This window comes from Lontra canadensis, unplaced genomic scaffold (assembly GCF_010015895.1).
Source record: "Lontra canadensis isolate GAN:19392208 unplaced genomic scaffold, GSC_riverotter_1.0 scaffold33, whole genome shotgun sequence".
In the NCBI taxonomy this organism is placed as follows: Eukaryota; Metazoa; Chordata; class Mammalia; order Carnivora; family Mustelidae; genus Lontra; species Lontra canadensis.
Window position 1 is genome coordinate 17,167,896 of NW_022631027.1, and position 72,089 is coordinate 17,239,984.

Sequence of the window (72,089 nt, forward strand, 5' to 3'; positions counted from 1 at the left end):
ACACTACCATGCTTAGAGCCAATAGTCAAGTGAATTACTTTTTGTCAATGGAACTGCAATAAATTTTTATGCATCAGTATCAATGAACCTTGGAGAGCTATAAAACTATCTTTACAATAGTAAGTCTAGCAGGCAAATTTGAGTTTTTATCTCTATAAGAACAGAAAAGAAAACCATGACTAAAAATGACATATGAATTTCACCATATAATATTAAAGAATAAAAGAAAAATGTAAAAACCCGTGATAAAATATACATTTGTAGGAACAAAGAGGATGTAAATCACCTAAGTGGGGCACAGTAAGTCCAACAGAATACAAGAGAATGGAAATAAGGTAGTGAGGTGTCAGTGGACAAATACAAGAATGATGCATGAGTCAGAGAGTTTCAACACCAATCAGGATAAATGGGAGAAACACATGCAACACGCCTAAGTGAAAAAACACTCTTGGGCAGGAGAGACATTTACAATTGGAATTCTAAACTAAAACTCACATTTAGCATTGTACATAGAAATATTTAAAGTTAGGGCACCTGGGTGGCTTAGTCAGTTAAGTGTCAGCCTTCGGCTCAGGTCACAATCTCAAGGTTCTGCAATCAAGCCCTTTCTCTCTGTGCTATCTCTTGCTCTCTCTCTCTCTCTCAAATAAATAAAATCCTTAAAAAAGAAATATTTATAGTCACAAAACTAGAGTTTTTTTAGACATAGACTGTTTTTGTGAACTTGAGAAAAATAGAATCAAGATCTGAGGTCACTTGGCAACATTTGCTGAAGTGAAAATAATTTATTTTCAGATATTTTAAAAATAGGACTCAAATACTATTTTAAATGTAGAGGAGGAAAAATAATTTTTGTCTCTACCCTTCTAAGTTCTTGGGGGAGACACTCCTATAATAAAAGACAAATTAACAAGAGAACAAGACACATAAATTTAATAACACATGTAACTCCTGAATACATGGGAGATAAGCAAGAGAACCGAGTAACTCTGAAATGGCCCAAGCTGTCACTTTAACTACCATCTCTAGCTAAGGGCAAAAGATGTTGAGTTTGGTGGTGCCAGTTATGGAAGATTTTCAGGCAAAGCATAGTCAACAAGTGCATGGTTGTTACACAGATATAAGTCCTTGCTTTCTCCATTAATAAGAGATTCTGGAGATTTAGTTATCCTCTTCCTCGTACACAGAAGAGACCATTACAATTGGAGATTTCCTTTATAAATGTAAATGTTTCTAACAAAAGGGTGACTTCTATTTGGTTTTCAGAGTTTTCTCTATGTCTCCTGTTTCTTAAGAATAATCTGCTCAAGATAATCTTTACACCAAAAAGGCATATTTTGGAGTGGCAAATTCTGCTCTCCTTCATAATAAAATGTTCAATTGTCACACAATCTTATCCTATTTTTTTTTTAAGATTTTTATTTATTTATTTGACAGAGATCACAAGTAGACAGAGAGGTGGGGGTGGGGGGAAGCAGGCTCCCTGCCGAGCAGAGAGCCCGATGCGGGGCTTGATCCCAGGACCCTGGGATCATGACCTGAGCCAAAGGCAGAGGCTCTAACCCACTGATCCACCCAGATGCCCCTCCTATGTCTTAATTAAGACCTTAATTAAAATGAAAAGGGTCATTCACATTCTTCGAAGCTCTTTTACTTTTATTTAGAAAGTTCAAGAATTGTTTTGAAAAACTGAAAGATAAATTCCTGACAGATATCTCTTCTCTTTTCTTTATATAGAGATGATTTATGGTATTGGTGGATCAGTCAGTTAAGTGTCTGTCTTCAGCTCAGGTCATGATCTCAGTTTGGGTCCTGGGATCCAACCCCCTGTAGGGCTCCCTTCTCAGCGGGGAGCCTGCTTCTTCCTCTCCCTCTGTTCCTGCCCCTCCCCCTGCTCCTGGTCCCTCTTGTGCATACACACTCACTCTCTCTCTCAAATAAATAAATAAAATCTTAAAAAAAAAGGAAAGAACGTTTATAAAGTATGCATATGAATTCCACTGGTGATGTCTTTAATAATAATGTAAGCCCTTTGATTATTGTTTAAGAAACATTCAATAGATCATTGTTTCCTTATGGCTTACTTATAAGTCAATCAGCATCCCCAGATTCAAGTCCATAAAGCATACACTCCAAACTCTATATTACTTAATGATCCCCCATAGAGTACACACTCCAGTGTTCTCAGCCCTTTGGTCCCCATTTTCTCTTTTCTTGATATACTTTGGAATCACATAACAAATATCACTTTCTTTCTAAAACTATGCTTGCCACTATTAGGTAGGATTAACCTTCATTCATGTTCCTTCAACCTTCTTTATAAGCCTCTTTTGTGTAAAATACTTCATCTCACTCTCCCATAAGATGGAATTTCCAAAGAGGCAAGTGTTCTTATTCAATGTTATATCCTAAGCACCTATCACAGCATCTGATGTGTATTACCATATTATGACAAATGCAATAACTATAGATGATAACTGCGAGCACAGAGCAGCAACTGTTGGTTAAAGTTATAGGTAATTTGCTATGTGTCCACTGATAGGCTCTTTACATTGGTTGTTCATTTAATTATGCAACAACTCTATGAAGTTGATACATTATTATATCCCCTATGTTGTAGAGGAAATAAAGGAAGATAGAGTAATTTATGTATGGGTGTTTGGTGATTATGGATACAGATCACAAGGTAGCCTTGAATTGTGTAGATTGAATTGTGTTGCCTCTGTGTGCGGTCTTCCAGTTCTATATAACTAAAGACAACAGTATCTACAAGTTTGAGAGGACTCACCACAAATGAGAGTCCTTAAGATGGCTATAGGCCCACTGGGGGAAAATGACATATGGAGAAATAATTATAACCAGCATACTAAAAGCTACCAACTCTAGGATAAAATTTAAACATTGCATCTGAATATAATTTAGGCAGATTTGATCGTGGTATGATAAAACGACAGACTTGTTTTTTTTCCCATCTATACGCCATTTCATCTGCTGACCTAGCTACCCCAATTGCTCTGCTTAGAAAGCAAGGAAGCAAACTAACAACCAACCAACTAAACAAACAAACAAACAAAAAACAAAGGCCCACAGATCCTGCTTTGCTTGGAGCACCTATAGCAGAAGCAAAGGCTCATTCACATCTTCTCACCACAAGCTGGTTCAGAATTTTGCTATTTGGACCCTCAGCCTGTTTGACTCTCTATCTACCAGCTCCAAATCAGATCAATACCTCAAACCTCAAACTACTTTCACATAGTTAGCAAGATTAGTTCCTGGGTTTTTATTACATTGGTACCACAACTGTAAATCTTCAAATGTGATATGATGAATAATTATTTTTAAATGTCTTTGGAGATTAATACCTTATTCCTTTTTTTTTTCTTTTTTGTTTTAGTGTGACAGCAACACTTAAGTAAAGAAGTAAGTGTGGCATTATTCCAATGAACGCTGCTTAACTTTTCTACTGACTCTGAAACTCTGAATCTCCTAATGTTGAGTGGAAAGGAGAGTGGAGATAATACCAGATAAGCTTTCTGGATTCCACTGTGGTTAAAAAGATCACTAACTCAAGATTTTAATGTAAAAGAAAATGCCATGAAGAATTACTAACTTTTAACAATAACAAACATTAAAAGATGTGGAAATGTAGAAAAGCTGGTCTCCTGGGGCTTTGTTGTTTTACCGTTTAAAATGAAGTAATGAGATAATACAACAATTAACAGCCACATACAATAGGAAGCTTATCAAATATGACAGTTTTATGATTGCTAAAATGATATATTTTTTCAGAATTAAGATCTAGTCTAGAAATACATTGTATTCTTACCTAAGTGCCAATCATTCTGAAATATTCCTTCAAAAAAATCTGCAGAATTTTTCACATCATTCCACTTACCCACAAGACGTTCTAAAAATTTACTGAACTCGGTATGAAATTACATTCATTGAAAGCTGTAATGAAAGGTTAGGGTTTGAAAAGAGTGTTTCAAGCCAGCATTATAATTACAAACTAAATCTTTTCCAACAAAAGGAGAAGCATAAATGATGCAGGAGTTAAAAATAAAAAAAATACTTTAAAACAAAGTATGATTCACACAAAAATAAGTTTAAGAGAAAATTAGTACACAGGATGAATGATGAATTAAAGGAAAATTTAATATGATTTACTTTAAAGGCAATTAAAATTCCAGTTTATTAATCTTATTTTACTTTATTTTATAATTTTGATTATCACCACAACTCAGTCACTAGCAGACCATATAATATGATTCGTGTGTCTTAAAGTCAGATCACCTATTTTCTTGATAGAAACTTTCCGCCATTATTTTCCTTGGCTGATTAATCTGTTCTCTGCCAATTGCAAAATGTAGTCTCTGAGAGTCTCATTCAAGATTTTATACCAACTCCTCTAAAAATCAAGTGACTATGTCGTTGATCCTTTGCAAAATGACTATATTCTACTGCATTTTTCTGGGGATGAGACTGAAAGGCACACCATACTACAAGAATCTCAGAGAGGAATGAAAAACAAAGAGCAGGACAGCTGCAAATATCCATGTCCAAGAGACCAGTAGACAACATTAGTGACAAGCTGGAATCAGGAAGCCACAGGAGAAATTTAGGAAATTTAGGCCAGATCAAAGACAAGCAATCACAAGCCAAGTAAGTGTCATGAGCATACTATGAAGGCACACATATGACTTGTGTCTTTTCACAATGTCAGCTTTATTCAATCATAAAGCAAGGTTAAAACAGGTTCAGGAGTCCAAACTCAATGGCATTATACTATGCATTTAACTTGCATTCCTACACGTCACAAAACCAAAGCACAAAACAGACACACCACAAACACAAAATAACAAAGGGTGAAAAGTTAATGAAACAAATGTGAAGTCAGTCCCTCAATGCAGCTGAGATGAGCCCTCAGTCTGGTCCAGGTCATCTCTCAGCCATGCTGCTTATTATGTTCAAGCAGTGGAGGGATCTCTGTTATGTTCCGAGATTAAGGATCAAGCAGGCAGAGCCTTCTGTGGCATTTGCCTTTTTGGAATCATCAGATGTGAAAGGCTCAGTGTTTGGAGAGTCTGACAATTTGCTGCAAATGTCCTCCCTTTATACCCTTTTCAAAGGAGTTTAATCAGTCTTGGACCTTTGCAGGTCTCCTCTGATTCTGCTGGCTATCAGTTCTGGGTATTATCAACCTATGCTGGTTTTGGTGAGATCTGGTCTTAGCTGCAACACCCTTGGATGCTTGCATCACTGCTTGACATGAGTGACTCCATTTTGCTCTCTACAGTAAGCAACAATCAAAGGGGGGATTGAAACAGTAACAAAACCTGTGGCTACAGGTGTTTGCAAGCACCAAGAAGATATTATCACCCTAAAACTTGGCAGAGCCTGCTTAAAGAATATCTACATTTTTTAAGCAGTAAGAAAAGCTGGTTTGGTCTTTCAGTTGGGAGCATTCATTTGGCCATAGTTAGGATGTGTCAGGCAAGTGGATCAGCAACAGCTGGTTACAAGATTCTTAAATGGACACGTATAGGTTGTAACCATTTGCATTTAACAGAGTCACATCATCATCCCAGAGGGAGATATCATGTTAAATCTGCCCTTTGTGACAATGAGTTTTGTTGATTATTAGTGCTAAAAGGGATCATAAAAATTATCTAGTCCAGTGTCCCAGTTGTATTATTGCGAAAAGATAGTCTAAGTCAATTTAAATAGCTATCCAAGGTCTAAAGTTTAGGCAAAAAAAGTAGTCTAAAAACCAATGCTCTTGACTTTTTTTTCATGCCTTCCATCACAAACCTTCTCCCACCACATTGGCAATTTTTTTCTTTAGCCTAAAAAATGAAATTACACTTCACTGCTATAGTGAAAATGGATATAATAAAACTAGCTTTGGTGAAAATTAATATTTTGGCTATTTCTCCAACTATAGAATGTTCCCAATATAATAGATACCTATAAGCAACTCCTTTCTTGGCAACTCAAATAATAACTCTATAAAATATTATGTCTATGCCCTGCTGATATTGTAATAGACTTTTGCTTCAATCTTCTGGTACCATTGTACAGTTTCAAAAGAACACTATCTCCTCTGCTATGCTATGAAATCAAAATAACAATTTTCTTTAGCTCCATTATTTTTCCTATGGAGTTGCAGAAATTTTAAAGCATATTAATGTGTTTCAACTGTTAGTAAATTGCTTTTGCTTCTTTTGGAAGAGAAAGTAATAAATATGGACTGAGGCATTGAGAGGTCCTGGAGTTACAAGCTGAAGAAGATCTTAATTTATGATAGTCAAGCCTGCTATTTTAGGGAATACTAAGCCGTCTGTAGAATCTAAAGTACAACCTGAGGATGTTTTTTCTGATGTATAAATTAGGGGTAGAGTTTGAATTTTATTGCAATAAGTTAATTCAACATCAGGTTAAACCTGAAACTTGCTTAGTTGATTTTGCCTTCTCAACTTTCTTCAAAATATGCCTTGCAAACTGTTAGGAAAAGTCTTTATTGGTACTAGAGGCAATTCTATAATGATTAAAAAAAAAAACAGTGGAATTGTGGCTAAGCCCTGGGAACGGATATCTATCCTATGAATCGTGCCAGGGAGAAATACATATGTGGAAGATTTATAAATAGGGAAAGTAGTAAAGAAGGCTGGTCAGGGGTGCCTGGATGGCTAAGTGGTTTAAGCCTCTGCCTTCAGCTCAGGTCGTGACCTCAGGGTCCTGGGATCGAGCCCCGCATTGGGCTCTCTGCTCAGCAGGGAGACTGCTTCCCGCCCCCTCTCTCTGCCTACTTGTGATCTCTCTCTCTCTGTCAAATAAATAAATAAAATCTTAAAAAAAAAAAAGCCTCGCCATACTACAGTTGATTTATAGAATTGATATCATTACAGGAAAGACTGATGTGCTTACACAAGTTTGGAAATTAGGAAGATAATACTATATATAAACGTCTGGTGATAGTGTAAGGGAGGCAAATGTCCCTAGGTAACTTTGGAGTATAACAATAAATGTGGAAAACCTATATGCTATAGTTGTGACACTTTCTACCATTTGTGTTCACTTCTTTCCTTTTCTTTTCTTTTTTTTTTTTTTTCTTTTAACTTGGTATGTTAAAAAATGTGAACTCTGTCCTGGAATTTCAAATAACAGCAAATATTTTTTTTTTCTCTCCTTTCACTGGATTGTAAATATCTGTAGCCTGCCTGCCTTCCTTCTTTCCTTCTTTCTTTTTCTTCCTTCCTTCCTTTCTCTCTCTCTCTTTCTTTCCTTTTTTAACTAATGTACTATAAATCACCAAGATATTGAATAGATAACTCACTGAGTGGGAGACATATTTAAATTGTACATATTTAAATCATGCAAATTGATGTGATGAGCTTGACATGCAAATACAGTGGTGAAATTATTATAATCAAGAGTGTGGTCATTTCTATAATTCTCGAAAGGTCCTTTGTGCCTTTTGCAATCTATTCCTCTCTACATTCTTTCCACAGGCATGTTGATCTGTTCTATTGCTATAAATAGGTTTTGATCTGTTCTATTGCTATAAATAGGTTTTTACCTTTTAGACTTTTATCCAGATGCAGTCATACAGTCTGCATTTTTTTTATGTGGCTGTTTTATTTTAGTAAGATACTGCTTCAGACATTCGTCCATGTTGTTTTACACATCAGTTGCTCTTTTTTGCTGCTAAAAAAATATCCCATTAAATGTGTGTCCAAAAATTTGTCTCTATCAGTTTTGGTGTCTGGGTAATACTGTCCTCATCAAATAAGTAGGTACATAATCTCCTTTTATTTTTTTGGAACAGTTTATTAAGAATTGGTATTAGCTCTTTAAATGTTTGAGTGCCTGGGTGGCTCAGTAGGTTAAAGCCTCTGCCTTCGGCTCAGGTCATGATCTCAGGGTCCTGGGACTGAGCCCCGCATCAGGCTCTCTGCTCAGCGGGGAGCCTGATTCCCCCTCTCTCTCTGCCTGCCTCTCTGCCTACTTGTGATCTCTGCCTGTCCAATAAGCAAATAAAAATCTTTAAAAAAAAATAAATGTTTGGTAGAATCCAATTGTGAAGCCATCTGAGTCTGGTAGTTTCTGTTTGTTTATTTCCAGTGTAGTAAACATACAGTGTTCTATTCATTTTAATTGTACAATATAGTGATTCAACAATTCCATATATTACGCAGTGCTTATCATAATAACTGCACTCCTTAATTCCCTTCACCTATTCATACCTCCCACGCCCTTCCCTCTGGTAACCACCTATTTGTTCTCTATAGTTTAGAGTCTGTTTTTTGGCTTCTCACTCCTTCTTATTTCTTGTATGGGTAGCTTTTGATTACTAATTCATTCACTTCACTTCTTATAGGCCCATTAAGATTGTCAACTTTTTCATACATCATCTATCATAGTTTGTGTGTTCTTAGGAATTTGTCATTTTCATCTAAGTGATCTAATTTCATGGAGTCCATAGGATTCCATATATAATCCTTTGTGTATCTGTAGAATCAAGGGCAATGTCTTCTATTTCATTTCAGATTCTAGAAATTTGAGTCTTCTCTCTTTTCCTTAGTCAATCTAGCTAAATGTTTGTCAGTTTTGTTTTTTTTTTAATAGAAGCAGCTTTGGGTTCCATTAATTTTCTCTATTGATATTTTTCTATTGTAATTTAATTAACTTCCATTACAAACTTTATTCTTTCTTTCCTTTTGCTTGCTTTAGTTTTGGTTTGCTCTTTTTTCCTCCAACATCTTAAAAAGGAAGATTATCTTCTTGTATTTCCAGTAAGCCTACGTTGATGCACTTAATGGTGTCCCACATTTTTTTCCTTTTTTTTTTTTTAAGATTTTATTTATTTATTAAAGAGAGAGAGAGAACGAGCAGAGGGAAGAGGCAGAGGAAGAAAGAGAAGCAGGGTCCCTGAGGAGGGCTGGATCCCAGGATCCTAGGATCATGACCTGAGCCAAAGGTAGATGTTTAACTGACTGAGCCACCCAGGCACCCAGTGTCCCACATTCTGATGCTCATTTCACTTTTTCTTCATTCTTTCTTCTCTTTGTTCTTCAACATTCATAATCTCTATTCATCTATCTTTGATTTTGCATGTTCTTTCTTCTGCCAGTTCAAATGTCTGTTAAGCCCCTGTCATGAGTCTCTTCAGCTGTACTTTTCAGCTCCAGAATTTTCAGTTGATTCTTATTCATAATTACTATTTGTTGGTATTTTTTACTTGATGTGACATTAGTTTTATACCTTCCTTTTTTCTTAAGTCATGCTTTCTTTTAGGTCTGTGAACATGTCTATTATGGCTACTTTAAAGTGTTTATTTTTCAGATAACGCTGACATCTGGTTCCTCTCGCAGGTAATTTATGTTGGCTGCTTTTTTCTCCCCAAGTATATGGGTCATATTTTGCTATTTCTTTGCATGTATCATTTTTTAATTGGATATTTTATATATTACAGCAACTTGGGACTGCCCTGCCCCCCTGGAGCATGTCATTGATTATTTAGTCACTGACTGAATTATTTTAGCAAAATCTATTTCCCTCTCACAATCTTCAGACTCTGATACTCCATTGGGAGGTGCAGCTTTGGGCATTCCAGAGAGTCACCATGGGATGGCAGTGGTTTTGGTAGGGCTGTCTTCTCTTTTCCATGCCATACCTCAAACCCGACTAATTGCAACTGATTGCTCTATTATTTTCAACAAAGTCCTGAGTGGTCTTGGTTCAAATACCACAGACTCTTGTCACTCCTACTGAATTTTCGTAAATGCTTTCTGAAAATATTTTTTTTTTTCCATTTGCTGATCACCCTAAGGCCATTTCCAGAGGCCATTTTTTAGTTGATCTTTTTAAATAGTTCTTACTGGTTTTACTGGGAAGTGGCTCAGTGCATCCCCTCATGGTGTCATGATTAATGTTGATTCCCTGGTGTGGGTGTTTTTACTTTTGAGATATTTGGATATTTCCCAAGTATCTCGCTATCTTTTATCTAAGATGTAATTACTTTATCCTCAGAACACATTCAATTTTAAAAATATATTAATATTTGTTTCATGTTATATGTTAACCAACTGTATTAAAATAATAACTTTTTAAAAAGATAGTTATTTATTTAGAAAGCATGAGCCTGATGCATGGCTTGATCCCAGGACCCTGAGATCCCAGGACCATGACCTCAGGTCATGACCTGAGCTGAAGGTAGATGCTTTATTGACTGCGCCACTCAGGGGCCCCTAACATAATAAGTTAAAAATTTTAAAAAATATTTGTTTTGTGATCCAGAATACAGTCTTACTATATTTTTCATGTAAACTTGAAAAGAAGTGTCTATTGGTGAAATGTTCTATAAATGTCAATTCAGTCAAGTTGGTTATTAGTGTTGTTCAAGTGTTCTATACTTTTTCTGATTTTTACTTGTCTCACTTATTGAGTGAGGAGTGTTGAAATCTCCTACTAGAATTGTGGATTTGTCTATTTCTCCTTTCAGTTTTAATTTCAAGTATTTTTAAGCTTTACTATTACATACATAAACATGTAGTATTGCTATGTCATCTGGATGAATTGACCTATTAATCATCATGAAATGAACGTCTTTATTCCTGGTAATATCATTTTCTTATCTATTTTTTTCTGAAATTAATGTAGCCACTTAATCTTTCTTTTGACTGGTGCTAAAACGGTACGTCTTTTTCATTTCTTGTACATTTAAGCTATCTATATCCTTATATGAAAAGTGGGTTTCTTGTAGACAGCATATAGTTGTGTCTTGTTTCTTTTTTTTTTTTAATCAAGCCTGACAATCTCTACTTTTAACCATTTACATGTAATGTCATTATCATTACAGCTGTATTTAAATCTACCATGTTGCTATTATTTTTCTGGGTTTTCTTTTTTTCCTATCTGTTCCAGCATCCTATGTGAGAAATCTTACCATATCCTAGAGCCACAGGGTGTTAGATAACAGATTTCTTTTTATTATGTTCAGTTAACTAACACATAGTATGTCATTAGTTTTTGATGTAGTGTTCAATGATTCATTAGTTGTGTGTAACACCCAGTGCTCATCACTACACGTGCCCTCGTTAATACCCATGACCTGGCTACCTTATCCCCCAAAACCCCCTCCCTTCTGTAACCCTCTGTTTTCCCGAGTCCAGAGTCTCTCATAGTTTGTCTCCCTCTCTGACTTCTTCCCATTCAGTTTTCCCTCCCTTCCCCTACGGTCCTCTATGCTATTCCTTATATCCCATGTATGAGTGAAACCATATAATAACTGTCTTACTCTGAGGTAACATATTTTTATCTCACATAAATACAAAAAGAAGCAATAATATGCAAATTATGTTTATATGTAAAAACTGAACATATCAGGGGCACCTGGGTGTCTGTTGGATAATCTTCTGCCTTTGGCTCAGATCATGATCCATGGGTCCTGGGATCAAGCCTTGAATTGGGCTCCTTGCTCAGAGGGGAGCATGCTTCTCCCTCTCCCTCTGCCTGCCACTCCCACTGGTTGTGCTCTATCTCTCTGTCTTTCTCTCTGTGTGTCAAATAAATAGATAAAATATTTTAAAAAATAAACTTATTAGATGGTTAAATATATATGGGTGGGAAATAAACTTTATTAATATAACATCAAAAGTAAAACCTATGAAGAAAAAATAGTGTCTTGAAGTAAAAAAACAAAACCAAAACATAATAAATCATAAAATAATAGCTAGAATGAAAATTAAATTAAATGGTAAAAGTCTTTAATTGCATTTTCTGAAATTATTATAAACCAAAACAGTAACCTAAGGAAAACAGACATAAAATACATCATTAGGTTAGCCATTGTGGTAAGCAGAATTCAAGATGACTCTAAATGAGTCATACTCTTATGTGATCCATAATGGCTCCTTGGATGGTGGCTAAACTTGTGACTGCTTCCAGGTTATAAAGCAAAGGTGATGAAATAATCATACCTGTGATTTTATCTTAGCCAACTGGAGATAGACTGCCTTGCTGACTTTGAAGAAGGAAACCCCATATTGTGACAAGGCCCATGAAAGAACTTCATGGCAAGGACTGGGAGCAGCCTTTGGGGTTAAGAGTAGGCTTTGCTATTAGCTTGAAAAACACTAGGTTTCTTCACTGAACTGAACTATGTATGACACAACTTCTGACAACAACTATGTGAGCTTGAAAGAGGACCCCAAGTTTTAGAAAGGTATACAGACCTGATAAAACCTTTATTTCAGGACACCTGGGTGGCTCAGTTGGTTGGGCAACTGCCTTCGGCTCAGGCCATGATCCTGGAGTCCCAGGTTCAAGTCCCTCATCAGGCTTCCTGCTTGGCGGGGAGTCTGCTTCTCCCTCTAACCTTCTCCCCCCTCTCATGCTCTCTCTCTCTCTCTCAAATAAATAAAATAAATCTAAAAAAAAAAATACCTTTATTTCAGCCTGGTAAGAAGAGGACTCAACTAAGCCATGCCTAGATGTTAGATTCACAAAAACTGTGATATAACAAGTGTATGTTGTTTTAAGATGCTAATTTTGTGTTTATGCAGCAGAAGACTGATCCATCCATAGCAGGATAACATCACCAAAATGTTCAAAAACATAAAAAATACAACTAACAATGAACAGATGTCATTGTTCATTTACAGCATAAAATCATAGCATGTATAAAGCATTAATACATGCATTTATATACTTTATTTATGTTTCTATTATTTTGTTATTTATAAAGCTTATTTTGATATATTTACATTTAATTTCTTTCTCCATGTATACCTACTATAATTTTTACAAAAGTTGGTAATCTCTACGTCTATATGCATAATACCACCCCTCTTGACATGAATGCAGAGGATCAAATATTTTCATGTTACTGATGAAATCTATATTGGATACACATTTATACAATTCCTGACAAGGTTGAAAACTCAGCAAATATTTGGTACTTATGACAAGTTGGCTAGCAAATACAGAAAACATAAGGGAAGTGAATTACTATTCTAAAAGGTTTTATTTATTTATCTGACAGACAGAGATCACAAGTAGGCAGAGAGGCAAGCAGAGAGAGAGGAGGAAGCCAACTCCCCACTGAGCAGAGAGCCCAATGTGGGGCTCAATCGGAGGACCCTGGGATTATGACCTGAGCCGAAGGCAGAGGCTTTAACCCACTGAGCCACCCAGGCACCCATGAATTACTATTCAAAATAACACATGACAAAATCCCAGTTTTCTATTTATATAAAATATGTATTTTTATATATATAACCCACTTATATAGTATAAACATGTATTTGTTATTGTTTTTTCTAAAATACATACAAAAACATAGAAAAATATATGTGAATTTGTGAATTTATTTGGCATTTCATTGATAGAGGTTATTCCTGGATAATGGGTATATGCATGATTCTGTGAATATCAATTTTTTCTTTTCTTTTTTTTTTTAAAAGATTTTATTTATTTATTTGACAGAGAGAGAGAGAGAGAGAGATCACAAGTAGGGAGAGAGGCAGGTAGAGAGAGTGGGGGAAGCAGCCTCCCCACTGACCAGAGAGCCAGACGTGGGGCTCGATCCCAGGACCCTGAAACCACGACCTGAGCCAAAGGCAGAGGCTTAACCCACTGAGCCACACATGTGCCTCCATTATTTTTTTCTTATGAATTCTTTTTATTTTATATTATTCTTCAAAGTACACTTTGGTTTTTTAATATGAAAATTAGAGCTTTAATATTTCTTATTTATAATAATGTGATATTTTATTATCTTATCTTGGTTTTACAATTGTTATTTTAGTACCACAAAAGTGTTTTATTTTATGGTCATTAATGTACAAATTTTATCTCTTCTCCTTGTTTTTAATCTCCCTGAGGTGATGAAAGGTACACCCTTTTTCTCAGGTGCTTGATCAGTATGTGTAGAAAAATAAGTAAGTCTCATGATGAGCCATGTGGCAGCCCTTTACATTCGAGAATAATTTATCTTTCAAGTAACAATCCTTTTGGAAAAAATTCAGTACTTTGAATAGCTACAGTAGTGCCCCTTTTCCATGGTTTCACTTTCCAGTTCCAGTTACCTGGGGTCAACAGTGGTCTGGAAGTAGATGATTCTCCAGATGTATCATCACAAGATGGGTCCCATCATCAGAAGGTACATCATTCACCCCACTTCATCCGATCAGTTAGGCCTTTTAGCACCTCATATCATCACAATAAGAAGGGTGAGTAGAGTATAAGATATTTTATGAGAGACCATATTCATGTAACTTTCATTATAGTTAAAATTGTTCTATTTTACTATGGGTTATTGTTAATATTTTACTTTGCCTAATTTATTAATTAAGCTTATCATAGGTATGTATGTATAGGGGAAATTATAATGTACAGAGTTTTAAGTACCATCTGTGGTTTTAGGCATCCACTGGAGGTCTTGGAATGACCCCCATACATAAGGGGAACTACTTTAATTAGATTTCCTTTCTATAGTTTGATAATATAGTTACTTTTCAAAACACCAGGGATTGATTTAGCAACTTTTTTTTTTTTCTACCTTGCAAAGTACCATTACCACTCAAAGGTACTAATTAAACTCAACTGAACACACAGGAGGCATTAGGCAGACAGAGTTGCAGCCTGCTGTGAGCCTAATAATCTTGGTATAAGAAATGTTTAAAAACAAAATTCAACTGAATAAATTGTAAAGATCTTATTGGCTTTATTCAACAATTCATGAATTGGACAGCATCCCATCTAGCTGTTAGAAAGGAACTCTGAGGAGCTATACAGAATGAAAGGCTTTTATAGGCAAAAGGGCAAGGGAGTTATACTAGCAAAAACAAATTAGTTTTGACAAGGTCACCTTCCTTGGGGGGCAGTAAAGTTCTCTATCAGGCAGATTACCTCACTAGTGCTGACCAGGTAACTCCTGATTGACTGGTTTAAGATTCCTTCCTGGGATAGGCCAAAACATTCAATGAAGTATTAAGTCTCAGTTTAGTGACATGAAGCTTAGCATAAGTAACTCCATTTTGGGCCCATTATCTTGTTTTTAACAGGAGTATTATTAAGAAGAAAGAGGGAAGGTCATAGATCTGAAGAAGGAATCAGTTGAAGTCACTTTTCATAATGTTCATCCATTCACAAGTAAATTTTTTATATTTTTGCATAGTTTCCTCTAACTTTCAAAATTCCTTATAGCATACTATCAATTCTAACCACAGAAATTTGAATGATCTCCAAGAATGCTAAGACTGTCATCCTAGCTTCTAAAATAGTCAATCTTGGGGCAGCTGGGTGGCTCAGATGGTTAAGCGTCTACCGTTGGCTCAGGTCATGATCCCCTGCATTGGGCTCCTTGCTCAGTGGGTAGTCTGCTGCTCCCTTTCCCTCTGCTTCTCCCCCTGCTTGTGTTCCCCCTGTCTCTCTCTCTCAAATAAATAAATAAAATGTTTAAAAAATAAAATAAAATAGCCACTCTTTCTCTGTATGTTGTCAATAGGATAAAGGAATGCTTCTTGGTTGTTGTTATTGACAAAAATTTTAAGAGAAATCCAGTAATAGAGTACTAAGAAGAACAGAAAGAGAATATCTAGAATAATACTTCTGAAGTAGTTAACAATGAGTAAGTGCTTATTAGGGTGCTCAAATTCTTTACATGTATTAGGTCATTTAAAATTGTGGGAGGTAGAAAACATCTTTGTTACAATTGTGGATGCTATAATGACTCTAAATTACCTTTGTTGTCCTTTTATATGACCCTTATTTAACTTTCAATAAGCCTGAGAAAAGAATGAGATTTATTTCCCTTGCAAGAATATTAATTTTAGGACCTACATATAACATAATATCATTTAAAATGGGTTTTTTCACTTGTTTAGTGCTATTCTGCTTAACATCCATGTGAAAAGAAATTTACGATTTATTTATGTAAATTTTTAAATTGATTTTGATATTGTCCTGGTAACTTGTTGTGACCCAGAACCTATTTCTCTTATAATAAAAGTGGTTTTAAAGGCAGACCATTTCACTGAAAATGTGCAATTATTAAAACAAAAAAATGTTATTCTCAAAATCATGCATATTTGACCAATATGTACAGGTAGAAATTTGCACATTTGAAAAGCCCTTACAGTCTTAAAGCAACAGTGTTTCAGGCATATATATATAGTATACACACACACACACACACACACACACACACACACACGTATCTCCTATTGCTCACATCTGGGTAGAAACTAAATTGAAAGAATATTTATTAATTGGATCATTCGTAATTAGATTTTCTCCCCAAGGATGATGAAATGAACTTTTGGATATATAAGGTTGATAGTTTTCATTACATTTATTTTTGAGAAATAATAAAAATTTAAATGTCACAGTATCTCTTTCACATAGTGTTTAAATTACTTTTATGGATTATTTTAACCTCTTTAAATTAGAAAAACTTAGTTTTGCACTTCCTGTAGGGGAAAGTTTTCCCTACTTTGTGTTTCTTTCCTGCGTGTCTCCTCTACTGCTCAAAATATAAGACGACTCACAAAGAGCACTTTACTTCTGATACTTCTAGTTACCAAATGCGTGGTTCCCCCACACCAAGCAATCTTTATGATTCCATCCGAGTGTCTTAAAATCCAGTTCAGTTCTGACACTATCTACCTGGATATAATGTTAGATTCCACAGGTTAAGGGCTCAGTCACTCAAGACTGCTCCCAATCTCGAATTAGGTCTCCAGCTTACCCACAACTTCTGTCCAGTTTGGCTATAAATATAATCTCCAGTTGGAGGTAATCATGGAGGTTCCCCTATTCAGCCTCAATTAACTTGTTAGAGTTGGTTCACAGCACTCAAGGAAACATTTACTTATGTTTATCAATTTATTAAAGGACATAATAAAGGATACAGATCTACAGCCAGGGTGAAGTCTGGGAGGGTCCAGAGCACAGAACATTCTGTCCTTGTGATGTCAGGGTATTTCATCCTCCTGATATGGATGTGTTTATCAAAGTGGAAGCTCTCTGAACCTTGTACTTTCTGGATTTAATAGACACTTCCTCATGTAGTCATGATCAATCATTAACTTTATTTTCAGTCTTTCTCCCTTCTCAAGAGATTGGGTTGTGGGGCTAAAAATTCCCACTTATGGCTTGTTCTTTTCTGTGACCAGCCTCATCCAGGAGCCATTAGGATCCCAGCAAGAGTCACCTCGTTAGAATAAAAGACACTCCTATCATCCAGGAAATTATAATGGTTTCAGGAGGCTAGTGTCAGCAATGAGTCAAAGACCAAATTTTAGAACAAGAGATGTTCCTTATGTTATTATCACTTAAGAAAATAGAGGGGTTTTAGGAGCCCTGTGTCAGCAGCCATAGGCAGAGACCGACACATAATTCTTATGATAAATCACATCGCAGTCTTGATCTGAAAATAACATACAGAGCATTTAAGATTAAATTAATGTCATTTGTAAATGTCTCCAGCTCCCAATACACACTAATTATATAGATCTTGTTAGTCTAGTTTTCCATATAATAAAATAGAAATAGGGTACCTGATCTCGTTGAGCTTATTCTCCAGTATTGGGGGGGAAGTAGGTTTTAATTTTTTTAGAGTGTAAAGAAATAAAAAACAAAAGCATCATAATAAAGTGCTAAAATATTCAAGGTACTTTGAGAGAGTATTATAAGGGGACATAATTTAGAAGAGGGATTCATAAAAAACTCTTCTGATGAAATGGCATTTAAGCTGAGTCTGGAAGGATGGGTATGAATTGGGCAGAAAATGTGTGCTTGAGTTGAGAAGCATTCTAGAGCAGAAGCACAATTTGAAAAAGCTCTGAAGCAAAAAGAATTTGATGGATATGGAAGCATATAAGTCTGGTGTGACTGAATTGTTATAAGGGCAAAAGTGGCTTCAGCTCAAACTGGAGTATTTATAGGTCAGAATATGCCTGGTTTCATTGGTCATATTAAGGATGTGGGATTTTGTTATATGTCCGGTTGAGGACCACTAGGTTTTAAGGAGGAGACTCAGATGTTTGCATCTGCACTTTAAACAAAAACAACCCACTTTTTTTCTGTTGTAAATAACTATTTAAAGAAAAACAAACAAACAAAAAAAGAGATGGGAATGCCCAAACCAGTGGAAGAACAGTAGCATAGATGATAGCATTGGGAATGGGAAGACCTCAGCAAAGTTGATATACATTGGAGGACAACCTGAAAAGGACTGGTGACTAGTTAGATGCAGTGAATGAGTGAGAGGAAGTGTATCAAAAAAAAAAAAAAAAAAAAAAAAAAAAGACTCTATGTTTGTTTGTATCAGCAACTTAAAAGTGATTTTTAAAATTTTTATTTTTATCTGTTGGTTATCTGATCCATGTCACTGTCAAGAAAATTCAACATTCAGTTAGATCAAAATTTATGTGGTTCATATTCCTCCAGAATTGGTTCCCTTTGCCATGGTACAAAATCTAGTATAGTATATCTTACTAGGATTAATTAGCAATGATATAGATATGACTACTGAAAATAGTTAATAATGAATGTGTTTCTTCAGTCATCTAACTGCTTAGACTTAGACTCATTGCTTAAAAGACCCTGAGGCTCAAGATGGGACAAAGCTAGACAGAAGACTATTGGGGAGAAAAATAACAAAAGGACAGGCTTCCAGATTTACCAGGCTTTTCAAAGTCTTTAACTTTTCAAAAAACAAAGCCCAGTTTATAGAAATTCACATGGTATTTAGTAACTTTGAAAAGTGCTATGGGCAGAAAAAGAACTTAGCTGATTATTCTATGTGGAACTTGGAGAGCTGTAGGAAATAACTCCTAGAGAATTACAAATATATATTTGAGATATAATTTATATAATTGAGTGGCTTTGTAAGCATATTCAATTCTTTGGATACCATCTTAGGAATAATAAGAATTAAGTGGAGACCATTAGGTAAATCTGTTAAGCCATTATGCAAGAAATATGTGTATTTAAAAATACTATGTCTGCAGAGTATTGAATAGATTGTAGATATTTAAAAAGTACTATAAAACATGTGAAGAGATATAACAAGAAAAAAAATCAACTAAAAGAAAGCCAATATAGCTATATTAATATCAGACAAAATAGATTTCAATGAAAATACCATAACTAGAGATAAAGAGGCCACTGTACAATAAGACTTAGTTCATCAAGATATAATAATTTAAAAACTGTATGCCTAGGGGAGCCTGGGTGGCTCATTCAGTTAAGCGTCTGTCTTCTGCTCAGGTCATGACCCCAGAGTCCTGTGTAGGGCTCTCTGTTCAGCAGGGAACCTGCTTCTCCCTGTCCCTCTGTCACTCCTCCTGTCATGCTCACTCACTCTCTCTCTCTCTCTCTCTCTCAAATAAATAATAAATCTTTTAAAAAAATACTATAGGATTGAAGTTTTAAAAAGATTATGGTAACCCAAGTAAACAAGGTGGATCCTTTATGTAAGGCAGTATCTATGAGATTTAAGATTCAGATAACTTCGAGATATTTAAGAGATATCTTTAATAGCAGTCATAGTTTCACATTTGACAGGATAATTAAATAAAAACAATGAATAATGAACATTAACCACTGTTTCCTGTGATTCACTGTGTAAGTGTTTTACTTTTAAATTTTGAACATCACTTTAATGCTTTATATAGACATCTAATTCATAATATGTAGCTTAGTAAACTAAAATTTTTAAAAGAAAATGAATAGTTTGCTTAAGTTCAGAAAGCTCAAAATGACAAATCTCTGTCTTGTGCCTTTTGATTTGATTTTAGAGGGTAACTATGGGATAGAACAAGAAAAATGAATCAAGGGTAAAATCTGGGTTTTCTAATTAGAAAACTGTTTGGATGTAATATCAAAAAAATTGGATATCTAAAACTGAACAATTTAGAATCAGAACCTGAGCCCAAAAAACCCCATGATCATATATTCTATGAGGTTCTATGTGGAATAACTTGTAAGACTCTGTAAAGAGTCATCTAAAACTGACAAGTTTCATTCTCTCAAAATGTCTGAATTACTTTTTACTTCCTTCAGAGTTTCGGTAGAAAGTTTTAGGTATTGCTTTATTTTTTAACTGAGTAAGTTCCAAGTTTTGATATGTAAAATCTCATAGATCTATTCTTTTAGCAATTGGTCAGTATTTTCCCAAGGCCTAGATAATACATCTTTTAGGCATGTATGTCTATAGGTTCTGTTGTAACGATTGGAATCTACTCTTGACTGACTACTCCAAGGTAGTTATAGACAATATGTAAATGAATGATCACAGCTATGTTTCAATAAAACTTTATTTATTTATAAATACAGGTGGCCAATTAATAGGGTCATAGTTTGTTGATCCTGGATGATACATATTGAGTATAAATATATAAGATGCTCAATCTAAAGAAGATAATGTTATAATGTGAAAATAGTTTCATTTAAAATCAATAAAATAAGCTATGTTCTTAAAAATAACAAATGTGGCAATCTTATTTAGACTAAACATTGTCCAATCAAGAGTATTTTTTATTAAGAAGAATCAAAGAAAATATTGTTAATAGAACCCACCCCAACTTGCAGATAATGCAAAAAAGAATACAACCAGTACTTCTACTCTCATACTGGGCATTGTTGAATTTTCTATTTAAGCATTCTCTAAAATATCTACTTAATTATCTAGGGAAATTAAATTTTGTTTCACTTTAACTGAATACCCTCATTCTGTGAGTTTGCCTCGTTACTTGTACATTGGGTGCTGCAGAAATACAAATAATTTTTGCCAGGTACAAAAACAATTTTGTAGAATACTGTCATCTTTGCTGGCAGCACATTAACCCGATCCGTCTCCAACTTGAAATGTGTTTCCTGATGAAATCTATAACTTCATCTAATACCCTCTTCACCTGTTTACAATCTTACATGTTCTCTCATCAATGAGGCGATAAACGTGTTCATTTTACGTTTGTTTAAAGTGTCATTTTTAGAATCTTTAGCATTTAAAAATTATACTTTGATAGTATTTCACATTTAAGGCTTTATATTTTTGAGTAAAATTCATGTAATATTTTGATTCTTGCAAAACCTCTAACCAGTGGTTTATTTTTTTTCAAAGATTTTATGTATTTATTTGCGAGAGAGAGCGAGCATGCACAAGCAGCAGGGAGGGGCAGGGGGGAAGCAGACTCCCTGTTCAGGAGGGATCCCAACAACATGGGGCTAGATCCCAGGACTCTTGATCCCAGGACCCCGGGATCATGACATGAGCTAAGGGAAGGCACTTAACCAACCAAACCACCCAGGAGCCCCAGTGATTCTTAATCTTCCTTTATCAGAAACCCTTCAGTCAATGGACGGTGAATAAGAAATTTCTTTCTAGAACATATAGAACATATATTTAATTATAATTACGTGTAATGGTCATTCATATCCTACTCCCTGAATCTCATTTAAAATTCTTGAATTTATTCAAGAATAATATTGATTAATAATATTGATTAATAATATTGATTAAGCTGTGCTTAATTAAGCACAGCTTAATCAATATAGATAGATGTGGGGCTTGTTTAATTTCCTAAAGTGTATCCTTTTAGCTTTTTTTTTTTTTTAAATAAACTCAGTATTCAAAGCACCTTTGGCTACAAATACACCTCCCATATCCATCACCTTTATGTGTTCTCTACTCATCTCTGACAAAATTCATATTCTGTTTAATTTACTCATGTAAGAGAGAAATAAATGCCACAGTGTTTGTGATTTAACACTAAGCAAAGGCTGATATCAAAGTTTTAAAAAATTATGGAATTTTAGGCATTCATTAGCCAAATATAAATGAGGACAGATACATTTCATACATATGTAATTCTTTGGTCTATCCATCCAATAGGACTTGAGCCGATCAATGGAAAGTAGCATCTGCATGCTGACTTCAGAGATTTATCATGAGATCGACCGGGGTCTTTCCAGGTTTGTACATCATTGTAAAACTATTATGCAATATTAACTCTTGAGATTCTCCTATCTTCTTTAGGAGTACATATGCATGCCAGAATGTTAAGTTCTCTGATTGATTTTATACACATCCATTTTAAATTCACTTGGTACTTATATTTTGCTTTTTAATCTCTAAGTTAATCCTTTTGTTTCCATTTCAGATTTGTCTGACTCATCTGTCCAATTAAATGCTACATTACATTGCATGTTGGAATTATTTTTATTCTCTTCTTTGTTACCTTGTAGAAACTATGACTGTTTAATGTACACATAGAAATATTAATGAAATAAAAGATTGATGATAATAATTTTAGAAGATTTGTAGCTATGGTGAGAGAGGAAATGGTATTGTAGTAGAAAGATGTGGTTTTCTTTCACTCAAAATACTTTCTCCAAAATGCGATTTTTTTTTTTAATTCAAAGTGCAACTTTCTCTAAAATAGATTTGTTTGAGAATTTCAATTGTGGGACAGATATGTTTCCAAATGTTTACTTGCTTTCTTGGGAATATATCATAAATTCTCATATATCAGAAAAATCAATGAATCTTACACGCTTTCCTCTTATCTGAATTTCTCAGTATTGTATCAGCAGATGGCACTCTCTGAATAACCCATTTAAATTAATTTCTTTGGTACTTACGCTATTTTTAAACTATTTTAAGTGTACTCATGGGGAACAGAATGGTTTTGTTAAGAAGCATAAGGAACACTCATTCTACATTTAATGCATAATGTAATTATTTAGTCGGCACACCCAGACTGACAATAAGCTTCTCTACTTTAACTTCATACCAGAAATTGAATGTTTCCCTTTTATTAATGGCCAGGTCATGAAATTTTGCTTTTGTATCAACAGGGGGGTTTCATGTTTCATTTATTTCTAAGGATGAAATTGCGTTATGTCTTGGGTAGCTATAACAAAATACCACAGACTAGATAGCTTATAAACTACACAGTTTTTTTCTCACAATTCTAGAGGCGAATTTCATTTCACTTTCATTTTTTAATAGACTGAACCTACAGTTAGCACCACCAAAGATTAAAGTAGTCCTGTAAATTAGAATTCGGGAGTAGATTTCACTTTCCTGAACTCATTTACTAAAATCAACACCAATTATATGGACGGAGAAGCAGTTTCTTCCTTGATTGCCAGTAAAGGGGATTGTTCAGGAGGTGCTAGGTGGCTCAGTGGGTTAAAAATCTAGAAGATTTTTACAGGATCTCACAAATCTAGAAGATCAGGGTGCTAGCATTGCTGGGCAAGGGCCCCCTTCCAGGTCAAAGACTTCTCTGTCTTCACACAGTGGAAATGGCAAGCTAGCTCTCTGGAGCCTTTTTGTGAGGGCACTGATGCCATTCATGAGGGCTCCACCATCATGACCTAATCATTTCCAAAAGTCCAACCTCCGAATACTGTCACCTTTGGCATTAGGTTTTCAACATAGAAATTGGGGGGCTGGGACCAGGCACAGTCATTCAGAACATAACAACTTAGGTGAGGTTCTATTTTGTTTCTCTAAGTCCTTTTGAGGCAAATCTGCAATTATAAGAACTGAACCTTCTTCACTCTCTTCTGCCATACATCACTACAGCATTGCATGCTTTAATCCTTTATTTTTCCTTCTGATATTGCAAGGGATAGCTAGAAAGAAGCTGTAGGTAGTGTCTGCCTGAAGAGCTTTCAGGGTCTTCTTCCATGACCTCATAATCTCTATTCACACATTAGTGTGTAAATAGGATACACCTGTAAGGATTTTACCACCTGCCTGAATTTTCTCTTTAAATCTTGTCTCTGGTCTCCATCATATGCAAGTGATTCCTTAAATAATCCCTTCAACTCCTGAACATTTCCCTTTTTTTTTTTTTAAGATTTTATTTATTTGACAGAGAGAGATCACAAGTAGGCAGAGCAGCAGGCAGAGAGAGAGAGAGAGAGAGAGGGAAGCAGGCTTCCCACTGAGCAGAGAGCCTGATGCGGGAAGGCTCGATCCCAAGACTCTGAGATCATAACCTGAGCCAAAGGCAGAGGCTTAAACCACTGAGCCACCCAGGCACCCCCTAAACAATTCCCTTTACTGCCAATCAAGGAAGAAACTGCTTCTCCATCCATATAATTGGTGTTGATTTTAGTAAATGAGTTCAGGAAAGTGAAATCTACTCCTGAATTCTAACTTACAGGACAACTTTAATCTTTGGTGGTGCTAACTGTAGGTTCAGTCTATTAAAACACGAAAGGTTTTTAGAACAGATATAACTAGCATTGTCTGCAATGCGGTCCAAAAACATATTATAATAAGATAACATTTTAAACTACTGGATGGGTTCAGTAAACAGGCTGGTGAAATGCAGCGATTGCAAAAATGTGGAGAAATGGTTATATACAATCAATTCTGTTATGGCAGTAAGTAAATTACAAAGATTTATAAAATTTTCTGGTCATTACTATCTACATTTTAAATGTCCCTGACCTATTATTCCATAATTATAGTTTGAAGCCTATACTCTACCAAAATAAAAGCAATATTTATAAAGATACATGGGCAAGATGTTTACTGTAGCAGTATTTGTTTTGGCAAAACAAAACAACAAAGAAAATATTAACAACTTCATGTTTATCACAGGGAAAGAATATATATCTTATGATATATTCTCATTTTTATATGATAAGCTACTGCTAAAAAGATTGAGTTAGGTCAGCATGTATTTTATCAGAAGGAGATCAATGATATATCAAGTTTAAAATATTGTAATCAACATAGTATTTTTCAATATCTTTAAAAAAGAAAATATCTCTCTTTCTCTCTCTTCTCATTCTGTCCCACCTCCTCTGTCCCTCTTTCTCTACACACATTCACAGAAACACATATATACATATGCATGTGTTTTTTTGATAAGCACAGAGAAATTATGGATGATTACATAGCATACTTTTATAAATATATATAGTAATCTAGTAAAACATTTATACCTGAATATACATAACTTTTATAATGTATATAACACATATCTAAATAATATATATAAATATAGACAGTCCACAGAGTGGTATTGGGGGAAGTATGAGAGAGATTAATGTTTTTTCATTTGTGTATAATCTGTATTGCTTAATTTGTTACAATGAACATTATTAAACTTGAAATTATAATAAATTATAATAATCAAAGTTGAAGATAACTAAATGAAATAAAATAATATCTGAAAACTGGTAATATGAAAGGTTACAAGGATACAGCACTTGAAAATAAAAAGATTCAAATTACTTTTGAAAGGACTATTTTTGTAGTAAATGACAAATAACAGTTTGATTTTGTACTTCTCACTTTCCCATTGGAATAATCAAAACATAAGAGGTAAAGTTATGATAACACTTATTACTGGAAATATTATGTATGGAATCTAAAAAAAAAGCCAAACTCAGAAGCAAACAGTAGAATGGTGGTTGTCAGAAACTGGAGTGTGGGGGAAACAAATATTGGTCAAAGGATACAACTTTCCAGTGATAAGATGAGTAAGTTCTAAGGATCTAACATATAGAATGGTGACCATCGTTAAAAATACTGGATTACATACTTGAAAGTTGCTAAGAAAATGGATTTTAAACATTCTCACCACAAAGGGGTAAAAAAAGTAACAGCAGGAAAAGATGTATCTGTTTTTTAACTTGCTTGAGATGATCACACTGTATACTTCTATCAAATCATCATGTTGTATCCTTAAGGTATGTACAATTTTATCTGTCAATTCTATTTCAATAAAGCTGGGAAATCAATCAGTCAATCTCTGATAAGAAAAACAGATATCTGTCAAAGTCTAGATAAAAGGGGTTTCAATATTTAAATCATCGGAAGGTAAACAAGAGGCTATTTCAAAAACGTTTGCCCCAGTTGATACCTTTTGTACAGGTCAGGTTTATTTGACTTCTCTATTCCTCATCAAGCATCTATTTCTGAAATTATTCCAAGACCAAATTTTTCAGTGACACTTTATGAATTAGCAATAAAATTGGATTGGAGGTGGCACATTGTCTCTTAAAATAGGAACTCATAGTAATTGATTAGAGATTCAAGAGACATAATGGCCTACTCACATTTTTAGGTTTTTTCTGCACTGCTGTTGGCAAGTGACAAACTGCAGATAGCACGACCAAACAGCAGAAACAAGTTTTATTTTTTAATCTAACAAACCCCAAAGGAATTCTTTTTACTGATTTAGCATTTATGCCATTAAGTAATAGACAATTATTTCATGGAAAGAAAATACACATCCAATGACAGTTGTTTCTCTCCTGCAGCCTGATCTTTCCTCCAGACCTTACCCTTCTATGTTTTATTATTCATCTTAATAACATTTCCTGTTATGTAATTTCAAAAAGTGAACACCCTGTTTCTTAGCAAGTTAGATCAGAGAAATGTTGCAAATTTTCCTTCACGTCATTATGACCAAGGATTGCTGTGCAACCAAAGTGGAAAAAGAATCTCCACTTGGAGTGGATAAAAGGGGTTTTATCTGACACCTGACACTGCCAGGAGGGGACCAGTCATTCCAACCAACCCTCTCAATTACGTTGCGTTTTTTGGTTGTGACAAGGGCTTATTACGCAAAATCCTTTATTAATGATTTTTGGAATGAGAATTAAGTTTTGGCTTCTGGTGTCATCCTTTCATTATTCAGCCTCCACTCATTGACAAAATGTCTTATTAGAGTTTATAATATGTAGTTGGCACTATTTCTCAGTTTCTGTAGTTTTTCTCTTATTTTTATTTGTATTCTGCTCATTCTTTGGTTTGGTAAGTCTAGTTTGGAGGGTTTGCTATCCCATCATTTAGCTTTCCAGAAGTCTCACTATATAAATATATTTTAGTGTTAATAAAACACGAACAGAGGGAAATGAGAAAGGAAAGGGGGAAGAGGAGAAATCGACAGAGTAAACAATCAAGGTGGTTTAGGAGCTACCTCCCATTAGACAGGACATTTAAAAGGACAGAAAGAGTAAAGGATCAGTGGGGATGTAAGTTAGTTTAATGCTCTGGTTGCAGGACATTGAGATAATGAACAGCCTATAGCCCTACGTTTTTACTGAAGTAATAGACAATTATTCTAAATTATTCTAACTAATGAAGTAAGAAGCAAGGCCATTTGCTCAGAAAGAATACAAAAGAACCACATAGTGTCTTAGTTTTGAACACTGTGGGATTTTATTTTTACATTTTTTGTTGATTATTCATTTGTCTGCTTTTCTGAATTGTGAAAGTCCTTGTATATCGTATGATTATTAACTTCTATGCTTATTATTATTATTTTATTTTGGCTAGATTTGTTATATCTATCATTCATTTTAAGTATGCTTTTTAATTTGTGGTCAAGCTGAGAAACTTCAGTGATATTTTGCTATTTTTGTCACTTGTTTTTTTTTTTACCTAGTATCAAATTCCTCTTCCTATAGCAACCCCAATTAACTTTGCAGGCATGGATTCCTTTTTTTTTTTTTTTTTTTAGGATTATTTATTTATTTATTTGACAGGGAGAGAGATCACAAGTAGGCAGAGAGGCAGGCAGAGAGAGAGGGGGAAGCAGGCTCCCCGCTGAGCAGAGAGCTCGACATGGGGCTCGATCCCAGGACCCTGAAACCATGACCTGAGCTGAAGGCAGAGGCTCAACCCACTGAGCCATTCAGGTGCCCCATGAAATTCTTATTCATAGAATTTGTGGTTCTATAAACTAGGTGTCACGGGAGACCCAAGGTAGATTTATCAGATCATTTCCTTAGGATTCTGAATCTAGATTGGACAAATACAAGCACGGGAGGAAATGGTGGGACGACATTTGTTTTCATGCTGGTGCCCATGTAAACAATTTCCCTAAACCTGATCTCTGACCAATATATTTTCTTCAGAGTAAGTCAACAATTATAATTACTACATTTATACATACATATACATGCATGCATATTTCTTTCTTGCTTATATTAAAGCATATATTACCTGCAAAATACAATTTTTTTTTGTTTCTGCAATTTTATATCCCTTACTCATTTATATTATAACCTAATTTCTCTGGATTATTGCATGGATTAAAATTCAGGAAAGAACAAGTTTCAAGGACAATGTGTCAGAGATGTTGACTATTTGGTAATAAAATACCGTGTTTTACATTATTATAAGGACTGTCAAAACATCTAACATGTAACAATAGTCCTATCAAAACAGCTATGATACGATGGTGTACTTTCTTTGTCTAGATGGATTCATAAAAACAGGGATGTTCTGACAGTCCTCTTAACCAAGATACAGTGCTCATTTTCACTACACTATGTTATTTCTTATTTTTTATGGATGCATGTTTAACTACTAAAATAAGTATGATAAGATAAATTCCCCTCCAAATATTTTTAAAATTCATAGACTTTGATGACTTTATAAATCAAAATACATGTATTATTCCATTCCACTTCAGTAATAATAGCCTAAAACAGATTTCTCATTTACTGTGCTATGAAAAAACTAAAGAAACAAAAGTATAAAATCTGCCTGCTTCATGTATTCTTTTCCCTTAAAAAGTAAAACTTAAAACAAACTTTGCAGATATGGAGCACATATTTAATACTCTTTTCCTGATATAATCATATAAAATATTTAATATATTAATTTTATTTCAAATAAATTATATTTAATAAAATATAATTAATATAGCAATATATTAATGATATATATATAATATTTTATCCAAATGAAATCCCCAAGTTTCAACTTTAACTAATGAAGTAGAATATCACATTAATCCAACTGTATGCACCTTTCAGAGAGTATAGATTCAAAGACATGCCAGTAAAATATTCCAGCATTAACCAAATATTTTTTCTAGTACAAAATTATCTTTTTATCTGAAGGCAGGTGGCTTCTTTTGATTCCATTGTACTGTAGAAGGACACATTATTCAACAAATATTGACCAAGCACTAGCAACAGAATAAAACTATAAAAGCTTAGTTTCTCAAGGATAATATTAAGGCATCAGAGTTTTATCTAAGATGGACAGAGAATAAAGTTTAAGAGAAACTATGTATTTAAAAATCACTACCCTAATGGATGACATATATAACTAACATTTGTTGTGTAGTAAATATGATATAACTATTCCTCTTCCTATTCATAGGTTTACTTATTTAATCTTACCATAACCCTTCATGGTGAGTAAAATTATCATCTATCTTCTAACAGATCAAGAACTGATGCACAGAGGTTAACTACAACGCCACAGGTCACACAACTATGAAACAGAGGGAGATGTCAATACAGATTGTCTTGTTCTAGCCACTATGATAAACTGTCAGTCAAAGCTCAGCATACTATCAGATACAGTTAATGTCCATCAACTGCTTACTAAGATTAGTATTTCCTGACAGAATGAGAGGTTTTTTGCACATTGTAGTATAACCGTAATTATCAGTTATACTGTATTTCATCTAATTGAAGTTGCCATTAAATATAATTCACACCACTATTTTATGTACCACTAAATAGGAGTTGTCAATTTAATTATAATACAATTTTTGCCAAATTTTTATTTTGTAATTATTGGAAGAATTCTTTTGACAGATCTGACAGAGTATTTAGAATGATTTGCCACTTTACACTAATACACACACACATCTCGACCTTTTTAGTGTATTTAGCATCAACAGTATCATTTCAAGGTGCATCATAAACATCAATTATAATAACCATCTCAGCTTTAGATATTCTAAAACGTGAAAAAAAGTTTGGAAGAGATAAAATATAAAAGAAGCTGTCATTTACTGAAGGCCTACAAAAACCACAGTATTCTACTTGTTGTCTTTAAATGGATTAGATCATCAAATTTCATCAAAAGAAAACAGAGGACCAGAGCTGTAACAAACCCAGGTAAAAAAAGGAAGAGCTAACAGCCATAAAGTAAGTCCTATCACAATGTGTAATTGTTCACATGTAGCATCATTCTTTAAAAAGAAATTTAAGTAATAACAGTCTTTTGGGACTAAAAACACATTCATAGCCACCAACTTCAACACACTAACCATAATGTGTTCTACTATAAGAGAGACTTGATTCCTTTAAATCATGTTTATTTATGACCCAAGTCAAAATTTAAGTAAAATCTTAAATCAAGCTATGATTCAGCTGAATGCCTTTTTTTGTTTTCAGAGTAAAATGTATTCCATAGTATTCAGATGTTTCTTAAAGTAACTTACAACATAAATTTAACATATACAAACTTAGTCATTTGGATAATTACTAAAGATTTTTAAAGACTTGCTAAAAGTATGTCATGAATTATAATAAAGTCTTAAATTATAGTTTTAATATTTTGCTTATGACTTAAAATATAAAAGGAATATGAAAAAGCAATGCAATATCAAGGGAACATATAAAACCTTGCATACTATTAAAAATTTTTCAAAATTCTGACCTCCTTTCTCATGTTATGTCCAAAAATTGGAAGTGCAGAACTCCTGAGGCATTGACTGAAATATTTCTATGAACAGGGCTTATAAGTAGAGGCTTACTTTTTTCGTAGGCAATAATTCCACAGTATCAAAGAAGAAGGATTTCAAGAATAGCATTTTGGAAGGATCTGGTACAAAATATGACAGCTGTTCCAAAAAAGAATGGAATACTGTAATGACTAGAAAAAAATTTGGTTCTTCCTTGAAATGTCAACTAATGCAAAAGAAGACAAGGAAAAGGGAAAATAAAGAGCAGGGCGGGGGGAAATGGGACAAAAACAAAAAGCAAAATGATATATTTAAATCCAACCAAGATGGTGACTGCATTAAATATAAGTAGGTTAAACATACCAATTATAAGGCAGAGGTTGTCAGACTATATTTTTTTAAAAGAATCAATTAGGGGCGCCTGCATGACTCAGTCGGTTAAGCGACTGCCTTCAGCTCAGGTCACCATCCCAGATCCTGGGATCGAGCCCCATATCAGGCTCTCCACTCAGTGGCAAGTCTGCTTCTCCTTTTCTGTGATCTCTCTCACTTTCATTCCCTCTCAAATAAATAAATAAAATCTTAAAAAAAAAATAAAAGAATCAATTATATTCTGCTAGAGGAAATGCACTTTATATAACAAGAGAAAGATGGATTAAAAGTTAAAGAATGTGACAAGGTATATCAGGCAGACATTAACTAAAAGGAGGCTATATTAATATCAAACAAATTATGTTCCATTAGTGATAGAGAAGGATATTTCATGATGACAAAAGTGTCAATTCATCAAGAAGCCCTAGAAATCTTTGAATGCAATTGATCGAGAGAGAGAAGGAAAAGACCATTTATCAATATCAGAAAAAAAGAGGGTTGTCACTAAATAGCTTACAGAATTTAAAAGATAATAAAGACACAGCCAACATTATGCTAGTAAATATGACATATTAGATGGGATAGACTTGAGAAAATGATCATGGGACTATATTAATTACTAATCAATTTAACAGAAATATATCTATACAGATTTTTAGTAATATTAATCAATTTTTTTTCAAAGAAAAAAGTTTCAAAGAAAAAAGTTCTTTGAAATGTTTTTCAAAGAAGTTGTCTATCCCATCAAAATTCTCTGAATTTTTCCTTAAAGACAGGATCACATTATTTTTAAGATGTTAATTCATCACTAATTATTCAGTATGGGCCTATCTCATTTTACTATGCTCTACTGTGCTTTGCCATAGTTCTTTTGTTTTTAAACAAAATAAAGATTTGTGGCAACCCTGTGTTGAGGATAATAGGCAGAGAGACCTCAGTATAGACTGGAGCCTATGAACTGGCTTCAGCTCCTCTTGGACAGGTGTGGGAACACCTGGGAAAGCCTAACTTATGCAGACACCCACAGACTAGAGCCAGCATCATCATTCTTCTATTCTATCAGTGCCATTTTTTCCAACAACATTTACTCACTGTTTCTCTGCATCACATTTTGGTAATTCTCACAATATCTCAAACAGTTTTATTATTATTATATTTGTTATGGTGATCTGTGATCAGTGATCTTTGATGTTGCTACTGTAACTTGGGTGCCATCAACCACATCCATATAAGACAGCAACTTAATCCATAAATGTTGGGTGTGTTCTGACTGCTCCATTGACTGGCTAATCCCGTATCTCTCCCTCTCTTCAAGCTTCCCTACTCCCTGAGACACAATATTGAAATCAGGCCAATTAATAACTCTACAATTGCCTATAAATGTTCAAGTGAAAGGAAAAGTCACATGTATCTGGGAAGAATGGTGATGTTGGCAAATTCCTCTTACCCACTCCAATGTATCCAAATTCACACACACACACACACACACACACACACACACACACTCCAGCAGAGTATGCTGAAATGTCTCTTCTGAAAATCCGGACTTCTACACAGGCTCTAGTCTGCGGGTGTCTGCGTAAGTTAAGCTTTCCCACGTGTTCCCACACCTATCCAAGAGGAGCTGAAGCCAGTTCACAGGTTCCAGTGCATACCAGTCTATACTGAGGTCTCTCTGCCTATTATCCATTGCACAGCTGGGTGAGATGCCTCCCGGTCCCTTGGCCTATAATGTTGGAATCCACAAGTCCCAAAGGGGCACTTTTGTTTGTAAATGAATGTCAAATTTTAGTTGTTAAAAGAGGGACAAAAACAAGGGATGTCTTCTCTCACCATGAATGCTGACATCACTTCTACACTTCTGAGTTATAGTTGGTATAAGGTTTCTAGCTTTTTGAGAACTAAGTTGAAATCATTGATTTTAAGACTTTTTATTCATATATATGGATCTGATGCAATAAATATTTCCTTGGGTACTACTTTAGCAGCAACTGTCCAATTTTGACATGCCAGATTATTATAGTTCATTTCTAAAATTTGGCTGTCTCTGAAAATTATACATTACTTAAAGTTGTTTAATTGTTTGAATTCCAGGCAGTAAGAGATTTTATATATATCTTTTCATTACTGTTTTCCAGTTTAATTCTATCACACTCAGGAGAGATTATTTTGAATGATTTCAGTCATTTGAAATTTGCAGAACTCTTTTTAGGGCCTAAGACACTTGAGTCCATGTACACTTGATAAGAAGTTTATTCTAATCTTTAAGATTTTCTAGGTATTTACTGCATTTTTCTGATTTCTACTGTTGGTAGTTTTATTTACTCTGTCTACTTTATAATACTTACACTCAAGCAATGTATACCATCTGAATTTATTCTTTTTCAATACTGTTTTGTATCTTCTACAGCATTTTTATTTGCATAAAAAATTAGAATAAATTTGCTGAATGCTACAAACATGTCTTCTGGGTTTATTTGAATCTATAGGTCTATTTGGTAAAAAATCATTATGGCTTTGAGTTTTCTGATCCACATACAGTTTACACTTGTATTTTATTTCCTGCACAGTATTCACTCTAAAATGAATAATTCTTTCATTGGTTTACTCTTTTTTTATGTAACTATTGCTAATTTGTCTCATAAACTACATGAATCAGCTTTGAACAACATTTGTTCAGTTATATGGCCTTCTTCCAAGGCCACACATCTCTAAATACTAATGTAAACAAAATTTAAATCTTCATTTAAGACATTATTTTTCAAGCTTAAATCCAAGTGTGAATCCAAGTTTAAAATAAGTGGTTTATAGATATCAACCTGTATTTTGCCTAAATAAAAAAATATAGAGAGAAAGCTTATTCCTGTCCTTACTTTAAGGTCTAAAATTCTTCTCATTGTAAGGGTATCTACCCAGATTTTTACCTAGAGCCATATGTGAGGTGACCCTGTTCTATGTGGCTGATTCCTTCCACTTATTGCAGGGATGTCACATGGAACCACCTGCAAACCAAATTTCTCCCCCTTCCTTAAGAAACTAAATATTTGTAACAATTCCATGGGTATGTAGATGAAGGAAATGTGGAATTATTATGGAAATAAGTGAACTAGGTGAATAAGCTCCATATTCATGAACATTACTTACGTTTTCAGGAACTTAGGTCTGATCTTGAATACACTTCCAATGAAGAAGGGATGCACTTGCACATAGTCAGTTTCATGATTTATTAGGTCAGATAACATTTAGGTCATGATAAGCAGGTCAGTCAGCATGGGTTCTGTTGTTCCATAGTCTGGTGATCAGTTCCTCCCAATAACAATGTTAAGAGCTGTTTCTCAATAGGAAAATATGAAGTCTCCAAACACAGTATGCTCTAATACCCTAGAAGCACATTTTATGTCTCTCCTTTCAGAAATTGCTTCAGTCTCCAAAAAGCATCCTGATCTGCTACAGACACTTCAAGCAATATTTGATCTGCTCAAGGTCAGAACTGCTTGCACCATGCCATAAGGTGATGGATAGAATTATTCTCCTCTAGGAATTTTTCCAAAACACACACTTCCTCCCTCCTGAGAGAGATCAGTACACAGAAAGTGATATGTATAGCATATCGAATTCAGTGGAGACCTTATAAATTTTTCTATGACATGTACAAGAGCAGCAAATTCTCTTTCTTTCTTTCTTTTTTTCCATTTTAGAAGTATTCTGACATGCTCAATACTTCTGTCTCTCCAAAACTATACTGCAGTATGTCTTCAAATTTGTTTGATACCTCTCTCCCCCTTCTAACATATATAGATATTACTGAGACTTCTAAGGTACGTTTTACTCCTTGTTCCTCAGGTCACATCATCTTGGTGTTTTCAGTATAGAGGCAAGAATGAGAAAGTATGGAACTCAATTATAATGGAACCACATAATTGTGGACTTAATGACAAATAATTAGATTGTGTTCCTTTCCCTTCCAGTTTGAAGTCAAACAACACTAGCTGCCTCAGCAGTAGTGAACCCCATGAAAAGATGTAGGCTAACTTGCTCCAATAAATAAGAGATGCCAAGAGAATCTTCTTCCATTGGTTGTATCATCTAATTACATTTATGATAATATTGCTATTTTTACAAGTTTCATCTGTTTTCCTCATAGGCCATACAAACAAAGTAGATTTTAATGTCAGGAACATTCTCTTCTGACACACACCTCAGAGTTAGAAGAACATCCAGAATGGGTGAGTTTCCATATCTTCACTCCCAGAGTACACTGCAAGATGGACTTTTGTCCAAATTCCATTCATTTTCTGAATTCCATGATACCCATTTGAACTGGAGGTTCATTTTGGTTTCCTACATTATAAAATATTAGTAATACTGGGATGCCTGGGTGGCTCAGTTGGTTAAGCGGCTGCCTTTGGCTCAGGTCATGATCCCAGCATCCTGGGATCGAGTCCCACATCGGGCTCCTTGCTTGGCAGGGAGCCTGTTTCTCCCTCTGCCTCTGCCTGCCACTCTGTCTGCCTGTGCTCGCTCTCTTGCTCTCTCTCTGACAAATAAATAAATAAAATCTTAAAAAAATAAAATAAAATATTAGTAATACCTCAAATCCAGGATGTAGTCTTTACCCATGTCACTCTCCCTCAAAAACAATCACTCCTGTATATATGAGCCTTTGAAGAAGACAGGGTGGATAATTTTAGTGAAAACTTATGGTGGTACCATTCAAAATGCTTTAGGGTGGTGTCATGGATCTTCATCATGGTAATGATTCAAGCTTCCCTTTATCACATTTAGATTTTATTGTAGCTATTTTGTAGATATGTTAGAACTTTTGTTCATTGCCCAGCTATATCTTTTATAGGTACCTGGAGATCAATTCAACATCACCAGTGGTTCTTCTGGTGCAATCTTCCAATTACCTCTCTAGCTATACTACCTATTATTATATCCATTCTGACTTTTATTTGGCTGGTTAGATGCTGCCATTTGGACTCTGCCACCCAACATATCTGCTACTTTGATTCAGGGAGCCCATTTTCCATGGAAGTTTCTCCTACTTTTATCTCCAATCTACAAAGGACAGCTACTTGAGGGTTTTGAAAAAAATGTTGGTGATTCCCTAATCCTACTGCCTTGTTGAAAATTTTTTTCAGTGTTCTCTCAGATAAGAAAAGTTGTGTGAAGTCATGCTATAGGAATTTTCTGTATGCCTGTTTGAATTTCTTCCTCGACATTAAGCCATGGTACCTTTGACCTCCAAATACTTTTTAGTATGAATCATTCTTGAATTGAGATTTCAAACTATCAACTGAGTAAGCAGTTGTTTAAACTAATGCACTACATTCAGAAACTATATATCGATACATTATATCAATACTTACATCAATAATTTATATCAAACTAAAGCTAGAATCCATACTACCTGTTCTATCTTTACTTACTCAATATTTTACATGTATTATTAATGCATATGTTAATTTTTAGAGAGAAACATATTACAATGTCATATTTACAGGTCAAGAATGGTGAAATATAATTTCATATGATTTAACCTAAGAAATAAACAAAACCTCATTTCATTTTAAGGAACATTTCATAGATTTTCTGAGATCTAACTCATATGTAAGAGGAGTGGGAGCAACATGAGGAAAATGTCTTTTGTTAGGTCACTAGTTCAAGTGAGGTAATTACAGGGTTTCTAGGCAAGCCAGGTGCACTTTTCAAGGATCTGCTGTAAGGCCGCATATGCTGGCAATGGTGTTGGGCATTTAGCATCAACTGAATTGACCTAAAAATGACTGAAAGAAATGTCCTGTCTCTGCAACTCCAGTGATTGGAGTTTTATTGTTTCCAAATCTGTTCCCGACTTTTTTTTTCTGTGGGATACCCAGACATACTTGTAAATTCAATTGATATTCTAACTCAGCAACTCATGGCATCAGATTTGCATGTAATTTTAAGTATGTCACTCCTGTGGCTAATGTCAAAGAAATTATTTCAGGACAATAATAAAATCTTTTTAGTTCTTCATCATGTTTTAAACTGGGACTTTAAAGTTCTGAGCTTGCCTTTTTTTTCTTCAACTTCTCCAATTCGGAAAGGAACTGCCACCCTTCCTCATGTAGTTTGCATTGTTTATTTGCAATAAAATGGCCAATCACATTAGTATTTCATTCCACATGACTATGAATAATAATTTAAGTATTTTCCTGTTGCATTCCATGAATTACTAATCTTCTATTTCCCAATGATAATTGAGTCTCACTGAAAACCCAAGAATGTCAGATAATCAATCTCAGTTTCCCATCTTTGAGTCATATTTACCCACTACCATTTCCAGTTATACCACAGATTGTCATTAAAGATATATGGAAAGGAAGATAAATTATTTTAGGTATTACAGCAGTTATTTAAAACAGGAAAATGGATGCTTATAAAGTTATTAGAGGTTTTAAAGAAGTTAGCTTCTGGCTAGGGCTTCTCAAATGATTGCCAGAAAACAAGAGAACAGGCCTCTGTTATCATCTCTGCCACAGTTGTGAGCCCAGAAAACAAAATGGTCATTGCTGCGACTACTGGGGTCAACTATGCATGCTTTACCTGAAATTCAGGAACCCAGAATCAGGAAATTAGTACCAGAATTTCCACAATGTTATGGACACTGGAAAGTGAAACCCAGCAGCTTTTGGTACTGCACCACCTTCCAAAATCTACAGAGTGACTCATCATTGTGACATCCACGATCTTGCCCAACAACCTAATGTAGCAGGTAGTTGGCCTCTGCTTAACTGCTATCTTTCTAATTTTGGAAAGCAATAAAATTTTGAAACTTAGCTACAATCTAGAACCTAATTAACATCAAGGAAAACTAAAAGAAACGTCCTATCTCTGCAACGTAGTAAAGAAAACTGGAAGGGGCTTGAAATCAGTTATATCCAGTCCAACTTAAAGGCCAGCATATTGAATGGGAAGAATTGTAAGATTACAAAATGATGACTATCCTTGGAATGGAAAAGAGTGTGAGTTAGCATCCAAATTTTTCAGATAATGAGAAGAATTAAATCTACTGGTATTATTAATCAAATACATGAATTATATATATGTATATATTTTTTAAAGATTTTATTTATTTATTTGACAGAGTTCACAAGTAGGCAGAGAGGCAGGCAGAGAGAGGAGGAAGCAGGCTCCCTGCTGAGCAGAAAGCCCAAACTGGGGCTCGATCCTAGAATCCTGGTATCATGACCTGATCAGAAGGCAGAGGCTTTAACCCACTGAGCCACTCAGGTGGCCCTGAATTACATTTTTGATCAGGGGCTGGTAAACTACCATTTGTGTCCTGTTTTTGTAATGTACATGAGCTAAAAATGTATTTTTACATTTTTAAAGTGGTAAGAAAAAGTGTAAAAGAAGATGACCGATATCTTATGTGGTGAGCAAACCCTAAAATATCTATTATTGGGCCTCTTCCCCAAAAATGTCTGCTGACTGTTTGTCAGATGAGAACAAATTGGTCAGAGAGAACATAATTCATTAGAATTTAGTATCCATGAAACCAAAGACTTTGTGTGCCTTTCCTATACTCATTCCTAGTATGGTGTCTGGTACCTGGTACACAGTAAGTACCTAAGTGTTGAATAAATGTAATTTACAACACTACCAATCTTTAGCAGATTTTAGCATGATCTTTGTATATAGTGCCTTTTTGTACACACATATTAACATTGTCATTCAGATAATGCAATAACATAAGCAATATGTTATTCTAGATTGATATGCTTGTCCAAGTATTGCACTTACTGATATCCAACCACATATAAAATCAACTCTGGTTTTGATAAGAGCTTTATCACCAGTCAGTTTCTATCCAACTTTGATCTCTTCCTCTTCTGGTGAAATTTATCTCAAGCAATATATTCCATGTCACTGAAAGCCATTAATCCAGTTTAATGGCATTTTATCCACACCTCTGTATGCGTTAGAAGACAAAAACAGAACAACAACCAACAAAACTCTATTAAGAGACAGATTTGCCTTTGAACACCCAAGGATTCGTGTGCAAAATAAATCCCTTTTACTACAGACATGACAAATAATTACTTTAACTGGGAATATAATATGTTTTAATACCATTTTACTATGTATTTTTCTTTTGAACACCTGAATGAACAGATCTATATTTTTTAAAATATTCTTCTCCACATGACAACATTGTTAAAATTATCTAAAACTAATATTTCAGATTTTATATTGACAAGTACACAACATACATAATATAAAAGATACTCTGTCCAATTATGTTTGAAAATGTTCAAATAAAGATAAAGAATATCACAAATTCAAATAGCAGGAAGAATATTCAGAGTATTGGAATAAGTGAACATGACATAAAATGCAAATAAATTGTATCTGATCAAAGAGAAGAATGATGTCCTATAAGCTCTTTTGTCTCTAGATATGTTATTGAAATTTCAAATGGACTTTACTAATGACATGATTTTCTTTTAAATATTTTGTCAATACAGAGACAAATATGCTATTTGGGTGCTTGTTTGTTGAGTGGATTTTATTAAGTAATTTTTCTAAGCAAAAGCTTTGTAGCACCAAGGTTATAACCTAAGGCAGTGGAAAACTGGTACTTTAACTTTTTCCATCCTTAAGAAATTGGTTAATTTCTCAAGTTAAGTTACCTTTGAATAAATATATGAGAACCTTTTTTTTCTATCTGAAAAAATCAAGCTACAATTATAATTAACTCACAGATAAATTAAAAACCATATTTTCCCTGACAGATTATGACCAATCACAATATCTACTTTCTGGGAAAAATAATCTTTTATTTTAAATATCTTCTATTTTCTTAAAAAGGTTTCTCTTTACATTCAAGGGTACATTCATAAGTGTTAAGTTAATGAATGATATTATATTTCTAAAAGGCATTCAAGATGTTAGTATAATTTTGAAAGATGGAAAAAAAGTTCTCAAAATCTACCGAAAGTCATTAGAAAAATACAGTGTATTTAATATTTCCTTAGCATAGGCAAAAATATTTTTAAAATATTGTTCACAGTCAATTTATTTCTTTTTATATTTTATGTTGTATAATTTCAAATAAATTTACCCTGCTTTTAAACACTTTTAAATGTAGCATTTGCTGTTAAGATAAGAAAGTAAATTTTGAATTGTAGTAGTCAGGTTTTGGGGTGTTTGTCCATGAGTCAACAACCAGTTTTGACTTTTTAAAAATTTTTTGGGTTTCTGGAATTTTTTAATTTTTAATTTACAAGTGTCTGTTTCTATTCGTAATAAATTATGCCTACTGTCCACCTCTAGCCATAATAAACTAGACCAAAATGTTTCTTTCATGACAGATTTAGAATCCATTGCTGTGGATTATTTTCCTCATAAATTTTCACATGAACAGCTAGATGCTACAGTGATTATAGTGTTTCTTGTGGACTGACAGCCAACATAAATGGTTCACAAAGAACAAGAGCAAACCCACAGAAAGAAGCAGAGATGCTGTTGGAGTTCAAATATCCACCTTCATTCTTACCTTGGGTTTCTGTGAAACACAGCTCTATTTGTAGAAAGCCTTCTCTAATTTATTGAATTATTAGTTATTTTCCCTCAAATTGGTTTTTGTTGCCTGCAGCAAAAGAGGAATAATTAATGAAAAAACCCTACTCTCTTCATTGTTCTAGTAATGTTATCAGTAGTTCTTCTAATCAAAAGTGCAACCTTATTAACCTGGAATTATAATTTAATACAATCTGGGTTTTAAAATATTTTATGAAAACTATTGCTTCAGTTTTAAAATTTTTCTGTTCTTTGTATATATATATTCTTTCCTTTTTTATAAATTAAAAAATATTTGTATTTAAATTCCAGTTAGTTAACATACACTATAATATTAGTTTCAGGTGTACAATTTAGTGATTCATCACAGTGTCCTCCTTAATCCCTATCACCTATTTAACCCATCCCTCTCACCCACCTCCCCTCTGGGAATCACCAGTTTGTTCACTGTAGTTAAGTGTATATATTTTTATTCATTGATTCATAAATATTTATTGAGCTACTACTGTGAAAATGTCACCAGGTTAAGTATCGTATAGTCACATTTTTCTCTCGCATTTTCCCTGGGTTTTGAGTTGAAAATAATTGTTTTGCTTTTCTGAATAATCATGCTTTATTATTTGTAATTTTAATATAATCCTATGTTTATGACTTACAATAACATGATTAATGCATATGACCAGTCTCCTCTTCTGGAATTTAAGATCTGTTCATACATTTTAATACATAAAAATACCATAATACATAGATAATCAAGATATTTGTTGAAGGAATGTGGGTTATTGAGCATTATTAGCATTTAATAGTTGAGATAGAAACTTTGCAATAGTATCATATGGTTCCTGTTTTTTCTTTTATTAATGTGTTGTATCACATTGATTGATTTGCGGATGTTGAACCAACCTTGCAGCCCTGGAATAAATCCCACTTGGTTGTGGTGAATAATCCTTTTAATGTACTGTTGAATCCTATTGGCTAGTATTTTGGTGAGAATTTTTGCATCTGTGTTCATCAAGGATATTGGTCTGTAGTTCTCTTTTTTGATGGGATCCTTGTCTGGTTTGGGGATCAAGGTGAGGCTGGCCTCATAAAATGAGTTTGGAAGTTTTCCTTCCATTTCTATTTTTTGGAACAGTCTCAGGAGAATAGGAATTAGTTCTTCTTTAAATGTTTGGTAGAATTCCCCCGGGAAGCCGTCTGGCCCTGGGCTTTTGTTTGTTTGGAGATTTTTGATGACTGTTTCAATCTCCTTACTGGTTATGGGTCTGTTCAGGCTTTCTATTTCTTCCAGGTTCAGTTGTGGTAGTTTATATGTCTCTAGGAATGCATCCATTTCTTCCAGATTGTCAAATTTGTTGGCATAGAGTTGCTCATAATATGTTCTTATAATTGTCTGTATTTCTTTGGTGTTAGTTGTGATCTCTCCTCTTTCATTCATGATTTTATTTATTTGGGTCCTTTCTCTTCTCTTTTTGATAAGTCTGGCCAGGGGCTTATCAATCTTATTAATTCTTTCAAAGAACCAGCTCCTAGTTTCGTTGATTTGTTCTATTGTTTTTTTTGGTTTCTATTTCATTGATTTCTGCTCTGATATTTATGATTTCTCTTCTCCTGCTGGGTTTAGGGTTTCTTTCTTGTTCTTTCTCCAGCTCCTTTAGGTGTAGGGTTAGGTTGTGTACCTGAGACCTTTCTTGTTTCTTGAGAAAGGCTTGTACCGCTATATATTTTCCTCTCAGGACTGCCTTTGTTGTGTCCCACAGATTTTGAACTGTTGTATTTTCATTATCATTTGTTTCCATGAATTTTTTTCAATTCTTCTTTAATTTCCTGGTTGACCCATTCATTCTTTAGAAGGATGCTGTTTAGTCGCCATATATTTGGGTTCTTTCCAAATTTCCTCTTGCGATTGAGTTCTAGCTTCAGAGCATTGTGGTCTGAAAATATGCAGGGAATGATCCCAATTTTTTGATAACAGTTAAGACCTGATTTAGAACCAAGGATGTGATCTATTCTGGAGAATGTTCCATGTGCACTAGAGAAGAATGTGTATTCTGTTGCTTTGGGATGAAATGTTCTGAATATATCTGTGATGTCCATCTGGTCCAGTGTGTCATTTAAGGCCTTTATTTCCTTGTTGATCTTTTGCTTGGATGATCTGTCCATTTCAGTGAGGGGAGTGTTAAAGTCCCCTACTATTATTGTATGATTGTCGATGTGTTTCTTTGATTTTGTTATTAATTGGTTTATATAGTTGGCTGCTCCCACGTTAGGGGCATAGATATTTACAATTGTTAGATCTTCTTGTTGGACAGATCCTTTGAGTATGATATAGTGTCCATCTTCATCTCTTATTATAGTCTTTGGTTTAAAATCTAATTGATCTGATATAAGGATTGCCACTCCTGCTTTCTTCTGATGTCCATTAGCATGGTAAATTCTTTTCCACCCCCTCACTTTAAATCTGAAAGTGTCTTCGGGTTTAAAATGAGTTTCTTGTAGGCAACATATAGATGGGTTTTGTTTTTTTATCCATTCTGATACCCTGTGTCTTTTGATTGGGGCATTTAGCCCATTAACATTCAGGGTAACTATTGAGAGATATGAATTTAGTGCCATTGTATTGCCTGTAAGGTGACTGCTATTGTATATTGTTTCTGTTCCTTTCTGATCTACTACTTTTAGGTTCTCTCTTTGCTTAGAGGACCCCTTTCAATATTTCCTGTAGAGCTGGCTTGGTGTTTGCAAATTCTTTCAGTTTTTGTTTGTCCTGGAAGCTTTTAATCTCTCCTTCTATTTTCAATGATAGCCTAGCTGGATATAGTATTCTTGGCTGCATGTTTTTCTCATTTAGTACTCTGAATATATCATGCCAGCTCTTTCTGGCCTGCCAGGTCTCTGTGGATAAGTCTGCTGCCAATCTAATATTTTTACCATTGTATGTTACAGACTTCTTCTCCCGGGCTGCTTTCAGGATTTTCTCTTTGTCACTAAGACTTGTAAATTTGACTCTTAGGTGACGGGGTGTGGACCTATTCTTATTGATTTTGAGTGATTTTGAGTGATTTTGAGTGGGGTTCTCTGAACCTCCTGGATTTTGATGCTTGTTCCCTTTGCCATATTGGGGAAATTCTCTCCAATAATTCTCTCCAATATACCTTCTGCTCCCCTCTCTCTTTCTTCTTCTTCTGGAATCCCAATTATTCTAATGTTGTTTCGTCTTACGGTGTCACTTATCTCTCGAATTCTGCCCTCGTGGTCCAGTAGTTGTTTGTCCCTCTTTTGTTCAGCTTCCTTATTCTCTGTCATTTGGTCTTCTATATCGCTAATTCTTTCTTCTGCCTCATTTATCCTAGCAGTGAGAGCCTCCATTTTTGATTGCATATTTGCAAGTTTCTATCTCTGTGGTTACAGTTGCCTGTGTCAGAGGCATAATTTTATTCTTCAGGTTCTTTCTTGCTTTCTTGCTTTCTTTCATGCACTTTGGCCCATGATCCCTTACTCCATAACTCTCTCTGTATAAACTAAGCACTGATTCCCTCACTGCTTCCTGGTAGTCATTTTAAACAATTATGATAATCTTAGTCTAAGCCTTGGTAGTCTTTTAACCATTAATTTTATAATATTTTTCAAACTTCTTGACATTCAAAACTATAGTTTCATTTACCACTTCTTTGTTAATGATTAATCTGCATCTTTTGTGTTATTTAATTCTTCATTTAATTTCCTTATTCCCATTTACTTCATAGATACTTGACTATCCAATTTATATATTGAAGTACCCAGGTATTCTTAACTCTTGCAACTGGTGGAAGCTTCCCTTCCCTGAAACACAGACTCTAGTAACATGGAACCCAAGGGCATGGTAAAAGAAGGCAAAAATGCCTGGGAGTGATGGTAAATGGGTCTCACTAATACTTCCAAATGCTACCATTTTTGGGTCTATCTTTTGGGGATTAAAGCATATAATAATTATTAATTTAGAGGACAAATTGTTCCCATCCTTAATGGTGATCTCCAAGATAATGGCTTAGATGCACTTTCAAGGCTGATGCAAAGGCTGTTTACTCTATAAGGCTGGGAGCTGTGAGTGGTTCAGCAGACTAGTGTTTCCATGATCATGTGTCCACTGCCACACTGCATTTTGCTGTTTTTTTTTTTTTTTTAACATTTTATTTAAATTCCAGTTAGTTAACATAGAGTGTAATATTAGTTTCAAATATACATTTTAGTGATTCAGCACTTCCATACACCATCCAATGCTCAAGACAAGTGCACTCCTTAATCCTCATCGTTTATGTAACTTATCCCCAAACACACCTCCCCTCTGGTAACCATCAGTTTGTTCTCTATAGTAAAGAGTCTGTCTCTTGGTTTCAAGACTCTTTTTTTCCCCATTTGCTCCTTTGTTTTGTTTCTTAATTTTCACATATGAGTGAAATGACATGGTATTTGTCTTTCTCTGACTTCTTTCACTTAGCATAATACTCTCTAGCTCCATCCATTTTCTTGCAAATGGAAAATTTCATTCTTTTTTATGGCTGGATAATACATACATACACACCCACATCTTTATACACTCATTGGCTGATGGATGCATGAGCAGTTTCCATAATTTGGCTATTGTAGATAATGCTGCTATAAACATTGGGGTGTGTGTGTCCCTTTGAGTTAGTATTTTTGTATTATTTGAGTAAATACCTAGTAGTGCAATTGTTGGATTGTAGGGTAGTTTGATTTTTAACTTTTTGAGGAACCTCCATACTGTTTTCCAGAGTGACTACACCATTTTGGAAATTAGACTTTAATTTTGGGGCAATGTTATGTGTGATTCCCTATCAGCGAATCAAATAGTTAACCCTTAGATAATTGCTGGTTAGGGCCCTCTGAAAAAGAGTGATATGCCATAACTGAAATATGTGTGGATTCCAAGCAAGATGAACTGAATAAAGACTTCCAATTCAACAATCTCACCATGAAATAAGTGGTTGATCTTCTCAAAGGATGATGCTATACTGTAGACTCAACATTGATCATTCTTGCTGAGTAGTTATATATTTGCTGTGGACTTTCCTTATGTATGGGAACACAGCTGTGGGCTCAGTCAAAAGCCTACTTTCTTGCCACAATTGCCACTCTGTCATCATGCTTTGTTGGGATGTCTCATGTAAAAACTCTAATAACATCACTCACTAAATCTTTCTGTTCACTCATTACTTAGAGACTTTTTTTGTAGTCAATACTGCTTAGTGTTAGAAAGTAATACAAATATCTTTACCCACTCTGTACCTACTCTCATAGAATCATCAACATGATGTTTTTTGGTCAATCCTCTTTATCCCTGAGCTTCCATTGTCATTCTCTAGTGTATTGATTATATCTAGCTGGAATCACCTAATTTCCATGTTTAAAATTACTAATCCTTTAGAATCAACTCCCTGAGAACTGTCTCCTTTTGTATATTCACTTCTACCAGTATCTTATCCAATCATAGCATCAGTAACATTTTAATAGAAACACTTTGCATTCCTGGCTAAAGTTTGCCAGAGATTATTATCTGACACAGTGATGGGGTTAGACTGGCAGGTGATCCCTACTCTCAGGAAGAAGATGTAACTTTGAGAGAAGAAGCTTCCTTTAGGATATGGTTATTCCACTTGAGGAAATCAGCTTTGTGCCATTAACAGCCAACAGTCCTCATGGTTAGGAAAGCAAGTACCTCAGTCTTGAAGAGAGGTCTTAATTATTGTTCCATTGCATTCAGGATGCTTTCCTTCTTATTTTTAAATGCCATTCCAGGTGCATTTTCTTTTATTCTCCAATAGCCACTTTCCACACTCCACTTTGCACTTTCCTTTTGCTATACAAGTATTTTTCAAAATAATGTTATCAAGAATCAACATTGATCATGTCATTCTCCACCCAAAACCACCAGCAAATGTCTATCTTCTAAGGGAATATAGGGTCCTAATTTAATTTGCTATTAGAAGGTTTGAAGCATCTTCTATTTGATTTATATCACAATTGACCTTTCATATTTTATGTCTCTTGATTATCCTTAATTTCATATTTGGATACTCCCCTGATTTCAAAACTTGTTGTGAAAATAATATACATTTACACAAATGAAACGACAAAGATGCCACACTTTATACTCAAGTGTGATATTAGTATGCAATTGGTAACACAGACTAATGGAATAGTGAGCACATTTTTGTGATTGACTTGGGAGATGTGCAGAAGGTAAAAGGAAGGAGATGGTATTCTAGGTATTGGAGAAGACAGAGAAATGGCTAGGTGAAGTGTATATATAGCCTTTGCAAGGCCAACATAGAGGAAATTCTGAACAACAACAATAAGGGAAAGGTTTTCATTTTGGTGACCAATGGGGGATACAGATGTAAAATAAGGATAGTTTTAGATTACTAATTACCAGAACTACCATTTCACAAAATTTTGATTTTATACATTTTAAGGAAATGGAATGATAAAAGGGGTTTTCCAATTTATCTGCAAAGAACGTATTTGCTCTATTATGTTATTTAGGATTTATCTTTGTATTAATTGGAAAATATGCCATTTTTTATTTATTTCAATGTAATGTATAAGTTCACAATAATAATAATAATAGCCATTATACAATTTTTACTTTCCTCTGAGTAAATTAAAGAACTTGCCAAATATTAAGAAAATTCAATATATGAAAGAACTTTTTATACCATCTTAACTCTAATTTAAGCAACGGAATATCTCTGAAAAAGAGAAATATAGAGAAACTAATAGAGAAAAAAGAGGTCATTAATAAAGTTGTTTTTATTTCTGATGGGTTATCTAACTGCAGATATTCATACTGATTGCAATTAGGCAAACATTTGAAGAAATAATATAGTATAGGAGAAAATCACTAGATTGATTATCTGTGAAATTGGCTTAAACTAGATCAATCACTAGATTGATTATATGTGAAATAAGCTTAAACAAATAAGCTTAAACGAAACCAACCCATTATAAGACACTGTAATAGGTAGTAGGATATGGTGATGTAGAATTTTAGAAGTTCTCTTTTGATTGAGTCTTTTTCTTCTCTTCAGTGAAATAAAATGCAAAGTTATAAAATAAATGGGAGGATGGAGAAAGATTGCTGGATGCCTGAGGAGCAAAAACAATGTCTGAAATCATCACACAGGCAGTGGAAAGATGAAGGAATTGGATGAATATAGAAAAATGGCTTGGCAACGTTAAGGACATGTTGAGGATGATGATAATGGAGATAATGTGATTCTGCTAAAAAATTTAAATTAAGCAACTTTAGTTGCGATATCCTGAAAGTAAAGTGGCTTAAAAAGCTGTAAGTTTATTGCTGTTTCCATTAACAGATCCAAGGTGATTGCCCCAGGTTAGTAGGGAATTCTACTTCTGCTTCTGATAATCATTCAATGCCCTAGTTTCTTCCCTAACTTAATCTTGGCTTTTCTCCAGGGCTGACTTTATCTGCATGTTTGAGTATAGCTAACAAATTTATTCCAGGCTGTGGGAAAGAGAGCAAGATCATTTGCTTAAAATTTTTTATAAGTTAAAAAAAAAAAAAAAGACTAAGTATGAAAACACCACTTCTGCTAACACTGAACTGGAGAAAAATTAGTGATGTAGGCACAGCCTGCCATAACGGTGTAAGATGGTGGAAAGTTTATCTATCTGGACATGCATCTATTGCAGAAGATGGAGATAACAGACTATATTAATGTCTTCCATATATAGCAAACTTTGAAAAAATGTTCAGCACATCCACATTCAGGTGTGAAGTCAAGAAAGTTTGGATATAAAGAGAGCTTTATTTTCCAAGAGACTACAAGGAAGGTAGAGATATCCAAAGAATTTCAGGGTCTTTGCAAAGTTGTGTTTATAATATTGGGCAAGGGGATCCAAGCTTTCGGAAAAGTGAAATAAAGATACGAAGTGGGGGCTGCTGCTGAGGGTTGCTGAAAAAATGCTGAGGAACACTTTTACAGGAAGTGGTTGTGGCTGTGGGAATTGACTTTAAATGGGTGGAATACCTTAAATCAAGTTTTTTGTTTTGTTTTGTTTTGGTTTGGTTTGGTTTGTTTTTTAAAGATAAGTAAGTAATAGTGAGAAGTTCGAAGGAATAAATACAGGACTGTGTTACCAAGTCATGCCTTAGATAAGGTAATTGGAGGAGAGAAATTCAAGGAATTAAGAGGCTGTGAATGCAGATTCACAGCTGCAGCACTGAAACACTACACTGGAGAAGTTACCATCTGTAGGTCTACTTAAATGCCAATCATTCATCCTCTTCTCTTGGAGTAGGATCTTGGCACAGCTTTTCTATATAAATTCTCCTTGCTTGCTTCTCATTTTACTGATGAGCCATTCCCAGTCATTATAAATACCGTCTTATGTGAAGATTTTTAAAAACAGTAAGACTTTACATTCCTAAGCAAAAGCAAAACAAAGAAACAAACAAAAAATGGATTCCTACTCAGTAAATTGAGACAGTGAATCAGACAGCATATCCTATATCTTTCCATCCGGGTTTTGATAAAATAATTCATGCTATCTGCCTGTCAATTCATGGGTAATCCATAAAATAATACATTTTAGTGTTTTGTGCAGGAGGGCATTTAATGCTTAAGAAGAGAGACTATTCTGCTCAGTAGTCCAGTCAGGAAGTTATGTGTGTGTTTTAATCTTTACTTGGCATAAATAACCCTGCCACTTTTCATTCAGATTGCATTGTCTTTAATTCTGCTTCCTCCTCAAGAATTCCTTCTCTACTTGTTATTTAGATCTTTCAAATATTTACAGATCGTTTTCATATTCCCTTTGCCCCGCTATAAATATTATGTTGCTTTAATGTCCCCCCATAAATCAGTCTTCCCTTCTCATTATTCAGTTGTTTTCTTCCTGGACTCTTTCCAGCATTACTACATATGTCTGGTATTGGAGTTTCCCAGAATTGACACATTATTGCAGCTGCAGTACCATCAATGATGATATCAATTTACATGCTGAGTATGGAATGTCTCCTTATTTTGTATTTACTATTACATTTGTGGATTTTCTTTCTTTTGTTGACTGTGCTACATCACTTTTCTTTATGGAATATTTTAGTTAAACTAAGGCTTTCATTTATTGTCATTTCTAATATCCATGGATTAGTCACAAAAATGGTCTCTAAAATCCATGATTTTATTTCACGTTCAATTGTGATTTTATTTTCCCTAGAAATTTTGTTTTCAAGTCACATTATCAGCACATCATTACACTATTAATTCCTTCTTTTAGATATTTGGAAAGGGTTTTTTTAAAAGATTTTATTTTTATTTGTCAGAGAGAGAAAGAGTGAGTGAGAACAAGCAGGGAGAGCAGTAGACAGAGGGGGAGAGAGAAGCAGGCTCCCCGCTGAGCAGGGAGCCCGATGTGGGGCTCAATCCCAGGACCCTGGGATCATGACCTGAGTTTAAGGCAGCCGCTTAACCAACTGAGCCACCCAGCATCCCTAGATATTTGGAAAGGTTGTAAATAAAAGACAACAAAAATCTAATTCCTGAAGGTAAGCTTATTATCTACAGGTAAATTCTCTCTATATTTCATTCAATATTTAAACCAAGAAAAAATGTTTGTATTCTCCATAAATTAGATTGGAAGTAAAATTTAATGAAGTATATTCTTATCCAAAATATGGTTTTGAATGACCTGGCATAGTGTGATTCCCAGGGAAATAGAAAATTTCTAAACACCTTGAAAAATATTACATAGTTTCCAGTTGGCACTACGATGCTATGTCCCTAACTCCCAAAATACTATCCATATCTTAGTATTAATGTTCTATCTTAAGAAGTACAACACAGAAACCTGAAAAGTAAATCACTAACTCTGTATAAACACTTCAACAAACTAAGAGAAAAAGGGAATTTCTTCATTCTGATAGAAGCATCTACATCAACTCTATAGCAAACAACCAAATTATTTCCCTGTAAAATTAGGGAAAAGAAAAGTATGTCCACTCACAACTTCTATTTAATATTGTGTTGGAGGTTTTTAATAAGTGTAATAAGATATGGGGAAAAAAAGTATCCAGAACAGAAAGGAAGAAGTAAAACTATCTTACTTTGCAGACAACATGATCATCTATGTAGTGAATATGATGGATTTGCAGAAATGTTTCTAAAACTAATAATATGAATATAAAAAGGTTGTGGAATATAACATGAATATGTATTTCTATAGTAGTAACAAACTACCTGAAATTAACATAAAAATAACAATTTATAGGGGCACCTGGGTGGCTCAGTGGGTTAAGCCTCTGCCTTCGGCTCAGGTCATGAACCCAGGGTCCTGGGATTGAGCCCCACGTCAGGCTCTCTGCTCAGCGGGGAGCCTGTTTCATTTCCTCTCTCTCTGCCTGCCTCTCTGTCTACTTGTGATCTCTGTCAAGTAAATAAATAAAAATCTTTTAAAAAATAACATTTATAGTGATATCAAATGTACGATAAATTTTAAAGAAAATGTGCAAGACCTGCACATTGAGAACTAAAAACATTGCTGATTGCCGTTAAGCAATTAAAGAAGGCTTAAATAAAAGGAGACAGGTAACTTGGTCACATCTCAGAAGTCTTAATACTACGAAGGGGTCAAATCTCTAAAATAAATGATAAATGAACTACCTATTAAAATCTCAGTAGTCTTTTTATAGAAATCGACATGCTGTTTCTAAATTCATTCAGAAATGCCAAGGATCTATAATTGCCAAATAACTTTCAAAACTTAAGGACAAAGTCAAAGGGCTAACGTGATTTTAAAACTCATTATAAATTTACAGAATTATGACAGTGTCATTTTCACATCAAGATACAGAAACAGATCAATGGAAAAGAAGAAAAAATCTAGAAAGACACTGATGCACATATAGGCAACTAATCTTTGTAATAGTTTTATTACACTATAATTCATATGCCATGAAATTCACCAGCTTAAAGTGTACAATTCAATTACATTTAGTATGTTGACATAATTGCACAACCATAAACACAACCAAATTGTGTTTATGGTTTTTTCAAAATGAAAAACCGTACTCTAGATACCACCTCCCAACACCTTAATCTTCTTCAATCTACATTCTGTCTTTATAGATTTGCTTATTTTGTCCTTTTATGTATGAAATAATATGTGGTCATGTGCAACTGGATTCCTTCATTTAACGTGTTTATGAGATTCGTACATGGTGTAGCATGTATCAGCACTTTGACCTTTTTATGGCCAAATCATATTGCACGGTGGGGGTACACCACAATTTTGTTTATCCATTCATCAGTTAATGAAAATTTGGGTTGTTCCCACTTTTTTGGCAATTATAAACATTACTGCTGCCAACATGTGTGCAAATTATATGCACTTATTTTCATTTCTCTTTGATATATAAGCAGGGTGAAATTGTTGGGTCAATTGGGAACACTATGTTTAAAATCTGAATAACTTCTGGATTGTGCTCCAAAGTGACTGCATCATTTTTATTTCCACCAACAATCTATGAAAGTTTTGACTTTTCCACATCCACATCCTTGTCACTTATTATATGGCATTTTTCATTCTATTGGGCTAAAAGTGGAGTCTCGCTGTGGTTTCGATTTGCATTTCCCTGATGACTAATTATGTTGAGCATCTTCTTATATGCTTGGTAGCCATTCATCTATCTTTTTTTGAGAGATGTTTATTCATAAACTTTGCATGTTTTTAATCATTTGTATTTTAACAATTCTTTAAATATTCTTATCAGTTAGTTATATAATTGGCAAATATTTTCTGCCTTTCTTTAGGTGTCTTTTCACTTTCTTGGTAATATTCTTTGATGCACAAAAGTTTTCAATTTCGATGAGCTACACTTTATTTTTTTCATTTTCTTCCTTGTGCTTTTGTTGTCATATCTAAGAACCCTTGCCAACTCCAAGGTCACAAATATTTATTCCTAGGTTTTCTTCTAAGAGTTTTATAGTTTGAGATCTCACATCTAGGTCTTCATACACGGTATAGAGTAAGGTGTCAACTCCATTCTTTCGCAGGTGGATTTCCAGTTGTCTCAGCACCACATGTTGAAAAGATAATTCTATCCCAAGGCAAATGGTCTTGGTTCCTTTGTCAAAAATCAGTTGACCACAGATGCGATGCATAGATTTATTTCTGTCTCACTGATCTATGTTTTTATCCATGTGCCTGTACCACATTATTTTAATTACTATAGCTTGTAGTAACTTTTGAAGCCAGGAAAAATGAATCATCCTAATTTGTTCTTTTTAAGACTATTTTGGCTTTTCAGTGTCCCTTGACCTTCCGCAGAAATTTTAGGACAAGCAAATCAATTCCTATAAAGAAGGAGCCTGGAATTCTGACAGGGATTATGCTGAATATAGTAGATTAAATCAGTTTGGGCCATAATTCTATTTAAAAAATATTATCTTTTAATCTATGACTATGGGAATCTTTCTATCTGTTCAGATATTTAATATCTTTCATAAATGTCATATTTTTCAGACTTTAAATTCTGTACTTTTGTTAAATTTATTCCTAAGTATTTTATTATTTTGGATAATATTATAAATGATATTGAACTTCAATTTTTTGTATTATTATGGCTATTTTTATAGAAACACAACTTATTTTTGTGTGTTTATGTTGTATCCTGAACTTTACTGACTTTTTTTTAGCTCTAAATATTTGTGTGTCTGTATGAATTCTTTAGGATTTTCTCTATATTAAATTATGCCACCTGCAAATTGGGATGCTTTAATTTTTATCTTTTCCAATTTGGATGCTTTTTATTTCTTTTTCTTTTTTCAAAAAATTTTATTTATTCATCTGAGAAAGATAGAGAGAGCACATAAGCAGGGGGAGACACAGAGGGAGAGAGAAAAGCAGACTCTCTGCTGAGCTGGGAGCCCAATGCAGGACCCCAATGCGAGACCCCATCCAAGGACCCTGAGATCATGACCTAAGGCAAAGGCAGACGCTTAACCATCTGAACCACCCAGGCGCCCTATTTCTAATTTAATTGCTCCAACTCAAACTTCCAGTACAAGGTTGTACAAAAGTGTCCTATTAGACATTCTTGCAATGTTCTTAATCTTAGGTTAAGATTTTCAGTCTTGCATAATTGTAAATATGAGCTGTTGGTTTTTTACAAATGTCTTTTTTTTTGAGTTTTGGAGGTTCCTTTTAATTCTAAATTCATTAAAGATTTTTATCAAGAAAGGGTGTTGAATTTTTTCAAAATTGTTTTCTACATCAATTGAGATAATCATGTGTGGGTTCTCCCCCTTATTTTATTAATACGCTATACTACATTGATTTTTTTGATATGTTGAAATAACCTTGCATTCCTGTGACAAGTTCCATCTGGTCATGCTATACAATCCTCTTAATATAACACCTGGGGCCAGTTAGCTTGCATGCTGTTGAGGGCATAAGACATATTGGTTTGTAGTTTTCTTTTCTTGGAATTTTGTCTGGCTTTGTTATTAGGGTAACGATGACCTTATAAGAATGAGTCCTCTTCTTTTTTGGGAAGAAATTGAAAAGGATAATTATTAATTCTTTTTTGAAGTGATTGGTAGAATTTACCAGTGAGCCCATGTGGACCTGAACTCTCCTTTGTTGGGAGGTTTTTTTTTTTTTTTTTATCATTTTTAAAATTTATTTTCAACATAACAGTATTCATTGTTTTTGTACCACACCCAGTGCTCCATGCAATCGGTGCCCTCTCTAATAGCCACCACCTGGTTCCCCAACCTCCCACCCCCCCCACCTCTTCAAACCCTTCAGAATGTTTTTCAGAGTCCATAGTCTCTCATTGTTCACCTCCCCTTCCAATTTCCCCCAAATGCCTTCTCCTAACTCCCCATATCCTCCATGCTATTTGTTATGTTCCACAAATAAGTGAAACCATATGATAATTGACTCTCTCTGCTTGACTTATTTCACTCAGCATAATCTCTTCCAGTCCTGTCCAAGTTGCTACAAAAGTTGGGTATTCATCCTTTCTGAATGAGGCTTTTGAGTACAGATGTTTTAATTTGATAGTTCTGCTCATATTTTCTATTTTCTTGAGTTGGTTTGGTAATGTGTGTTTTTCTAGGAATCTGACAATTTCATCTAGGTTTGATTAATTTGTTGTCATCTAATTGATCATAATATTCTCTTATAATCCTTTTTGTATCTGTAAAATCAATAGTAATGTTCCGAATTCATTTCTTATTTTATTTATTTATTTTTAAGATTTATTTATTTATTTGAGAAAGAGAGGGAAGGGAAAAGCAGAGAGAGGAAGAGAGAATTTGAAGCAGACTCTGTGCTCAGGGTGGAGCCTGATGTAGGACTGGATCCCACAACCAGGAGATCATGCCCTGAGCTGAAACCAAGAGCTGGTCACTTAACTGACTGAACCCCTCAGGTGCCCCTCATTTCTTATTTTAGTAATCTGAGTATTTTATTTTTTTCTTAATCAACCTACTTAAAAACTTGCCGTTTTTTGTTGATCTTTCAAAGAACCTTTTTTTTTTTTTTTTTGAGAGAGAGAGAGAGAGAGAGAGGAAGGGGTGGAAAAGGGGCAGAGGAAGAGGGAGAGAATCTTAAGCAAGCTCCTTGCTCAGAGCAGAGCCAACATAAACTCATTGCAAAGTGAACATGTAAATGTGTAGTAAAAGTGGAGGAATCACAAAAACCACATTATAAGCACAGACAGAACTAACTATACCATGGTTTCGAAATTATAATATGCCACCTTGCATTGTAGATTAATTAACCAGTTCAACTATTCCATGGGCTAGGTGTATTTTTGTTGTGGCAGATGATATTTAAGATAATTGATGTAAGAGCCTGAATATGTATACAGGTAGCAAGTGATGACACCAAATTCAAAGTATAGGTGTCTTTAAGCCTCTAGATTCTGTGAATTTCCCTTTTCTATAGTTTTACAAAATAGTCCATTTTTACTTACCCATATGCAAATTATCAATATCAGTCACCAGCTCATATATCAAAACTTTCTGATATGTTTTAGTTTGTATATCTTCAATTCTACTTCATTTATGTAAATTTTTATTGTTTGGAAAATTAGTAAACATTGTAATTTTTACATGACAACAGTTTGTGATGATTATCATTCTGTTCATTTTATAAATCTAAATTTACTGCCATTGCTGTATCTTACATTTTAGCAATCATTTTTTCCCTTCAGTTTTGTACTATACAGAACTGGTCCAAATCTATGGAGCATACCTGGATGTGAAATGAATGAAAGTCTGCCTACATCTGAGTGGATGTAGGTCTACCAAGTTAGATGAAAAAAAAGCTGCCAGATATCACAACTATGCTAATTTTTCTTGCTTGGAAAACAGTTTCCCCTCTTGCACAGATTTTTCATAGCTCCTATTTAAATTAGTTGAATGTGAGTCAGTCCTATTTAGGTTCATCTGAACATGTGAAATAATCGAATTAGAGTATTTTCTCTAAAGACTAACAAGAAATTGAGAAAGAAAAAACTTGGTAAGTCATAAAACTGGTCCATGCAAATACAATCTGCCTGTGAGAAGAGATCTGAAGAGGCAGACATGAAAAGTTAGGAGAAAAAAAGATCATTTTGGAAGCTCTCAAGATTTTGTTGTAGTTGTATTTTTGCCATAAATCTGCCACCATATTCAATTAATGTACTGAAATCCTGTAGTATAATATTTTAATCATCAACTGTGTTCTCTATTCTTTAAATTAATGAATACCAGAATAACTTGTCCTATTACTCTAATGATTTAAATCTGCAATCCTTTCTTACTTGATTATACAGTGCTATTAACCATTTCCAGAGTAACTATTAATCAAAAAGTCATTTAATCTTTACCTTATTGACATGAAATCTATCTTAACTCTGTTAACTCTACAGCTCTCCAAACCCTCAACTTTCAAGTTTCCCAAATCCCATTCTCATAAATGGTTTATTCAGCTTTTTCTTTGCCTTTGGAAATTTTTTTCCTACAGGTATTATGTGACTTTTAGTATTTTAGGTTTCTTTTTCCTTTCAACAGAGAAATAGATTAAGACCTATATACCTCAGAAGAGGAAGTGTTGGTGCCTTTAAGTAGACAAAGTGAAGAGACAATGAAGTGACAAGTGAAGAGACAATGGTTCTCATTTTCATAGATAGAATGGATAATGAGATCATGACCTGTGCAGAAATCAGGAGTCTGATGCTTAAATGACTAAGCCACCCACGTGCCCCTATAATCAGATTTCTATTTGTGTTTCTTATGTCAGGTTAATTTTTTAAAAATATTTTATTTATTTGAGAGAAAGAGAGCATGCGCTGGGGGAGAGGCAGAAGGAGAAGGAAAAGCAGGCTCCCTACTGAGCAAGGAACCCAATGTGGGGATCCCAGGATTCTGGGATCATGACCTGAGTCCAAGGCAGACATTTGGCTAACTGAGCCACCCATGCACGTCCTATTTCTGGTTAATTTCAATGAACAATTTTCCTTGGTTGGTGAATTGAATGTGAGTAAGTTATTAAATGCACTAATAATAATTTATTTTTTCATCCTGTCACCAGACCCTGCTAAAATGGGGTGGGGGTGGGGTTACTGTGGATAAGAATGTCATTATCATTTTTGTTTGTTTTTCTTATTGGAACAAAAGAATTTTTCTTCAAAGGTGAACAAGCCCACTAACTTCCCTTTTTATAGCTCTCTCAAACTGCCATAATAAATAATGTTATATAATGTCTTCTTGGTTCATAATGGACATGATCGAATGTGAGCAAATTCACAATGAATAGTGTTTAAATGTGCTGTCACCTGCATAGCTTTTCCTTTTCAATTAAAAGAATGCCACAGATTAAATTATAAGAATATCTTAATGAAATATACATAGCTTCTAATTAGGAAGAGTAGCACACTTATTTTTATAGCATTCTTGAATATTTAAAGAATAAGAGAAAGTGGACAAATTCACCACTTAAATATTATTCAGTGTAATAGACAACAATAGTATACAGTATATAAAAGATTCTGTCATGGTGCTTTGTCTCCTTAATTAACAGCATGGGAAATTGGATCAAATTATTTTCCACCCAGCATCTTATTTAGATATATGGTCCAGTCTTATGTAACATTAACTGATGCTAAACAATTTCCTAGTGCTTTAGCAAATTTTTTTCCAGCAAAGTTAATTCATACTTGGAGTTAACATGATAGGAAATAGAAAAATAAGAATTTTTTCATGGTTGAGTAAAGACTGTAATTATTCAATAATCAGTAATTGAACATCTTTAGATAGACAAATTTCAAAATTACTAATTTAAGAAATAAGAAAAATACTGCTGAAAGTGTATAATGTTGCCACTTAAAATATCAATTTTAAAATTTGTAGACACATATAGGTAATTTTACTTGCTATTGATTATAACTGTCAAAAATCAAAATGCCTCTTCAGACTGGGATGTAGTCTTAAAAATTTGTGTCCTCTCCCAGAAAACTAAAGTATCTGAAGCTTAATGGTACTCAAAATATTTTTAATGAATTAGTAAATAATTATTTTATTATCATATTTACATTCAATTTACACACTTCCAATTATTGTGGACAATGAAATTGTTCTCACTGCTAAAAAATACATACGCACAGATATAACTTCAAAATAGCTGTGTGTATATATGTGTTTGTCTGTTTTGTCAATGGGAGCAGTAAAAAGAGGTCTTACATATGAAAAAGAAAATATACTTTTAAATGAAAAATAAATGAGATGATATTTATAGGTGCTTCTTTATTTTGAGCCTTTTGAGGGGTGCCTGGGTGGCTCAGTTGTTAAGCATCTGCCTTCAGCTCAGGTGATGTCCCAGGGTCCTAGCATCAAGTCTAGTACTGGCCCCTTGTTCAGCAGGGAGCCTGCTTCTCCCTCTAATTGCTGCTCCACAGCTTGTGCTAAGAAATAATTTTTTTTTTAAATCTTAAAAAAAAGAATAAGAAAATGTGTAGAATTAAAGAAAATACACAGTACAGTCACTGTCCAGAAATGTTTCTGCAATCAACTGTCCATCTTTCTCCAAAAGAAGCTGTTGATAGAGCAGAGTATATAGGACAAGAAGTTTCTTAATAAGGAGTTCTTTTATATGCCGTAGTGCTTGAAAATGGAAGAAAAAGAGTTTTCCTCTGGAGCAAGTTAACCATGCACCGTGTAAGTTTGGTTTTTACTTTTCTGTGACACCCATGTCTCAGGATAGATAATACAAGTTTTTTTTTACTCTAGTGTGACTCTGGTGAAAGAAGCCAAGTTTATTGTCTTATTCAGTTATATATTCTTAAAACTTCTCAAAAACTTGTATAGGATAGGCATGAAATAAATTACAAGTAGATAATTGAATGAGTGAATAGATCTAAGGACCTGACTTCTATTCAAGGCAATCTTGAAAAAGTTATGGTGGCTTTCTTAACAATTTATCCCGTGTAATTAAAATGTTAGGACAGGAAATCAGAGGATATTTCACACTTTTATGTGTATTTATACTTGAATTGTCCTGGGAATGCCCTGGTTCTTTTGTTATAGCCTGCATTATCTTTTCTGAGATAATCGTAACTACTGAAGAAATCCAGTGTTCTGATGACCTTAGATACTTAAGATTTCAGGGGGACATGTATCTTTTTAAAAAGTCTGTATTATATATGTAATATATATCTGTATGTATATTTACACACACACACACACACATATATATATATATATATATATATGCACATGAACCCAAAAGTAGATATTTAACTTTTAAATTATGTATCATTTGTTTCACATATACCTTGTGTCTATATATAATTTGAAGCTGATTTGAATCTGAGACCAGCATTACTGTTAAAAGCTATGGAAATACAGGATTAAGAACATTTCAAAGACTTTTTTGGGGGTGCCCGGGTGTTTCAGTTGGTTAAGCAACTAACTCTTGATTTCGGCTCAGGTCATGATCTCAGGGTTGTGAGACTGAACTGGAAGTCTGCTTAGGATTCTCTCTCTCCGGGGTACCTGGGTGGCTCAGTCCTTAAGCCTCTGCCTTTGGCTCAGGTCATGATCCCAGGATCCCAGGATCCCAGGGCCCTGCTCTGTGGAAAGCCTGCTTCTCCCTCTGCCTCTCCCCCTGCTTGTGTTCCCTCTCTCCGTGTGCCTCTCGCTGTCAAATATATAAATAAAATCCTAGGAAGAAAAAAAAAGATTGTCTCTCTCTGTCTCCCTCTGTCTCCCCCCCACCCCCGCCACTCTCTTGCTCTCTCTTTCCCTCTCTAAAATAAATAAATCTTAAAAGAAAAAAATCATTTCAAAGACTTCTTGACTATGGCCTAGTCATATTTGTTTCCTAAGGAAGCTCCATATGGTGCCTGACTCGCAGGAGACACTCCTGTATATTTATGGAATAAAAGACCAAGTCTATCATTCCCTCCTTCTCTTTTCTTTTTAAAATTGAAGTATATTAGAAATGTAGAAGAAAGCAACAATGTACAAAAGAAGACTAGAAGTTTCCTCACATGTCGGGTGCCTGGGTGGGTGGCTCAGTCAAAAAGCATTCAACTCTCCATTTAGGCTCAGGTCGTGATCTCAGGGTCCTGAGATTGAGTCCTGTGTCAGGCTCCATGCTCAGCAGAGAGTCTGCTAAGATTTTCTCTCTGTGCCTACCCTCCCCCACTCTCTCTCTCTTCAATAAAAAAAAAAAAAAAAAAAAAAAAAAAAAGTTTTCTCACATGTTGCAGTCTGAAACTGTCCCCAAATCTTATTTGTTTCCTCCCTAAGAAAGTTCACTAATCACTATCTCCACCAATATTTAGGTCTTTCTTTTCTTTCTTTCTTTCTCTTTCTTTCTTTCTTTCTTTCTTTCTTTCTTTCTTTCTTTCTAATTCTTAATTCCCTCATAGCTAACATTGTAGTCTGGAAACTTGTGGTCCATATATAAGTCTATTAGGCATGTGAATCATAATTTTTATTTCTTTGCTTATATTTTTACTGCAAAGTGTTCTTATATCCTAAACACTAATCCTTTGCCTCAACCATAGTCTTAATATAACAAATGTTCTATTACAATGTATACTGTTTTGGGGGAAAGGGGGATGGCCAATAGATAGGAAGATATGGGAATAGAAAAGAAATGTCTTAAGATTCAGAAAACAACAGAAAAAATAGAACATACTTCATCCCTCTCTTTAAAGTTTGAAATGAGCCTACTTATACACTCACTGCATATTGTGTGCATTCTCAAAACTATACATTTACGGAATGTGAAAAAATTTGGTGAAGGTAGAGTAGTCTAGAAAATCTCTGTGATCATATCATATGTTGTTGGCAATGTTAAAGGAAAAAAAAACTGGGGTTTAAGAAACTGAGTTGCTCACACTGTTGAATTTTCCTCTGAGCATCCTAATACTCAGAATTTGATACATAATTACAATCAGACCCTTTGTACTGGCAATTAAAAAGTTTCCTACTATTAATAGGTAAAATTCTATTCTGACCTTATGTTAAAATTTTTAAAAAGAATTTACATACAAACTTAAAAAATCATAATAATGATGAAACGTTTGCTTTTCTCATTGCAGATAACTTTTTAATAATTGAGTAAATTTTTGTGACTTTTTACTTTATAATCTACTGTGATTTCTACAATTTGATCATATTTTACAAATAGCTGAATGCTTCTAGCAGAGCACAGTCTGAAAAGCCACATAATCTGTTTTCCAGTCAGTTCTCAAGCATATTTGAGGTATAAAATCCTAGATTTCCCACAGTGTGTGTATAGTAGAGAGATAAGAGCAGAAGGGCTCTGATGAATCCTGTATGACCGCTCAGTATTATTTCTACCAGTCAGTTGTGAAGTTATTGAAATACATAACAATATTGATTTTAGCCTTTTTGGGGAGCCTCAAATTTAAGTCCTTGGTGAGTTTAAATCAGTACTTAATAAGAAGTAGGAATCCTTGATGTGGATCCTGGCTCTCCTATGAAATGGATACACAAAATTGACTTTAAGTCACCTTTCCAAACTTGAATACATAAATCAAAATGCTCATGACTCTTTCTATATATTAGGTAAGGGAGTTGATGAGAATATACTTAATTTTGGGCATGGCAGTGCCACCAGTGGGTTGGCTGTTCTCCAATCAGCCTATAATCCTCCAGTCTCTTACTCTATTGTATTTTTTCTAACTCTCAGAAATTGTTTGGCTTGGAGAGGCTGATTATAGGTATTCTGATTCCGTAAGTTACATGCTAGTGATGCTTCAGGAACTCAGAAGTTTAGATAAAGTGAGGCTTGACTTTAGCTGAAAGTTACTTTAATATTATATTTATCTGACATTGTGTTAGAAAAATAGACTTGGTAAATGTAAACCTGGTTGAAAATTCACAGTCTATATCCAGATGTGCAATAAAAATGTAATTTCTTTATTTCATATCGTTTATCTGACCCCCATAAAGAGCTTCCCCCAAGAGGGCTGCCCAAAGAAACCCTTACAACAGTCTGGTTTAAATAAACTGTTGGAGAGATGATTGTTTGACAGGAATATCTATCCTCCTCTATTTCTTCTCCTTAAAGGTGACAAAATAGGAAGAATTTGATTATGGAAAAAAGTCAGTTTTACCTTTTACACTTGAAAGCTTCTGAGCATTGCACATATGCTTTGTTTCTTTCAGACACTGAGTTTCTAGATCCTTATCATCATATTTGTTTCATTGATTTGATTTCATTGCTCCAGGGTAATTTTGAATAGTATAAGTGGTAGCTCATAGTTCTTAGCAGAGAGAGGCTAACTTGGAATTTCAGCAATACTGGGAGTCTGACGCTTAGATCCAAGCCACTATTTACCGTTGTCTGGGAAAGTCTGGCATACTTAGTGGGGAATTGGAAATAAAGCAGAGAGTCAATATTTTGCACAATAGTATTTCAATTTATTGTTTATATTGGGAAAAAGATGTTTAATTGGAACAAAGATGATAGAGGACTGCTAAGTAATGTTTTAATGATATATTAATGTATGTGCATACATGCATACATGTAATTGTGTTTGTACAGACTATTATTTACACAAAATCTCTATTTAATTTTCCAAATTTCCTGAAAGTAAATCCTTGTTATTGCCATTGGGAGGCAAAGTGCAAGTAGATACTCTTGTGCTAACAGCTCTGAGAGAAACTGAATTACTACCTATGGGACTTTTTGTTCTCACTAAGCCAAAATAGCTGTCTTCTGATACTGAAAATATAAAAACTGCTAGAGAGTCGATCTAAGGCTGTTTTTTGTTTTTTTTGTTTTTTTTTTAAAGGTTAAAAACTAGGGATGCCTGTCAAATTTCATTTTTGTATTATAAAATTATTTTATTCTGGTATAAAATTATATGGATTACGCTTAGAGGAAGGCAGTAAGGTTTCTAAATTACATTATTTTTTTCTTTCCTTTTAAAAAGGAGACAGAAAGTCTTGAAATGATTCCTCATGTTATCACCTATTTTTGCATATATCATTTATCAGTATCTAATGTATATGCCAAATATGTGTTTAGTCTGTTCATCATATTAAATAGTTAAATAAAAAGTAAATGCTTTTAATTATGGACATTGGATTTTCTTTACATTGATTCATGATTCCATGAAGACTAGTGAACAAGGAAACATTTAATAATCATTTTGCTACAAGTATATTGTAGATTGAGTTTAGGAGAGGATCATAAAATAATTAAATTGATAATATAAATCATATAAAAATAAACTGCCTCTGAAAATGTCCAATTTTATTAACACATCTCATTGAGAATCTGGTTGAGAATTTATTTTAAACAGGTATCCAATTTATGTAAAAAGCACACTATAAAGAGATGGATACTCAAATATAAAATCAAAACATAAAGAAAACATTCTAAAACTATGAAGGAATTTTTTGCAAAACCTAACAAAATTATACATGCAGTTATCTTTTTTAATTCAGAAATCCTATTTTTTTTAAGATTTTATTTATTTATTTGACAGATCACAAGTAGGCAGAGAGGCAGGCAGAGAGAGAGAGGAGGAAGCAGGCTCCCTGCTGAGCAGAAAGCCCATGTGGGGCTCCATCCTAGGATCCTGGTATCATGACCTGATCCAAAGGCAGAGGCTTTAACCCACTGAGCCACCCAGGCACCCAAGAAATCCTATTTCTGAAGGTGCATTGGTAAAAACATAAAATGTTATATTTGAGCTTTATTTTTTATACAAAAATTTGAAAACAAGGACATGGATTTAAGTAAGGATTTTGGTTTTTTTATTTTGAAATCATATATATTTTGACATAATTCAAAAGCAAAATAAAATAAGATAATCTAACAATTGTTAAAATTGAAAATAATGAAGTCTTGGGGCGCCTGGGTGGCTCAGTGGGTTAAAGCCTCTGCTTTCAGCTCGGGTCATGATCCCAGAGTCCTGGGATCGAGCCCCACTTGGGGTTCTCTGCTCGCAGGGAGCCTGCTTCTTCCTCTCTCTCTCTCTGCCTGCCTCTCTGGCTACTTGTGATCTCTGTCAAATAAACAAATAAAATCTTTAAAAAAAAATTAATGAAGTCTGACTATATATAAACTTGGTGGCATTAATTCAACTAAGAAGAATTATATTTTGAACTAAATATATATTTTGACTATAGTCTTAGTGAAATAAACCCTATGGCTAAAAAGGATGGTAAATAAATAATAAATTTCATGCATTAACCCCATTATTTAATTATTACTAAATGGTTTTTTGGAACATTATATAACTATGCAAATGTGGGTAGATAGATATAGAGAAATAGGTGAAAAAAATAATCATGTCCTTGTTTATATCATATCAGAAATCAAGTTTCCAAGTGGAAAATATATGCAAATATAAAATCCAAGTAGTCAGGCAAATTCTGTAATCTTGAATTTCAACTTATTTTTTCTAAAAAAAATACATATTTCCAACTCTGCTCGTTGCAAAGGGCTAGAAACAATGGTAGTTCAGAAAAATAAGTGGTCTAAACACCCTGATAATAGTTTTTAAGTTGAATTCTGTAAAATTTTACCTATTATCTCCTCGAATATTTTCTCTGCCTTCTGTAACTCTGATAAGGTGAATGAAACTTCCCCCTTAATCTCTTCACTAAGCTAACAAAACTAAATATATCACTTGAGTTTCGTTGGTCAGTGTAGGTAATGTGCATTTGAGCTGTATCTCTACATAAAGATCAACTTGAGAATATAAAGTTTCAAATATTTATTTTGTTTTTATTCATTGTGCTCCGACTAGCACCAAATAGCTTTTCATGAAATCCCCTGAAGATAGGAGATGGAGCAGATTTATTTCCGGGCCACTGTTAAGTAGCAGGTGGTACTTTTATTTCCTATTCTTGTCAAGAGGGTGTCTTATCTTAGATTTTGCAACACATAACATGTCCTGAGTATTATCATTTTTCCTGCATGTTCCTCAGATTTGTGAACGCAAATCTCAAATTCACTATATTTGTGGAATATTTTCAAAAACTATTCCAGTATTCAGTTTATTGTTCTGGATCATTTCTGTGTTTTGGTATGATAATTTTTGATTATACTGTCAACATTAAGATACTTTTAAGTAGTTTATTTTTTTCAATATTTGTCAATTTGTTAAGGTTTTTCTAGCGGAGCTAACACTCAAACACTAGCCCATCACATTACTAGAAACAGAATTATAGACAAAACTGTATATAATAAATGTTCAAAGTACCCTTTGAGTTTTTAACATTAATTATTACAACATTTCCCAGAAATTTTATTTAGGTTGTTTTAGTCAGTTCTTGTTTCATGTCATGCTTTTATTCCTTTTTTTTAACCACATTAAATATACTTTTTTTTTTTTAACTCATTGAATGACAAATACTTATCTCATTCATTCAGCTAATATGCATCAAAGACATTTATAAGATACAGGACTGCAATGTCTAAAAAAAGGTAAAAAAAATACCTTGTCCTAAGAAGTTCAAATTCTAATCATGGAAGCAAAAGACAACTGAATATAAGTAAAATATTCAGTATGTTAAAAAACAGTTAAGTGCTAAGGTGAAAAACATGGATGGAAAAAGTATAGACATTGTCAGAGAGAATGGTGTTTAGTTTAGATGAGTACTCAGTAGGTAGAATTGAGTAAGTGAGAAAGAAATTAGGATAGGATATCAGAAAGACAATAGCAAGCAGAATTGTAGAGGTGTCTGGCCATTGTAAAGAGTGGAGGATTTTAAATAAGGAGGTAACATTATTTAACTCACATTTAACAGAATCACACTGAATGGTGTATTAAGAACAGACTGCAGGGGACAAAGATAAATTCAGATACAGCAGTTAGGATGTTTTATAATGTACTCTCAGTAATATTTGATGGTGGGTTGGATCAGCGTTGTAGCTACAGAGGTGAAGAGAAGTGCCTAAATAAGGAAATATTTGTTTAAAAGCCAAGCATAAGGGATACACATTGGAATCAGAGTTTCTTAAATTTCTTCAATATACTGGATCACTTCTGTAACTTGCCAATAGTTCAAGATCTTGATGTCTAAAAGCATGAATGCAATCTCTCCCTCAACAATTTGACCTACCACCTGTTTAAGGTTGGTCCCTTTACATTCTTTCTTGTTCTCACATCTAAGATGATTAGACTCTACCTTTTGTTGATTCTAACTTTTGAAATGTTTCTGGTGGCAATTTTTTATTTTACATACCCAAACTCTGGTCAAAATTTTGGATTTATCAAGACCTTTATAAAAATTTTCTAATTTCCATTTTTAACCACTCGGATAATTTTTTATCTACTCTTGGCATATCAAATTCTCAAAATTCTGTTTACTTAATTTCTTTAATGGCTCTTCATACCTAAATCTAATCTCCTTAAAAAACTATGTAAAGCCTGAGGGTTTTAGGCTGATAAAATTACTACTTGTTGGGCTGGGTAAAAGTCACAAATAATGTGCAGAATAGGACAAAGAGGAGAGTGCATGCCCGTTTTTATATATTATATATCACTATCTATCTATATATCTAACTATTTTTGGATGAGTTTTCTACCAGATTGATAGCATAAACTGACTGAACAGGTAGATGGTCTGCCTATAATTCTTTGGTTGCCTATAATTCTAACCCTAAAGTTAGAAGTTTTTTTTATACCATCTTTAAGCATCCTTAAACGAAAGTTGAAATTTAATGTCCTAACTAAAGATTCCTTTTCTAATCTCTCACAGAATTTTGTTGGTTATTATTATATTATTAGGCTTACACTCTAATGTCTTCTTTACTGTGATTTGTACACCTTTAGTGGTTATTTTCTCTAATGGAGAGAATATTCTTGGACCCAACCCATTCAACAACTGATCCAATGTCTGTGTCTGTCTTTCTTTCTTTCCCTTTGAAAATGGCATTCATTGAAAATTTATTCATGTAATATTTGTACTGAAGTATCATATAAAATAGTAGAATATTTTTCTTTATCTCAAATATTCAAAAGATAAAGTACTAAGGAATGTTTTTACATTAAATATTATTTATCTAGGATTTAAAAATGTGGAACAAAGCTTAATTCTGGCTTGTTTATTGACTGAGTCTTCTAGTCTGTGGGTAGAGTACATTCATTTAATTCAGATCATTTCATGGGAAAACAAAAAAAAATGGTGGCTTTTGAATTTACCTATCTTGCTTTCCATTGAAGGTAATCTACTTTAACAAACTATAAATTTAGGAAGTTTTCCCTCCCCCCCGCCAAATCTCTCATATTAGACCCACAGATTTAAGTGTGACTAATTTGCTCTTCCAAGACTTGTTTCATTATACCACTCTGTTCTCCAAGTACAGAATCCAAAATAGAAAAAGTCTCTTGTCTTGAGACTGCTCTGAGATTATTTATATTTAAGAAACTCACTTAAATACCTGTAAAATATTGGCTTTTTATTCTTTAATTATATATTTTATATTGTCAGCATTTTGGTAATGAATATTCAGTGCAGTAGCATAGCCATTTAGTGATAAAATGAATTTATTTTTAAAGAAGATGACATCTCATTTTATCTAGGCTTTTCTCATGCCTCTACTTATAAGTAGCATGTTTTATCTAAATAATTAGTAATATACTTCCTATATTAGTTTGCTAGAGCTGACATAGTAAATAACATAGACTAGGTGACACAAATAACAAAATGTATTCTCCCACAGTCTGCAAGCTAGAAATCCAAAATCAAGGTATTACCAGGTTTGGTTTCTTCCAACACCTCTCTCCTTAGCTTCTGGATTGCTGGCTTCTGGTTGTGTCACATGGTCACTCCTCTGTGCCCAAGTATCTCTGGTGTCTCCTTTTGTGTGCCCAAATTTCCTGTTCTTATGAGGACACCAGTCAAACTCGATTAAGTCCCACTTTAATGGTCCATTTTAACTAAATCACCACTTTAAAGGATCCATCTCTAAATACCATCAGATTTGGAGCTATGTTGGGGCTTCAACATATGAATTTGGGGAGATGTTCAATTCAGCCCATAACACCTCTCTTGTTGATTATTTTCTTTCCCTTTGATCAGTAAAAAACTATCATTTATAAACTCACCTTCAATAAGGGTCTCAAATACTTAAAACTTCTTGCTAAAGCTTAATTTATTTGATATATTTCAGTTATGTAGTGTCATGTTATAAATATGTACTAGTAAGTGAAAACTGGTGCTTAGAGGATAGGATGAGATAAAGGAAGGAAAAGCTAAAATTATCTGGGAAAAAAATGTAAATTTAGAATAAAAGAGATGCAGCTTAAATATTCTCCATTCACTTAATTTGGGCCTTATGTTTTTAATATTTTTACCTGACAAAATCATGCACTCATACACTAATAGGCAAGTTTTATTGTTTATTTGTTTGTTGACTGCAAAAGCAATCTCTAATCTTTTCAACCTTCTAAAATTGTTCAGGGCAATTAAGCCCTAGAAACCCAGAAACAAGGGCAGAATGTGGAGTGCTCAATTTGCATATTCAAATTCCCAATTATGTGCATAGTAATATGCAAATAAGCCTTATTTTCTCTTGACTAAGAACTTTATGGTAGGAAAATTGCCTATTTGTCCTTGCAAAAAAACAGACGTGAACCACAAACCTTCCCCCTAAATGATGAGACTGATGAGTTCTATCTTTCTGAGAACTACTCTGGAAGATAGCAACTCTTCATATTAAACTGCAACAGAAGTAGGAAAAATAGAGCACTCTAAATATTTGCTATTTTATCTATATATACATTAGTGTGTTCACATATGCATGCATATGCATGCACATATAATTGTGTCTGTTTGAACACATTTCCATAATTTCTAGACAGCTCAAAATATAACAAATCCTGATATACTGGATAGTCTACAGTTATTAGGAGGGCAGGACATTGGGCTGGGATTGAATACTGTGCAATACAACACAACTACTTTTAAACATAAATATATATATTTATGTTTAACATATCATGTATTTATATTTTAGAGAGAGAGAACAGAGGTCAGGGGCAGAGGGAGAGGGAGAGTAAAACTGGTGCTGAGTGTGGAGCCCCACAAGGGGCTTGATGTCATGACCCTGAGATCAGACCTGTGCTGAAACCAACAGTCAGACACTCAGCCAACCCAGGAGCCCCTTAAACATCTATCTTAAGGACTAAAGTTAACATTCCCAATAGATATCATTTCCTACTCAATTATAATTAAGTACAATTTAACTTTGAAATTTTTAAGAAAATTGTTTTTCTGAATATTAACATCAACATTATATACCATAAAACATGCAAATACACAAAATAGAACTAAAATTTATTAATTTTGATAAATGATTTGTTTAAAGGTTTTCCAGCCTAAAATGAGATACATTGTTCTCACTTGTAAATATCTAAGTATAGCCTTTATGTTCAATAATATTATTTACAAATAATTTACAAATAACTATTTGTAAATTATTTCACTGTGAAGTATTTTGCTCAGTACCATGTCCTATTTCAAATTCTGTGTATGATATGAATTTCATTCATTTGTTTGTATAGTGTTAAAGTTCAATCTGACCTGGTGTTTCTAAAATTTATATGGATACTTTAAGGACAAAGAATCATAAATATACTCTATAAGGGGAAGAACAAGATACCAAATTGTGGTGTTTTTAAAATAAAGGTGTATAAACTAAGACACTGTACATTACCATAGAATAGGAATAATATAGAGACTAATGGATTAGAACAGAGCATGACAAAAGTGTAAGAAAGAGCATGGGATTCAGAATCAGTCTATTTCAATGGGAGGCAGTATAATGTGGTATTTGGAGATAAACTAACAAGTGACAAGTGAGTGTCCTTGAGAAATTAAAAATTACTTACATCTGGGTATCTGACGTTTGCCCTCTATAACATGTAGATAAGTGTATGGACTGAATTATTTGTGCCCATTCTTCTTACATTGAAGGCCTAACCCACAAGGTGATGATATTTGTAGGTGGGGCCTTTGGGAGGTAATTAGGTCATGAGGGTGGAGCCCTCATGAATGGGATTCCCGCCTTTACAAGAAGAGACCAGAGAGAGAACAGTTCTTTCTTGGCCAAGTGAGGAAACAGCAAGAAAGCCAGGAAGCTCACTCTCACCAGATATTGAATCTGCAGGCACCATGATGTGGTCTTCTTCATTTTTTTTTTTTTTTTGAAGATTTTATTTATTTGACAGAGAAAGAGAGAGCATGCACAAGTTGGGGGAGGGGCAAAGTGCTGAGCAGGATTCCTAACCTAGAGCTTGACCCCAGGACCCCAGGATCATGACCTAAGCTGAAGGCAGACACTTAACCGACTAAGCCACCCAAGCACCCTAGTTTTTTCTTTCTTTCTTTTTTCTTTAAATTTAAAGATTTTATTTATTTATTTGACAGAGAGAGATCAAAAGTAGGCAGAGAGGCAGAGAGAGAGAGAGAGGAGGAAGCAGGCTCCCCACTGAGCAGAGAGCCCGATGCGGGGCTCGATCCCAGCACCCTGGGATCATGACCTGAGCCAAAGGCAGAGGCTTTAACCCACTGAGCCACCTAGGTGCCCCATAGTCTTTTCATTCTTTACATGTTACTGACTTCAGGGACATTATTCTTAGCCCTGCTTTCATAATTTCTCTATAAAGGAATTTTGCTATACATTTGGCAAGTTTTAAAATTTTACATATATTCCATTATACTTTGAAGGTCAGTTTTCCCTCTATGTTTTAAATAAACTTTCCTTTATATCTTTTGAGTATATCAATTTGGAAAGCTCCATAGTGTGACACAGTTAAGACTGTGCAGAATCTATCCTCCTTTGATTGAACATTTCACTTATATTTTAGTTAGTTTACTTACTTTTGTGTCCTATTTCAAAAAAAGCTTATTTTGGTATACATATTTGTGTTTACATGTAAGATATTCTCCAGAATATATGTGGAATGCAAGTGGAATCCTGAGCCCTATGCTATAAGCAATGTCGATGTTACAAATTACTGAAAAATATCTTTGAAAAGTGGTCATACCATTTTCATGGGCAGTGAAGATAATTCCTCTTCTAACACATGCTAACACTTTGTATCAAAATAGTTAAGTTTTATGAAGTGATGTTTATGCAATTTTATCTCATTTTTCCTTAAATTTCTTTTCAGAGATTATTCATGAGTTTCTTTTCATATATTTAATGGCTGCAAAGATTTTTCTTTATGGAAATAGCTTTTTTATATCTTGCCTATTATTGCATACTTTTATGAAATTATTAATAATTATTAATTATTAATTGCCTATTATTGCCTACTTTTGCACTGTTTTGGACCAGCTGTGTAACGAAGTTATGCTATTTCTGCTTGCCATGTATATGTTTAACATATAAACCAATTTTCTTTCTGGCTTCTCTTCCTTATTATTTCATACAGGGAGTATTAGTGGCAGTTAAATTTAGAGTTTAATCTTTGAGTGACCAGATATACTATGGGGTTGTGATTGAAATAGAGAGAGAATCAATATCCCAAGAGGCTTTGGAACTGAATGTTTCTCCACCTATGGAATTGTGTGCTGACATTTTTATAAAGATAGTTGATTTTTCTTTTGTTCACACATGATATTATTTTTGTATCAAAGTTTAAATATAAGAAGATTGCATATATAAATGATGAGAAGCCATTTACTTGGACCCAGCTGATGACTAGACTGTTGGCAGTGAGGTCTAGGCCCATCCCTCCATAACTGGCTCTAAGGCACCATTGCTATTCTGCACACCACACTCCCAGACTCCCTTGGCAACCAGACGCTGGTTAAGAAAGTTCTGACAGTGAACCTCACTGATGAAAGATAATGCAGAAAGAAGAAAGGACTCTCTTTATGTTTTGACCTTAGGTCAGCTTCTCTCCAGCAACAACAATTATAGCTCTAGTCTCCAGCTTTTGGGGCACTCCCAGCACCAACTTTACCACACTTCCTCAAAGGCACCAACAGCATACTTCAACCCCTCAGTTATCTGAGCCATGCACTTTGCTGGTCAAATAACAAACTAGATTTACCCCTATCTGGCTATTAACACCTGTTAGGCCACACACACAGAGGTAATCAGAGCAGGATCTCTTTAGTGTCCTTCCTACTGTAGTTTATC